Below are 72089 nucleotides of genomic sequence, written 5' to 3' on the forward strand. Positions count from 1 at the left end.
AAAATACAGAATAGAATTTAAAATCCTTCTTCTCACATACAAATTCCTTCATAATCAAGCTCCTTCATACCTTAAAGAGCTCATAGTACCATATTATTCCAATAGAGCACTTCGCTCTCAGAATGCGGGTCTACTTGTGGTTCCCAGAGTTTCCAAAAGCAGAATGGGAGGCAGAGCCTTTAGCTATCAAGCTCCTGCCCGAGGACCATCGATGCACTGAGCTCCCCTACCCTAACCCTCCTGTATATTGCTGATGTGCAGTTACTGGCTCCACCAACCTGCAGTGTCTGTTTGTTGTTTATTGCTGCTGTTCTTTTCTCTCTGCTCTATCCACTCACCCCAACCGGTCGAGGCAGATGGCCGCCCAAACTGAGCCTGGTTCTGCTGGAGGTTTCTTCTTCCGTTAAATTGAGTTTTTCCTCTTCACTGTCACCAAGTGCTTACTTATAAGGGATTTGTTGGGTTTTTTGTTTTTTGTATAAGTGCCTTGAGATGATTGTATTGTGATTTGGCGCTATACAAATAAAATGGAATTGAATTGAGAAGCTTCTCAGCAGCAAAGCACTGAGTACAGAGGAGTTTAACCCTGAGATGCTGAAGACCTTCGACATTATGGGGCTCTGTCAGATGACACGTCTCTTTACTGTCTGATGGAGGACAATGACACTGCAAGTGGACTGGCAGACCACCAAATAGTGGCTTCCATATTTAGAAACTGGACTGGAGAATGGAGAATTCACTCATCACAAGAGCAAGCTTAAAGATCAATTCACAATGTCAAAAATATAGCTCATGTTTATTTTTCCAATTATCCCCAGCTTCAAGTAGCCACTTTGCCTCCATCGCCACTTACACTGGCCATAATTGCAAAAACTGGTTGCTGGAAACAGCATTGTTTACAGTGCACCACACAATTTTTTTTTCTTTTACTATTTGGGTTAAATTGTTAATTACTCAATAAAACTTAATGAGCTGCAATGAAAAGGTTGTATAACTATTATTATTAATTATTATTATTATTGATGTTGTTGCTATTTCAAAATATGTTTGTGAGGTTATTTTGGTTTCAGCCTCAACAGTGAATACCATTTTTTTTTTTCCTTTACATCAGAACATTTATTTTAGAGCTGAAAAATATCCTTGGAATGTAAATAAAACATTTATTTTAAAAACCATTAAAATTTTTAAATAATGATGGCTTGAGACCTAGTTCAGATTCAGAGCATTAGCTTTAATAGTTTACCAAAAACAGCTGCTGTTTCTGTCTGTTATCGCAGACCTGACACAAACAGGAAACTACAACAGGAACTTCACAGCACTACAAACACACAGAAATGACAAGCCTCTCTATGCTTCTCTAGTTGTTGCTCCTTAAATTTATATAAAAATGCTGTACATGGCAGTTACTGAATTTGACAAACAATTATCGTAAAGGACAGAAAGGAGATTCAGAACAGGATATTCTTTCAAATTACAAGCAAATGCCATACCTGAAAGGATAAAAAGGTCAAATTATGACAAGAACAAGCTGCTTTCTAAAAGATCAAGTGATTAAGAATAGTCTGTTTTACCTTTACTGATATTTCAGGGAAGAAGTGTTTAATTCTACATTGCAAAATATGAATAGGTGTAACAGAAATGGCAGGAAAATGGTGTATCCAACGTTTGCATTCCTCCTTTTGGATCATTAATCTCATATATTAGCAAATATATGTTTGGACTGTAATAGTCATGCAAATAGTTCAGGTTTTATTGCTCCTTATTTCAATACTCAAGTTAATTATGAATGGAGAAAGTGAAGTTTCAGCATCATTCAACAGCAACAACCCTTTAACAGCTACTTTTTTTACTCTAGTTATAATGAACTCTGTCAGCGGTTTTACATCAAATTCAGGCGAAAGTGCTGCTGTTGACTTTAGTAAATGTTATTTACAACTTACAAAGTATGCTTTAAAGGCATGGAATTATTATTTGACTAGCATTTTCTTTGTTCTTCTTTTCTTTCACCTCAGGGGAACCTCTGTCAGAAATCTACTTCAAATTAACAAATTTTTCAATCTCACAGAGCTCACACTGCTAAACCGTTAAACTGTCTCAACAAAGATTGCCAAACTGCAAGGGGGCTTGCAATACAGTCATATAGTGGCAACAGGAGCTGCAACTTGCAGCGTGTCCCATATGAACCAGTTCAGCTAAGCTTAACTTTGTTGCTTACTGCATATAAGAAAACAGTTACCCCACTGTAGCCAGAATACAGAATAACTTTGTTCAAAAAGACTTGAGCTGTTTTGAATGTTTTTATTCTGACTTAAATCACTAAAAAGACTTTTGTGATAAAGAGGGAAAAATCAGCTTCAGGGTCATCAGCTGGAGCCACTGTTCACTGATGTTTCACTCCCAAACCAGAACATCTCCCTGTGGGTGACCAGTTGGAAACGTTAAGCCCCAGAGTATGTCCTTCCTCTATACTCCCAACCAGTATCATGCCTTTCTAGCATCCTCAACCAATACTTTAATGGCCCTCTGCTGTCTCTCACTAGTCTTACAACAGCCTGGAGTCGCTGAATTGCTGATATGCACACAACGCTCCTGTAGCTCACTTTCACTGGATGGTTGCAATACAGCCATTCATTGCACTCTACTGCTCCCTCTAAGTACATGAACTGGAGCCAGTAACCCCTCCTCCTAAAAGTTTGATGATGCCAACCATCCTGGCTGCTAATCAGCAGGACATCTGGTTTCCCAGTGGCCTGTATGATCTCTCCTGGGAAATCTAGCCGTTTCCTCATATCAAACACCTTTCTAGGCCTAAGGAGGGATGTTGTTTTTCCTTGTTTTTCATCTTTTTCTGTTGGTTCTTTCCTGGTATGATGAAAAGAAGCAACATTCAATAGTGACTCATGTACTTATTTGCCCCCACCCTCCACTTCTCCAACTGCTCCACGGGTTGTGCTGCCATTTAAAGCTGCCACCTCGCACCCTGAAGGATGTGTTCCCTAAAATGCCCTTATCAACAAGCTGAGCCAGGCTTGGAGAGTTTTCCAAATGTCATCATCCTTGCTGGCACAGGGACCATTCTTAAATTAGGTAATGCTCCTATTTTACCCATGTGACTCCTCCATGACCATGGTCTTCCTTTGCTTCCTTGTCGCTCTGGAGCAGAATTGCTCTGGCTCTTCCCTCCCCACTTATGTCAGATTGTGTTGTACTCTTCCCAGGATCTCTTTGTGCTGCATCGTGCAGATGGCTTGGTCTTTCTCTGCCTCAGCCCTACACGTCTTTCTGTCTAGACGTCCACATTGGATCTGGTCCAAGGATTTCCTTTGCTCAGGGACAAGACAGATTTTCTCTTGCCTGTACACAAAGTTGATGGTTTTCAGTGGAAGTTTCAACATGTTCTTAACAAAGATGCTTGAATTGGAGAAGTAGCTGTGGAGGCAACTTCCGCAACAACTTCCTGATCTATGTGTTGGGGATGTCATCTATCCTGCTGGCTACTGATGATGTTATTTCACACACTTTCAGTGTCCACATCACATGATGACAAAATATGAACAAAGTTGCACCAAATATTCTATTTCCCCAAGAGCAAAATTCATGCAGCAATCCTTGCCAGCCCATCTGCCAGCTGCCTCTGTGCCAGTCTTCCCATCTGTCTGTCAGAGAGCTTTGATATATACAACCTCTCGAGGCTTTGGATAGGTTGATCCACTAGCAGGGGGATTTCCTCTCCTCTTGCGAAAACTACTGTATTGTCAATCTTCCCTCCTTTCCTTATCAAAATTGACTATATGACTTTTAAGCCTTAATCTTCATCCATCCACTTCCCAAGGCAGCTGAGAAGACTGGCTGTACATGGGGCTAACTCTAGGAACCTTGTGGTGTTGTCTGCTTAACTTTTCAGCAGATGATAATATCAGGCCTCTGCCTACTTGCCTGCAGTATTCTGTTGAACATGTCAATACATTTATTTAAAGAAAGGAACTTCTAATTTATCTTCAACATATAATACTTTATATGGTAATACCAACCTTTTCTTTTATACGTTCATTCCTCAAGTTGTGTCACTAGTGAGTCTTGCCCACTAATCTAAATAAACTGACATATTTGTTTCTTTAAGAGCAATCACATAGAGAGTTTCCTAGCCCCAGATCAAAATCTTAACATAGTCAAACATTTCAACAAAAAAAAAAAAACAGAAAAACAAAAGAAAATACAATCATTCTGTACATGATGAGGCTGCAATACAAGAGTTCACCCTGTTTGTGTGTACGGTACACTTGATTGCTTTATCAGTACAGTATACAGATGCATTGCTTGCTTCAACATAGAAAAGTGAAAGTGAAAAGAAAAGCATCCATCAGAGCAGATGTTAGAGACATTCAAAACAATATAAATCAATACAGCTATCATTAATAGGAACCCCTGCAGCACCCACCCTACTAACCAGTTACTGACCCATTACACAGACAGAAAACACACATTATTTTGTTGCTGGGAAAAGTGCCAATTGACAAATAAGAAATTAATCAATAAAGGATAAATCATTAAGCATCCACTGCAAAAAATAAAAATTGATGCAATGTGAAGGTTAGCGGGAAAGGAGAAGCTAGAAGCTCAAATGTTCCCTTATTACAGCTTCTGCAGAGCATGAATATTTTCCTGTATTTTTATTTGAAGGAGTCATTGGACCTTTTGGGAAATATGCTTACTTGCTTCTTGCAAGGGTTAGATGAGAAAATTGGTACCTCACACTATTGTTTGTCACATGCAGCTATATAATATATAGCTGGGGCTATAATGTTTAGCATTAGGACTGTTAGTAGGTCGAAGTAACCTGATTCTCTACAATATTCAGAAGAAAAAAAAAACTCTTTACAAACACTAATTATTGCAAATACACCAGAGGTCTTCCAAAATGGACCTATGGAAGCATGTAACAAACCATTAGCTTACAAATCAAACAAAGTTAATATATTACATTATCATTATTTAATGAGCTTTAGATGTGCTAGTGGGAAAATATTTCATTTATATGTAATTTTTGTACAGAGCCAAACTAGATATATCCACTTCCTAGCTCTTGCAGCATACATAATGGCTAGGCATGAGAGAAGTATCAAGCTTCTCATCTCATTCTCAGAAAGCAATTGATACAAGCTTATTCCCTAAAATGTCAAAACATCACTTTAAAAAAATTGATTTCTGTCATCCAATCTATATACAGTGTTATGAAACAGTTCTGTTTTGTGCTGTTTGTTTATTTCAGATAGCCTGTACATTACTGGCACCGCAGGCATCTACTAAAGGATTGCACAAACGTTTCCACTACATTCAAAATATGATAGCAACTGGTGGCATTATCGTTTTTGTGGGAAAGAAAAAGGTTGATAGTCCTTTAATACAGACATTTTTTTAATTGACTTATTAATATTAAGTTCTATGTGCCCATGTGACTAGGGATAGCAAGTAATGCTATCAGCTTGCTTCTTTTGATCATCCAACAATCTAAAGATTTTTTCACTGAGAAGAGAAAATAAGCACTTTTCTGAGTAATTAATTTTGTGTCAAACCCATCAACCAGCTGTTTCAGTACTACCCGAATTTTTAATTTAGCTACATGATATGCTGTTATGAATTCCATTTCAGTCCATGGTTTGTGTTTTTTAACAACAACCCTCTCATTAACTGCATCGCAGAAACAGTTTGTTCATCAGGTTGATTTCATCAGTGATTCAAACAGAGCTGGAACCTGCACAGTTGATTCCCACAGCATCAAAGAACTGAGCAGCCATGTCCAGATTGTGTGTACGGCTGTGCCACCAGTAAACACAGCACTTGGATCTTACACTAAGCTAAACAACAACAGGATAACTGATGTACCTCTATAAACCAGAGACTAAATAAGCATCCCAACAACTCAGAGAGTGAATGTCAGGCTCCAAGTCCAAAACATATCAACTGGTCAAAAATGTATCTGGACTTATTCCCAAAGGCAGCTTGTATAAAAAAAAAAAAAAAAGAGAAAATAGTGAATGGCAGGATTTTCAGGGCCAATATGTTGCTGGACAAGAGGAAATTTAAGGTTTGTGTGTGTGTTTTAATTTTAGTCACTCAAATACAAAAAATAATGAGACAATGACAGACCACATGTAATTCTCCTTCCTGTCCACTTCTTCTTCATCTGTCTTTCTACATAGCTATGTAGTTTCCTTGGATGGCCATGATGCAAGTTTAGTCCCATCTTCTTACCCACACTGAGGAAAGGCAGGGATACCAGAGGGTCTGTGGGTGTCCTCCCCCCACACTCAGCCACAGGAGATGACAGTAAAACGCTTGGAGATGCAGGACATGTTGTGCAGCACAATGCCCAGGAGGAACAGCAGCACGCATGCCACCAGGATCACTGTGCACACACCAGACCACGTAGAGCCCTTCCCTCCTCCTCCCACTGGGCCAGTAACTCTTCTCTCAACTTCCCCTCCTTCCAGCCCCATTCCCTCAAGATCTACAGCCAGTCCCAGGGGCTGCTGCTCAGGCACAGTCACAACTGTTACCCCCTTCTGCTGACTGCCAGGCAGGAAGTGACATCCCAGCTCCCCTGAAAAACCAAGTGCCCGCTCTTTGGACACAGGCAGGGGAAGCATGTAGCAACCATTGCTTGGGAGGCGGATGAAGACAGGCGTGTGCTCGGAGGTGTGAGGGATAGAGATGACAGTGACGATGTCTGGATCGTCTGGTAGCTGGGAGACAGACAGGCCCGGTGGGAGCTTGGTGATGCTGCGGCACCAGGGACAACGAATTTCCTTCTGGCTGCTGCGCATCTGGGTCAAACATACTGAGCAGCATGTGTGTCTGCAATCCAGGAGCTTGGGCCTCCGCCGAGGGCTATAGTAGTTAAAGCAGATCTGGCACTCGAGAAGGGAATCCTGGGAAAGAGTCTCCATTTTGGCACTTTTTATTTTCACTAGCAAAAAAAAAAAAAAAGTTCAAAACAAAGAGAGAGCTAGAAGAAAGTCTGCACAGCACCAGGTGAAGTTGGGGAAACTATAGCTTGTTCCAATGCGTCATGCCACACCACCATGCATGACTTCACAGTGAAGTCACAGTATTGATGCCAACATGACCATCCACCTACAACAGAAGAGGAGAGAGAGTGTTGGTGAGACAATGACAGCATCAGCAATGAAAACTGTGGAGTAACGTAAGTCCTCTTGTGCTTATGATACTTTCTGCAGAGGTTAATACAGTACTTTAAATTTACATGTAGTATATGGTATCATTATATTTCACAGATCAGATCAGATGTTTGTATTGGTTTTTATACAACTTTGACAATAACCCTAACCAGTTTTAAATAAAACAAAGACTGTTTTTCTTGTCCTTATCAACGAAACCATGTCTCTCATATAAGTAAATCTTAAACATTTGTGTATCTTGTCTATCAGTGCCTGATTTGCATCTGCAAAAACAACTGGACACCCTGAACAATTTTTAGTCATAAAGATTTAGACTTAATGTTACAGTTTTTACTTTATATAAAATTTGTATCTCATATTTAACAAAAACTGTGATCATTTTGAAGTACAGAGCACAAACCAAAGATGGCAAAATTATAGTACATAGATACTCTACACAAAATATATTTCCAAACTAAATCTGTACGGACTGTATTAGTGGTTTAGAGAATATGATTTTGCACCAGTGACCTCGCATAATCACTTGACAATCCTGAATTCAAAGGCCTATTAAAGTAGAATTACCAATAACTGTCAGCAAAATCTAGGTAAAAGGTAAAGGTCCTCATTTGCCTGTAAATGAGGACCACAGTATTTATATTATATTACAAAATTCCATTATATAATAAAAACCTTTTTATATTCTAAACCTTTATTTTTAAAACAAGTGAAAAATATTATATATATAGAAAAAATACTGTATTTAATGATATTATAAAATCAATTTGTTAAAAAATGCTTTACAAATCAAAAGAAACAATACAGATCAAGTCAAGTTAGTACACAATAATTATGAAAAAAAATCAATTGCTTTAGATAATAGCTACGTATGATGAAAATCGTTGGTTACATATCGTAACCCAAGATTCTGTGAATTGGGCACAGCCCTCTGGGCTGTCACTATGGGTCATATCCCCTCTTCACGCCTGCGCATTGAAGAGAAATTTGTTCCCCTTGCCCCTTGAACCGAGTGTCCCACACGTCTGCAGCTCCCATATATAAGGCGGCGGTTCAGGCAAGCTCTTCCCTAAGAAACGAACCGGTCTTTTCTTCAGCCAGCTCAAGGGACCAGTGGGGCCCACAGCCCAGAGGGCTGCGCCCAATTCAATCTTGGGTTACGATACGTATCCAACGTTCTCTCTCATTGGTGCGCAGACATCTGGGCAATCGCTATGGGTCAAAGTGATAGCCAGAAATACTCTACACCTCACTGGGCCCGGCCCCCCTGGACAAGAGTCTAAAAAACAAAGGAAATGCAAGTAACCGGTTGACCCGAAGAGAAGCAAGCACCAGGTGAGATGCATAAGCACTGGTTTCATATAAAGCTGAAAAAGACGGATGCCTGCTCCGCATCTGTGTAACAAAACACACCTCCTGGGCTTCTCAGCCTAATTACGACTGCAATACGACTGTATTACAGACTGTAGTATTGATACTGAACAGATTTTTTTCACTTTTACTAGTATTAGTAATGCAGTTCTACTGTTTGTACTTAGAAGGATACAACAGTGTTGTCATTTAACACTTGCAATTGATGCTAAACATCCCAAATGTTCAGTAAGAGGAACAGAACTCAGGAGTCAGCTCACATTCAGCCCGGAATAAGGAAAGGCAGTGGTCAAACTACTACAATAAATCATGATAGAATTGCTATGTTCAGCACACATCACACATATGGAGCAGCTGAGTGCAAGTTCAAACAACCCTTAGCCTCAATATCTGCGTATGGCTAATTCATTTAACTGTCTCCTTCAGGCTACAGACTCTATAAACAATTGCTTCCTTCTCCTACTCTGCTTGCATAATCGCATTTACTGTGTTAATCCATGCAGACGCCGTAATAGTTTGCTTTAACAGATAATTAAACCCTGTCAAAAGAGCACCGGGTAAACAATGAATATCAAACAGGGCCTAGCTGGCTTAATACATATATACATGTATATATAAAGAGAGCGTAAATATATATATATATATGTATATGGGTTTACTCCAGAGGACCTGCACAAGCACAGGGAGAACATGCAAACTCCATACAGAAAGGCCCCTATGCATATACATACATACATATATTTGTTATGTTGTTTTTTTATTTATTTATTTAGTCAGGTGTGAAAACTGCTGAGAAGGTAGAACAAGACTACTTTTTTACTTTTTTTCCACTGCCATCTCAACAAAGCCAGTGTCCCTCTGGGTTTGACTGCGGGTAGACAACAAGTAGTGAGAATCAAGAGTGAAGAGTGAGACAGATACAAGGGGAAGACGAAAGAAAAGTGATGATAGAAATGGAAAAAGGTGCCTTGCAACAGCATAACACTCAAACCCTTATCAAGAGCAAGATCTCTGGCAATTAAACTCCTCACAGCACCCTGTAGGGACAGTGACATGGCAATGACAGATAAGATTGAGTTCACACCAGCTTTTCTGGGAGCAGTTCATTCAATCAGCAGACATTTATTTTGACTCATTTGGATTAGGGATCACATTCATCCTTGGGCAGTAGTAAATAACTGCACAAAGACAGGATTTGGGATTTATACTGTTTTATAGAACTGAAATCCCATATAAACCCTCTGTATAAAGCTCAATCCCTTTGAATCCACGTCATCAATTTATCCATTATATCAACATAAAGGACGTCATTGCAGCCAAACAAGGCAGCCATGATACCCTTGTCTCTGGCCAGAACCTTAAAGTCTTTCCAGCAGAACCTGTGGCCAGATGAAATATACAATCCCTCCAGCATCTCCATAGTCTGTCCTGGGGTTTCCTCCTTCCTTCCTGTGGCTGCCTGGACCAGAATTGCTCCTTGTTAAGGAGACTTTCAGAGGTCATGATCAGATGTCCAAACCACATAATTTATTAAGTGGATTGGGACACATCAACATTCAATATTTTTTGCCAATGTCATTCAGTTTAGCCGATAGGTTCAACACACAGTTGCAGATTTTTGTTTTGGGGAAGGAGAAGACAGGTAACTAATTCATTAGTGTAAGGAGTCAAAGTACAGCAGAGAATGGAAAATCATTCAAAAACAAAATACAAAGACTGACATCTTAAAAGCTAAAGGTATTATTGAATGTGTTGTCCATAATATGTAAGACAATATTTTAAAATGCCCTTTACAATTTCTCGCAGCCAAAGGTGACAACTTCCAATGTCTGATTTGTTTCACCAGGAGTCCAAAACCCCAATATTCAATACTGAGTTCACTGTCACAGATGACAGAAAATCTTAACCTTTGAAAAGTTAAAACAAGCAAACTTTTGCTATTTTTGCCTAAAACTCATTAGTGATGAACTCAGAGTAGTTGCAGATGAACTTTGTGCTTATTGATTAATATACTAAACATACAGCTCTAACACGAACCAAACAAAGATGCACAAGATACGATGCAGTGTGCCTAGTTAACAGTATAATGTTAGCTAGGCAGCAAAAGGCATATGGAATTGGAATCATGCTGCAATTTGCGTTAGACAGTAAATAAATCCAGGTATTCTCAAACCTTAAAATGTTTTAACAAACTAAGTTCTTGAGCAAGTCCTTGTTGGTCTGTTCAAATTTACTGTCAAGTTAACCAATCTGTGTGAGTCAGCATCATCTGCTTCACTGCTCTGCCTCTTGTACATCTCCTTCTTCTGCCTGCCCTTAGGAGCAGCATCCCCAGCCATAGAGGCAAAACACTCCCTCCTCGGTGCAGTCCAGAGAACAAACCCTCTCTTCTACCTGCCTCCTTAGTTTGCAGTCCCTGACTGGCCTGAGTTCTCCACACTGTTGCTGAGTTGCAATTGACAGAAAGTGCGGAAATATGCTTGTATTTTATTAAGAAGTGAAGAGAGAAGAAGACAAGCAAGGAGAGATGGAGGTAGAGACCTGCCCTTGAAGGGGCGAGACAGCCCAGGGTATTACTGCCTCCTTTTCCTGAAGATAAGGATTAGCTTTGATCTGACATAAATGCTTTGTGGCTCAATATTCCCATACACCCAGTCACTGTCTCTCTCCCTCCTTCCTTTTAACTCCCTTTTCATTTTCTACTTTGCATCAATTCTTCATACTTTGCACAGGATAATTTCTGTCCTTTTTCACTCCAGTTGCTTTCTCTCCACATTTTTCCACTAGCTGAGGACTACAATGCTGCACGATATACATAGAAAATATGGGAAGAATAATATTAAGTAATACAAATCACAAGAAATAGCATTTTCTTATAAACAGAAAGTGATTGTTTGTAAAACGTCCTTATAATAATAGGCCAGTGACACTGATGCAGTTCACTGGTTCTAAAAGCTCTGAACTGCAGCTCTAATAAATGTGGTGCAATATTAATGAAGCACAACAATGTAATACCATCAATTTTATTAATTTAGTAGATTTGGAGACATGTGCCACCCACCTTGATCCAATAGGTTCAACTAGGTTTTCAAGTGATTTAATGAGGAGGTCCCCCACAAAGCCAATCAGCATTCGGGGAATAAATGTGGACATTGCTGAGGACTACCACTATGTTTGGGTACCACACAGACAAAAATCTGGGCTGGACAAAAAATATAGAAGTGTTTCATAAGGAACATCAGAGCTGACATTACAGTATAAAAGCAGTTTACACCCACAGACTGAACAGGCCCATCAGGAAGGATGGTTCTGTGCCAGGAGTGTAGCTGGAAGATACTTCTCATGGAAGTGAAAGACAGGAAGATGCTGGTCATCACGAAGAATGACTCTCATCGCCTGCATGCCACACTGAAGAGTCAGAGTCAGCCTATACACTAGAGCACCAAGGTGAACCACAAGACTCCATAGGAGATTTTTCTCCCCATTGACTATTGGACTCTTCCTTTCTGCAGGAAGCACCTACAATAACAGGCACTGCTCCAGGTCTCACAGTCACAATTTTATCGCCTTTTTTTCTCCTAATTAGTAGTTTACACTTGTACCAGATCTATTTGTCAACCCACTGATGTGTTCATTGGTATATGCTGTATTTTTGCATATTATTGATATTTTTAATTTGTGTATACTGTATCCCATAAGGATGACACTGTCCACTTGCTGCTACAGACTTAATTCAATTTTATTTTACCTAACATTTAGGTATTTATTCATGCCGTGGTTAAACATTCAGATTTTTTTGTGCATTTTATTTCTCTCAGTGTCTCAGCAGCCTTGATGACATAGCAGTCACTCAAATGGAAGGCTGATTTGCCTAAAAACAAAAACATGGCCATTCAGTGTCATTTTTCTCCAAAACTGATAAAGAAAATACCACACCTCCTCTTGAGGAACACTCATGAGGTCAACCAGGGATGTAATTTAACAATATGATTTATTGAACTGTAACCAGGGCAACCTGGCTTTCTGGCAAAAAAAAAAAAAAAAAAACAGTGTGACCCATTTTCTAGCACACCTACACAGAAGCATAATAAAATATCACTGAAAGTGCTCACAAGCAGGTTTGAACATGCCAATTGGAGCTGAGATTCACAACCGGTCTTGTAAGGGAGTTCAGGACTTTATTCAACAGATGCAAAGATACATAAATAAATTCCATTGGTTTCATTTTTGTAAAAGAGTGACTGAATTCTACCAGGCTGTTTTTTGGGGGGGGGTTTAATGATGCAGAGTGACAGAGTGGCGGCTTGAAGTGAGTAAGCAACACGCACACACACGCACACACACATTCCCTCAAGGTCTACACATACAATCAGCCAAGGAGAAACTGTGTAGACAGAAGTTAAAAATAACTATTACAGCAGGAAGTACACACATGCACACACACACACACACACACACACACACACACACACACGGCACCACCCCACACAATATAATAAACTACCTGTAAGCAGCAGGGGAAGATGGGCTGTAAGCAGCATGCAGGAGAAGCTTGTTAATCTGTGAACCCCGAGGTGGTTTGAACCAGTGAAATCTTAGCAAGATGATGATGATGTGCAGCGTGATGTAATTGTTCATATAATGCATGTGCGTGCCGGTTCATTGCAGAACATGTGTTCCCATCAAGCAGGTGCAAATCTGTTACTCATAATGTGCATAATGTGAGTTTTTCAGGCCAGTTTTTCAGCACCAACTCAGACTGCACCAAATAAACCACACAGCCTGGTCCACTGAGTCCTGAATGAGAATGGAGTTTTGAGGCTAAACTTGGGGATTGAATTACAAAAAAACAACAACCTTGTAATAACACTGCATAATGGCCAATGTTATTTGTTGCTGGTTGTGTTTTATACTAACTGAAGACAGTCACTTTAGGAAATGCTCACTCAAACTTAGTTAGGTATTTCAAAATGATAACTGTAAAAAGGAAGAGTCTGGTCCTGAAACCAGCAGCAATCATATAGTGTAATTTACTCATCTGCATCCAGTATGTAAAATACTGGATGTGAGTGCAGCTCAAACTGCCACCACAAAATCTCATTTATTTGCATTAACTACCCAGGACTAGAGCCAGTCAACTTGGGTGAAAGGTGGTCAGACTGGTAATTACTATGATTTTTATGATTACTTTTATTTTACTGTGTGAATGCAATGTGCCTCTAAGTATACTGCACCATCTTCTTTACTTCATCAGATATTGAACATCAGAAATACTGTACTGACAGATATGGCAGGGACATTAAAACTGAACAGCTCAGTTTGGCGTCTGTGATTTGTGGCACTCCAGTGGCCATATTTCTAATGAAGACCATTACAGCTCAGTGGATGTTCACCTTTTCAAGTGACACATAAATGCACTGTGCTCTGGTGCAGGTGTTGCATGTGCTGGTTTTATGTTAATCGCTTGTCACTTATCCGTGTCCAAGTATGAGATGAATTTTAATGTCTGTTTTTCGGCCACTTGTCATAAAGTCATTTCATCAGTGAAAAAAGCTAAGGTGGGGAAACAACAGCTAGTTAGTCTCAACCATGGGGTTTCTGCAGCAACATAAAGGTCACAGGACAAAGAAACGTATCAAATCAAACGCATTTGCCTCTAAGTCATAACTCCAAGTCGGGTGATGACCCAGCATATGCATATAGTTTCTGTGTCTATCTCCTTGTCCGTAATTTAGAACTTAGGTTTAATGTTAATTCTGCAGGAAGGACAGAGATCAGTCTGTCCTTGAGAAAATGTTATGGTATATTTTTGCGTGGATGTGTTTGTCTAAGCATATGTATACTCTAGTAAGTCCACTTTTGTTAGGACAAAAAAGAGCAGTAGAGAATGTAGAGAACATTTGTAGTTGCTTGTTAGAGATTAAGAAATGCAAGAGAATTACAATTCAATAAAAAGGTCAATTAATCTAAATGAGTCATCACAACAATATATCAGGATTAAAGTAAAGCCACATAAACGTCCTAAATTCAAATTCACTTAGTTGATCACCAGATCAACAGCAAACTGTCTCAGCTGACCTTTAAAGGAAGGGACAGCTGTTGAGCAAACAAGCAAAGTTGTACTTATATAGAACATTCAAAAAAACAATAGTGCTGTACATAAAAGGCAATAAAGTAATAAAAAACACAACATATAGGCCTATAAAATCAATTCAGCATGCAAAAAGGCTTTAGAACCTATTAAAAGCTACCGTCACCATGTATATTTTAAGGCTCATCTGTTTGATTACAATCTGTTAGGTCTAAAATTGTTAAGAAGGCAATCTGCTTAACGTAGTGATCGAGACCAAGCACTGACCGTTGATATGTCAGCAATAGAGGGGATGTAGGCATCCACCCCTGACCACAGAACTTATTTGGCTTAAACAAAAGCTTTAAGATGCCAGTTGTGAGACTCTAGCCAGTACCAGTCTTCTAAATTTGTGGTTTTGGTAAAACCCTTTGTTTTCATGACATGACAACCTCCCTTTGCACAAAGACAGGCCCCTATATAGAAATGGCTTTCTTAGTGTGGTGTGAAAGAACTTGTCTGGCATGCACACACCCTAGACTGACCCCAGTCCAACACCTTGGGAATGAACTGGAACCCTGAATATCAGCCATGCAGACTTTTTCATCCAATATCCGTACTGGATATTGCTAATGTTCTTGTTGCTAAATGGGAAGAAATTCCTGAAACCACCAAAATCTGATAAAAGAAGTAAAACCAACCAATGCTGTTAGGAGGGCTGGTTAATTAAATTTACATTATACGTGTCTGTTACGTATGTAAATAAAACACAGTATAATGTATGTTTGTGTGTAGTTTTCTGTGAACAAGTGTGATGTGTTGCATTGTATGTCGTTGTTGTTGTGGTGGCGTGTGTGTGTGTGTGTGTGTGTGTGTGTGTGTGTGTGTGTGTGTGTGCACGGGTGTGTGGGCTCAGCACAGATGGAGCTGCTGATACAGTCCTGTGCAGCCGACCACTGCAGGACACATTATGGCAATTTCCAGCTTGAAAAGCCAGCAAGCGTCAGAAATGGCAGGTGTTCTGGATGGGCTCAGCCCCCTACAGATCTGCTGAAGCATGACCAGCCGCCACACTAACGCCTGCACCAATGGGAGGTCGCCCAACCAGAGGAGACAACCAGAGGAGACAACCAGAGGAGACAACCAGAGGAGACAACCAGAGGACAGTTGTGTTTATCAAGCACATCTCTCCGGATACTTGATTTCATTCTATAGCGCCAGTATTTTACTGATTCAATGACAAAAAAAAATCCACAAAATAGAAAGGAGAGGCAAGAATGACTGAATTTCATATTTGGGCCATAAATTCTTCAGTCAAAAAGAACAATGTTCTCTATGACTAACAAATATAACATCGGAAAACACAGAAACAACTTACTTCTAAGGAGAGACTAAATGCATAACATTGTATTTGAGTCGACAGTTGTGCAAACAAAATTTAGTACTGTTACTGTCTGGTTTACAAGATCTTACCAGACTTTTAGCCAGAAAAAGCTTTTGTACATCTGTCTGTGTAATGCTGACATTTGAAAACAATGCATCTGTGGCCTATTTCGTTAGGTGCACAAAAAGTTAACTAGAAAAACACATCCCCTATTGGTTTAGTATTGTATTGACTTTAGTATTGATAACTGTCCTCGTTATAGATCTGGATAATTTCTTCCATCTTTTTATATTGCACAACTGCTCACATTTAAAAAAAACAAGTCAAGCAACACAAAATTAAGTTTCCTCAGAAAGATTTTCCAAAGATATCTCTTCTCACTCCCAACGTTAAGCTGAGCTTGTTTGTTCTGTGAAGCTATAATAGTTTTACAATAGAAAATCGTGAATGTGTCTAAAATCAATAATCAGTCCCAAGTGGAGTTTTTATATTCAACTCAACTCAACATGAAACAAGAAATCCGTTATATAAGAGGCACAGCACTTGTCCAGCTTAATAGACCAGAATCCAGTAGCTGTCTGGACTGGTAAAACTTGCTCTGTCATTCTTTAATTGCGGTGAAGTAACATCATGGGGCAATGTTTTAATGCAGGCACCGTTTTCTTTACTCAGCTGTACAAGGACATACGTGCCCATGTACTGCCACGGGCTTGATGCAGTATACGTTCCTGTATGTTTTCACACTGTTCCACCGACCTACAGATGGTTTACGTGCCAAAAAAACCACAGTAGCCAGTAAAGGCAATGAGGAAGACTAACCCTAACCCTAACCCTGACTCTGACCCTAACCCTAACCCTGTGGAAGACTGTGGAAGTGTAAACATGAATGTAAACGATGTAAGTTTTAAAAATTTTCAGTGAAATTGGCTTTTAGCAAATGTTTTATCAGCAAGAAACTGTTTGTAAGGCCACAAGGACGATTCAAACAATGAGTTTCACGAATATCACATGATGTAAATATGTTTTTTACAAGTGAAAGTCCACAGAGGGCACAGAGCCAGTTTTGGTCAAAAGTTGAAAAAATTCCCTCATGACATTCCTGAGATTTTGCATCCACAAGAGTGGAATGGGCGGATAGATGGATAACCTGAAAACTTCATGCCTACAGCCACAGCCACTGAGGGACATAGAGACACAGAGGCACAGAAACAGCAGGGTTCATTGTGGTGAATATGCTAAAGTTTTAAGCTGCAACACATCACAAAAACAGTAAATCAATAATAAGAATTAGACTTTGAGATGTTATAGGGCTGAAATTTTCCATCATATGCAATTTTGTCAAATGTATTATTTAAAACTCATTTTTAATCACAATGCTGCCAGCTGATTTTACACACTGCCTACAAAATTTGTTTGCCATTTTATGCCAAGATATTTTTTTTAAACTCATTATCTTTTTTTTAACACATTTTCATCCTGACAAGCTAATTTCCATTTTATTTCTTACAGTAAACATATATTCTAGATCTCGTCTTCTGTCTTTAAAGTTTCACTGCTTTGTTTCTTGTAGGAATATACAGTATCTGAATGCATAAGCTCACACATGCACATATTGCAGCTCCTACACCATCCCATCAAGCCAGTGAAGTCACAGAGCAAAACAAACACTGGCCCTCTCCTCCCTCTCTATACTGAGAAATTGTGCAATTTTCAAAGCAGATGAAAAGGGTGAATGCAGTGATTTCAGCAGCCTGTGGCCTGATTTCCATCTACAAATTTAAATAAAGACAAGCATAGAATCTCTGCCCAGACTTTAAATAGCACTGTCACTTTTAATTAAGACAATCTGTGAACCAGGCTGCTTATGTAAACTATGTAAATATAGATTATTAAAAAAAATTTAAAAAACTATTAACTGTGATACAAGGGTGCTGTCAACATTTATATCAAATTTCAAAACAGGAATTATTTTACATTTACATATTACAACATATTTCAAAACCACAGGTGACTTCCTTGAAAAATATTTCCTAACCAAAAGTGATTTTATGATGGCTCATAACTTTCACTGCTGACTATAATGTGCTTTTTCCTCTGATGCCCGATATCATTTTGCAAGAGCAGCTCTCATTTCTTCAAATGGAGTATATCTCACTGTGGAATGAAACACTTCAGTTCACTTATTAAATGAAAGAGTTCACCACAGAGAGGTTGATAAGATTTACAGTTAAAGACAGGCCTCTGAGCTCTGCTTCTCCAGAGGAGATGGCTCTAAAAAGACATGAGAATGAGAGTTTTGTGATTTGGTTTGTCAGATTTTAAGAATGTATCTGCCATATGGGTTTGTGCTTTTTGTTGTTTGATAGGAACTGTTAACTCAAACTCATTTGTTACCTGAGAGGACAAGTTTTAATACTGTGCATCTATCCAGTGCGGGGAGACACAGCAGGCGGCAAATGCATCCCAACCTCTGTTCCTCTGACTACATGAAGGATGATTTGCACATCAGCGAGCAGCACAGCAGGAGTGTGTGTGGGCATATACATAGATGTTTGTGTGCCTGTGCCTGAAAGTTTGTTCCTAACAATTCGGTTTAAACATCACAAATATATTCCACTTGGGTTTTTAGAAAACTCAGCAGGTACACACTGAAGGAGGGAAAAACACTTCTGGATGGTCAAAGACCACCTGTTTATATATTCATCACACATAACTTCGTATCATACATCTATCACACTTACGGCAATGCTGCAAGCTAACACTTTCAAGAGTCTATCAGTCAATTTGAACCACAGACGGGAGATCTAGCATGTTGCTAGGAGACACAAGTTGTCACATCGCAGGTGTTTTGACAAAACCTTGCTCCGAGGTTCTCAGAGAAAAGACGTAGAGGTGACAAAGTGACGACACCACACATTTTTAGAGTTGCCTCAAGTTGTTTGATGTCACCTTGTTGCCATCAACAGTTCAGTGTCTTTGCTGGCACACTAACATGTTAATGGCTAAGGCCAAACAAATGAGGAAGGTGCTATCATCTACTCGACAAAGCAATCTCACCCCACCACACGCAGACAAATCTGTGTTTTCATGGAGTGAGGCACAGAGAATCAGTAGGAAGCCTGAGGATACCATGGATAAGCCTCTCTCCAGGATTACAGTTTGACTAACTGCCTACTTCTCTGAATTTTAATGCCAGTTTCACTAAAAGTATTGAATAATGAACTATTTATGTGCAAACATGTTTAACTCCAGATCTGAGGAATGCCTTCATCATTTTGTCTCAAGCATCAATCGCTGCAATTTAATCTGAAATAAATGCAGAGAAAAAAAAATATTTAGAGTTTAAGGCTATTTAAAAGATATAAAATCTTAATTTATACTCTTTAAGGTTGTTACCGCCCTCTTTCAAACTATAAAATGCTTTACTCTGTATTTTGAGAATTTGAAGTTTGCAAACAACAGAGTATCTACAAACAAACAGGTAAAACTGGGTAAAGTAGCTTAAGCTCAGACTCTCTCACTAGTTCATCTATGTCAACATAATTTGTTAATATATCAACTGTGATGTGCTGTCTTCGTTTATGTCTTGGAATGCAGTTTTAAAATACAATTTCAAAAACTGTTTTCATTTATATTGCTGCTTCAGTTTTTCTGCCTGTCAAATAATTCATAGAGAAAACCTAGATGAATGATGTGACTGCTGCCCTGAAGCTATAGTTTATATGAAATGAGATGATTTCAGGTGATTGACAGTTTTAATTGGCCACCTGACACCGCAGCTAAACTTTTGGTCGCTACTGCAGAGAATCTGGATGCAAAATGCACCAGAAAGGCAAAAGAATGTATTTGCACAAATTGGTGTGGGTTTTGCATAGTGGCAGGAATTGGTGACGATTTATCTTTATATGCAGTCTATGAGAAATCCTCAGGCAAGGATGTATAAAGTCCTGTAAGGTTGCAACTGACAGACATCTGACAGTTACGTTCTTTAATGAGTAATTGACTGTCTAGTGTTTAAAATGTCAGAAAGTCTCGCTCGTTACTCCTTGAAAATCAAATGAACATAAAAAAATGCTTGTGTGTGATTAACAGCCAAAATCTTTAAGAAGCTACCACCAGTAAATCTGGGACAGGTTTTCCTTAAAATGAATTTATAATAATAATAATAATAACTAGACGATGCAATTTCTGAAGAAATTGCGTTGGGATTGCCGATCGCCGCGAAAAGCTCGAGGTAGACCGCGTCGCCGAAGCACGTTTTGAATCGACCGATTGCGATAATCGAGAAATACCGACTGTAGTGAGGGTGCTTTTATTTTGAGAAAATGCTATAAACAGGCTTTTATTTTGAAAGGACAAAGTGCTGCAGGAGACTCTTGGGACCTTGTACAAGAATCTGGACTTTATTTTGAATATTCCTTACTATTTACAAAAATGTAATAACTTACTATAAATAACTGTAGACTTTTATTGTGAAAGTCTCACCATGTCAGAAACCATGGCTGACAAAGAAAATGGCCTCATTTGGTACCTGAAGCTGTATGCCAATAGGTAACGTCCGTTTTAATATTGAGTTGCTGTTTCAGGGCTTTTTTATTGAGAAAATGCTATTTCGGGGCTTTTATTTTGAAAGGACAAAGTGCTGCAGGAGACTCTTGGGACTTTGTACAAGAATCTGAACTTTATTTTGAATATTCCTTACAATTCACAAAATTGTAATACCTTACTATAAATAACTGTGGACTTTTATTGTGAAAGTCTCACCATGTCAGAAACCATGGCTGACATGGAAAATGGCCTCACTTGGTACCTGAAGCTGTATGCAAATATGTAATGTCCATTTTAATATTGAGTTGCTGTTTCAGGGCTTTTTTATTGAGAAAATGCTATTTCGGGGCTTTTATTTTGAAAGGACAAAGTGCTGCAGGAGACTCTTGGAACCTTGTACAAGAATCTGGACTTTATTTTGAATATTCCTTACTATTTACAAAAATGTAATAACTTACTATAAATAACTGTAGACTTTTATTGTGAAAGTCTCACCATGTCAGAAACCATGGCTGACAAAGAAAATGGCCTCACTTGGTACCTGAAGCTGTATGCCAATAACCAACGTCCGTTTTTATATTGAGTTTCTGTTTCAGGGCTTTTTTATTTAGAAAATGCTATTTCGGGGATTTTACTTTGAAAGGACAAAGTGCTGGAGGAGACTCTTGGCGACCTTGTTCCAGAATCTAGACTTTAATTTGAATATTCCTTACTATTTACAAAAATGTAATAACTTACTATAAATAACTGTAGACTTTTATTGTGAAAGTCTCACCATGTCAGAAACCATGGCTGACATGGAAAATGGCCTCACTTGGTACCTGAAGCTGTATGCCAATAGGTAACGTCCATTTTAATATTGAGTTGCTGTTTCAGGGCTGTTCTATTGAGAAAATGCTATTTCAGGGCTTTTATTTTGAAAGGACAAAGTGCTGCAGGAGACTCTTGGGACCTTGTACAAGAATCTGGACTTTATTTTGAATATTCCTTAAAATTCACAAAAATGTAATATCTTCCTATATATGACTAGACTTTTCTTCTGAAAGTCCAAACATGGCCTGCTGGGAGATGACACCATGGCTGACATGTAAAACAGCCACAGAGTAAAATGCTCTAAATAACTGAGAATGGTGCCCTTGTGTAACAGCATTAGGCAGCCAGTCATTCTTAATTACCAACCACAGACAGCTGCTATTGTTTTGTGTTGAGCTGTTGCTATGGTGACCTATGCCCAGAGTGGGGGTGAGGGTGGGGGGTGGGGAGGGTGGTACAGAGTGGTCACCATGTGAAACAGCAGTGGACATTTGGCAGCCAGTCATTCTTAATTACCAATCACAGACAGCTGCTATTGTTTTGTGTTGAGCTGTTGCTATGGTGACCTATGCCCAGAGTGGGGGTGAGGGTGGGGGGGTGGGGAGGGTGGTACAGAGTGGTCACCATGTGAAACAGCAGTGGACATTATGCAGCCAGTCATTCTTAATTACCAACCACAGACAGATGCTATGCTGCTATTGCGCAATGAGCTGCTTTGTGTTGAGTAGTTGCTATGGTGATCAAAGGCCAGAGTGAGAGGGGGAGTGACAGCACTTTACACACGCTGAGTGGAGAAACTGAGAAAACTTCACCTTACAAAATGGAGGATTACAGAAAAACTATAAGTGCTATCAATATAATTCTTTCACTAACAGTGCCAGGAGGCTTCAACAAAGAGACTGATCCACTTTTTGTGAAGATATTCCAAAAAATGAAGGATTGGTGGCGAGTTAGAAACAGCCTTCATTTGTGTTTCTCTCCAAAAATTGTAGAGATCTTTAGAATGGGAGTGAATGAGAGATTGAGCAGTCACTCTCTGTCTGTTAGGCCACCTTGTGGAAAAACCGTAGGTCCTATAAAAATATAAACAGCATTGCCTGAAAGAAGACAAAAATCTCTACTACTTTTGAGAAAATGGTGTATGAAGAGTCAAAATTGTGGCCGTGACGGCGAGTTAGAGAGAAAAATTTTCCCTAAACTCAACAGCTTCTCCCACTCTAGCGATGACATCACGCACTCTAGCCCTCTCCCATACACACCAATGTAAAATTCAGAAATTTCCTAAAAAAACCATAAAACTTAAACTGCGATTGAAGAAAAACCGTAATAGATATCAAAAAGCTGTATACAAGACTTATAGATTAATGCCTTCTGACCCGTTTAAAGGTCGAATGGTGTTTCTAGCTGAAAGTATGCTGACACAGTTAAGGCTCAAAGAGGACAAAGTTGAAAGGAGATTTTAACGTACTCTCCATTCATTCCTATGAGAAAAAATTCCGACAAAACCTGGAATATTTCGGAAATTATGAAAGATATCGCTGAGAAAAGTAGAAGCACCCATCTCCTCATCGAGCTGCACGCGACGGTGTTTGAATGACGTTTCTACGTCGAACGGTGTAGGACTAGATAGCGACCGAAAAACGGCGGAATAATAATAAAAATAAAAAAAAGAATAATAAAGAGAAAAAACGAAGAACATATCTTGGGATTGCTGCTTTGCACAGCAATCCCAACAATAATCTACCTAACACACCACCTTAGTCTTACAATAATACATCATATAGTCGACATGTCCCTGACCCCTCACTAAGAGTCACATGACAGCTGTATTACCCACAGTACTAAAATTCACATATCAATTTCCTCTCCTGTAGGAGTCCTGTTAAAATGATGGATTATTCCCTTTTGGACTGACATCCTTTCCATTATTTCTCATCAAGTTAAAACCCCACTAAACCTTATGCATAACAGCTACTTTCCATTTAATGCAATCAAGATTTAAAATGCCAATTAACATGAGAATATCATTCTCAATAACATAAAAGGACTCGATGAGGTTCAAGTACCACAACAAAGCTGCCGGCTGATAGAGTGTGTGCTGTTGCCAGGCAATAACCAGTCTTATTACTGAACAGAACTCATACTTAAAACACAAACTTAAAAATAAAGATATCAGAGTGGCCAGAAATACATCCAGTTGGTGTGTTCAGTAGTCCATACTACTGTAAATGGTCTGTCTCCTGTCATTAAAGGTGTAGAGGAATGAGACAGATAACTAAATAAATAGTAAATAGTCTGCGTGTGACCATCCATATAGAGGATGTGAGCAGTCTTTGTCCAAGCAAATTCAGTAGTAAATTACTATATGGCCAGTAAGGCTTTTTCCCAAAACCGTGTCCTCACACTCACACAGTCCACGTTCGCACTCAGAGTCTGCTGAAAAGCTGCTTGGACAAATTTCCTGCGCTCACGCTTAATTCCTCCTCCTTGCACTTAGGCCGCTGATGCATGCTAGCAAAACTTCTGCTCTAGGATCGCTGCTCATGCTCTCGGATTTTTGTGCAACCACCCTACAGGCTGCGCTGGCAGAATGTCTCTGCATGTTAACAAGACAATTTGTAGATTTAACTGTAAATGAACACAGTATTTTAGTATTATATTTTACCATCTTGGAACCAGATCCAAAGATGTATCTAGAACCTATGCCTACTTTTGAACAAAAATTTAAATTACTGTACCATGATGTAATAACATGGATAGGTCAAGGTTACATGCATTAAAGTATGTGATGCATTCACACGTCATTATGGTTTTTTTTCACAGTGAATTTTTGTATGTGATTTTTTTCTGCCTTTTCACTCTGTTCTCCAAAAACACAGTCACTGTGGAAAAAAGCTCTGTGGACTAAATTTTGACATCCAAAAAACCCATTACTGTAACAGAGAGGTGTGTTTTCTTTCTTACCAGAAGATGATTCGATTGCCTCTGTTCTCTGAGTAGATAAATTGGCCCGAGATGTCTTAGCTTGTTTCAGGTGCTGAAGATGTGGAGAAACTGTGACAAAGGAAGAGGAACATTACTTTAACTACACAGTTGATGTATTTATCTGCTACTGGTAAGTCTGCACTAAGGAATTACCTTTTTTTTTTTTTTTGTTTTGTTTTTTTGCTTTAATGGGGGAAAAACATGAATGAAAACCTCTGGAAGAACAAAAAACATGAAATTCCTTTAAATTCCAAAATAATAAAATTTAGGAAAATAAATATATTTTCTGTAAATATATATTGAAAAAATACAGATCCAGGATGACATCAAGCAACTTCCGGTACCGGACTAAACTACAATGTCTTCTTCTCTGTTTCTGAATGTACTAAATACAGACGGTCTGATGTGCAAAAAGTGGTTTGAAGCCTTTGTGACGGTGCTTGTCAAATGTAAGTATGTCTGTTGTGAAATTTAATCCTCCATGTCGGTTTCACTTCACACCTGCCCTGAATAGACTTGTTAGTGAGCACAGCTGAGGGTTGTTGGGTTCTAACTCTTTTGACCCCTCTGATCCACAAACTGGGTGTTTGGACTTTTGGGTGGACCAGTCTCTGTCTCTGCGTCATTGAGTCTGAGACAAGTATGTGGTGTTTCCTGAAGATCCTTTTAAGGACAGGTAGGTAATAACCAGATTTTTCCTCCATGGATCCTCATAGGTTAAGTGAGGGCCTAATGACTCTCATCTTTGCTCACTTCTATAGTCCACCTAGAAACCACTTAGATGAGTAATGAAACGTTTTGACTCAACAGCAGGAAGTCCGCTTGGCATGACTCAGCTTTTAGATTCTGACTCCAACAAAATGAAAAAGATAATTCATGAATAAATCATTAGTTTATATATCCAAAACAGAAACACAGTAACAGGAATCAGTAACATCAGTTTCCTTCAGGTGATCCTAACTGAATAATCTACATTGAATTATCACCTGAATCTGCATCTCCCCTTGGCTTTAAGAAGCTTTATAGCATAATTCCACTCTATCTGTCTGGACCACAGATTTACTGTATTTGGTCAGTCTTCAGAGACAGACCCCTGACAACCCACTGTACATTGCATGCTCAGCACCAAATAGACAGAGAGAGACAGAGATTTGATGGTCAATATAGCAGAGCATTTAACATCTTAAGAAACCCAGCCATGGCCTCCGACTCTAGCAGGATGGATTATTGTAAGTGTCTGTCTAAGTGTCTGGCAAAAAACCCATGTCTGAACCAAACAGGGTGAAGCTGCTATACAGCACCAGGTTGGACCAAACTTCCTGATGACCCTAAATGTGCCTCAGATGTGCACTTTTGAAAACTAGATCTGCCTTTATTGCCATGCACATCACATGTGTCTGGATTAGTTAAATGTGTTTCAGTCAGACAAAATGAAACACCAGGCTCAGGCTAATTACAGTAGTGTTCCCGACCAGGCCATAAAGTGGACTCCAACCACATCCCATGAATTGTCCACAGCTTTTTGGCAATGATGCTGATTTGTTCAAGAGAATCAGAGGAATAGATTGTTTTTCTTGTCCCTAATTAACAATGAGGGATTAATGACATTGCTCTGCCATAATGATCAAGTAATTGTGCTACACAGCAAGTGACTGCAAACATTTCAGGATGAGCATGTTTTGCTCTTTATGCTTGAAGATAACTTCAGAAAGTCCCAGTTTTACTTTAGGAAAGCATACTTTTTCTAATAATTCCAATTTTTCATCATTTGAGTATAAACCAATTAGTTTTCATAGAGGACTAGCTGGGAAGCTTAATGACAGAAGACTGTAAACCAAGGTAAAGTCAGCAGCAGTATTTTTTGTATCTGTTGAGCAGAGCCAAAAGGAGGTTGCCAGCTGAGAGGCCAACAGCTACTAGAGCTCTGAGTCTGAAAAATGGCTGTAACATCTTCCGTTGGCTATTTTCAAATCCTCCATCCCTCTTGCTTTCCCCTTCTCATCTCTTTTAGTGAGACAGACAGCAACAAGGCTGAGGGCAAATTTGATGCTCAACCAAGGAGAGGAATATTTCACAGAGACTGATGTCAGTATGAACACCTCCGGCTGGCGAAAACATAAATTGGTTGATTGTCTGATTAGAACGCAGCTCCAGAGTCACGGGTCGGGTCTTCCTCTAACAAATCCATGAGGACAGAAAGCATTTCTACACTGGTGATCTCAGAGTTACTGTCAGTTCTATCAAACAAAATTAATCCGATGACAATGTCTCACCCAGGACTCTTAGGACTCTTCACAGATGGAAAATTAACTAATTTAGGCCTGTTAATAAAGATTATTGTTGTGTGGGAACTGCAGATAGGTTAAAGATAAGCTACATGTTCGAGCTAGAGGTACGACATGCGTTTTTAATGTGTTTAAACATTTCATACTTAATAAGAGAGAGAAAATTTGTTCTTCTGCAAATTTGGTGAGTCCCAGGAGTCAAGACTCACTAACAGTTTATAGTGTAACTACTCAAAATTAACATCTCAGAACTGAGAGAAGAAAAGGAATATGATACACAGTATGTTTCTAGGCATTATAGCTCAGATAAAGCAGGTCAGCCATTAACAGTAAAACTAGTGGTTTAATCCCCTCCACTGAATGCCAACCAACTCCCAGTGTAGGTGTTTTTCATCCCATCCCATCAGCAGTCTAGACCAAACAAATCACAAAAAACATAAAATCTACACAATGGTACAGGCGACCGTCAAGCAGCTGTAGGTGTAAACACTTATAATTCTCACCATATGCCCGTAGCTTCTACACACATTCACAAACACACCAACGCAGCCTTAGCTTCAGTTTTCTGGAGGAACTTTGAATTGCTAATTACCAATGTAAAATAGTTTTCAAAATCATATCATCCAATCATCCTACAGGAAATGTCCCCAGATATTGCCAAATACATGGCTGGCAGTCTTTAGAGAGCGTGTGGGTGTTGAAAGAACACTTACAGCACAGTGATACCTTATGACATCCCATAATGACAAAGCTCCTACATCAAAGCCCTGCAGTTTTCTCCCACAATCCTATACAAGGAAATTTGGACTGGATTGCCAGCACCATTTATTCATCAGTATTTCAACAAGCTAGGCTGCGAGTCAGAACATATACACACAAAGGGCAGGCTTGAAATTACTCTTGCTCCTCATTTGTACATGAAGAAGAGTACACCATTCAGCATCCTGCCGACACACACTTAAGATAATGGGCACTGCTGGGAAGGATACAGCTTGGTAAGTGAATCTCTGAGCTTCGTGCTTTCTGCTGGTGAATGGACAGACAAGGCAGATAAAGGGCTTTAAAAATTTCTACAGTACCCATGGTGGCAATTTGTCAGGATTAAATTTGGATGGAGTCTGTCATTGTATGTGTGGTTGTTCCAGTGTCAGGTTGTCAGCAAGTTGCCGCACAGATCTGCAAGCATGCTGAGGTCATCTGAGGCTGAGCTTTCATTCTGTGCTGCTGCACACCCTCATGGGCATACCCAACAAAGGCTGCATTGTTTTCACTATTTGTTGATTACAGTCAGTTCTGCCTGACTAACACACACTGAGTTTATATAATAACATATATAATAAATATAATAAAATTAAATGTAGAGCGATATAAAATAATAAATTAATAGATCATGGAAGCGGATCTGAGACCTCATTCATAAACGTGGATGCACAAAACAGGGTCTCAGCTAAAAGACCAAAGAGGTGGATGTTATCTCGCCTCAAAGAAATGGCAGAGCTCCTGAGCTGACTGACCTGGGCAGACACAGCATTTGTAGTAGTTGGTTAGGCCAAATAAACCCCCTTTAAAACAGTAAACACCTCATATAAACATAGTGCCATACAGTAATAAACCAAAGGAAGATCATTTTTATACTGAAATGGTGTCTGCTCAGGAAAATGATCTAGCTGACAGAGTGAACAAGAGCTTAAAGTGACAGTGGGTGGAAGAGAGTGAAATTAAATGACAAAAGAGCCTTTTTTTAATTGTGTCTGGATCTGTGAGCTGAATGACGCCCTTTGACCTGCACAGGCATTATACACACACCATCAATGACAAACCACTGATTACCCACCTCTCCAACTCCAGTGGTACCCTCTCTTCTTTCTCTTAAAGCATAATCTGTATTGTAACTCGCTTTCTTTGAACCTCCATGTACACACACGTGCACACAGGCACGTTGCATGATGCAAGCAGAAAGTGATAGGAAAAGGAGAACATAAAACACACAAATGCTCAGACTGTACATACACAGCAAGCAGGCCCGACCTTCAATGGCATCTCATGAGGACCAAATGTGATAGGCTACCTTTGTCCAAGCAAAGACCGCAGATGTGCACTAGCTTTCAAGGTACCTCAAATGAAATTGCACAAGCTTCACAGTACTCTCTTTCTCAGACAGTTCTTCTCCACAAAAACAACTGATAGAAATCCTGAGGAAAAAAAAAAAAAACACAAAGCAACATCACAAAGCCCTTAGACGACCTGCAATAGACAGTGAGAGCTAGTGTCATTTTAGTGGTCAACAACATGTACCCAACATTAAAAACACACCCAAACCTGAGCAGAGGCAAAAGGACACGGTGTCCTTCTACCTGCAGAGGTTAGGAAACAGGATATTATGCAAAATGGTTACCCAGTGCTTCCCCATTCCTACACACTGTGACACAAGCTATTGTGTCACATAAATTCATTACAGTAGCTGTCAGAGCAATCTCATTATAGACCAAACAGAAATCATCATGACCGAGGATGTGTGGGAAAGCTGTAAAATCCATTTCTCCTATTCGTCCTAGATATTCTCTCCAGGAATTTGATTTTTGGTCTGCAGCCAAACCTGAGTCTGACAGGATAAATAAATAAAGGGCTGCATTCTAATCTGCATTTTGCAGGGTGAGATCAAAAATGTGTGACATATTACCTATTAGTATTAAATAGGACTAGCATAATGAAAATTCAATGCTAGAATTGGGAGTTTTATCAAATAGAAAGTATGTTTTATGAATATGACTTTTTTTTTGTCTACACATAAATTGAATTTAAACTAAAAAGAAGTCTGAACAAAATTATTATTCAGATTGAATAATAAATAATAAAAGATTGGAATAATCTCAGAAGAGCGCAAATTACAGCTGAAATTATTTGTCACTCAATTAGTAATGTGACACATTAGTAAAAAAAAAAAAAACATTTGATCTTCATTTCTCAAACAAGACATTATCCTCATTAATTTCAATAGTATCACTGTTTTGGTACAGCAGGCATGCAAAAAAAAAAATTTTTTTTTCAAATTGTGAGTGAAAGAAGAAAGTTTCACACAAGTGAGTGAGACAACCTGTAGTGCATTACATTTGCTAATAATATACATCTAATTACAAGTTATTAAAAGATGTTTTAAGGCCTATAAAAAATCCTTTGCTCTGAAAAATATATTGGCTAACTGTTTTTCATAAATAAAAAGCATGAAAACACATTTGGTCTTTGTCCTTTATTGTGAAGTCTAAGAGTAGTGAATATTCAAATAAATGCAAATAAGCCCAGGCAACATGGCCTTCCAAAGGCTTCCCACAGGTACACAAGTGAAATCACTGTGTTTCAGGAAATGATAGCAGGAGGTAATTTTGTTAAGATTCAGCCATATACTTTATGTTTTTGCCTCATTCAGACCAAGATCCTGATGAAAACTTGGTTGTTCACCAAAGTCAGTGTTTAAGTCGTTGGGCTACACTCCTTACACCTCCAAAGTGTAAAAATATTGGTATTTTTAGTATATTCGGAAGCTCTTTACACCACATCATCCATTTTTAAGGTAACTTTGAAGGACATAAGTATGTATCTGGGTGTGTTGATAGTCCTGCTGTAAACTTGGTAAACTCAGGAACAATATAATAACCTCATAAATTCAGCTACACAACATGGATGCAGCGAGAAAACACAGGTGGTAATATTGCCCAAGGGTAGCACACTGTTAAAACAACTGCTCTAGGGCACTTTAATCAACCATGGTAACAATAAATGTTGAGGAAATGATTTACGGTAAATATATACTGTTTGTGGTTGGAAAGGCAATAAAACATATGGTACTAAGTCAACTGGAAAGCTTACACAATCATTTCTATTAGTATTTAAAGTAAATATTTGCTAGAATGTTAACTATAAAATGTTCAGATTTGGACTTAGTGATGCCATATGAATATTATTTATAAATATTGTTATTTATAAGTCATTTTATATACAGTATTTCCTCGTACCGGCTTCTAATAAAAAATTCCTAACAGCTGCCAAAGAGCCAACACAGACTCTCCATCTTTCTGCCACATTTTACATCACAATCTGACAGCAGAACAGGTGTGAATGGACTCTAGCGAACAAAATGAGTTACAGTAACACCTGGTGAGGCATTTTGCACACTAACCTAAATGTTAATGACTTGAGCAGTTGGTGAGGAAATTGACAGGACAAGCAGCTCTGATGAGGCCGCAGAGTTAATCAATGCAAGTGACATCCAGTAAGCTCGTCGTAAAGCAGCAGACAATCACAGAGACACAGTCAGTGGGAGCCAACAAGGATCCAGAGTACAGTCAATGAAGAGCACAATGCAAACTCAGCAAGTGAAAACTGAACAGCCTCGAGCAAAGAGGAAAGAAGTCCAGTTTTACAGGGTCAATGTCGAATGAAATGCACCGACTCCCCTGTGAAAGTAGCAATCCTGAAATGGAAGCAGACGAGAGAGGAGTTTCACAGCAGGAGGTCATAAATCAGAGCCTTGTGTGGAGTCGGTCAGGCAGCAGAGTCAGACAGCAGGTATGTTTCAATCAACAGGAAAACAGAGAAGCTGACAGCATGAGAGACAGAAACTGGAGCGCCCAAGGACCACAGCCAGCTCATCTGAGATAAGAGATACAACAGTGAAACACATACTGTACATTAAGCTTTTAGACAGGAGGAAAGGAACGAGACCAAAAAATCATTTAGAACTTCTCAACTAAATCTTTGTCTCTCATCTTTTAGCAAGTTCATTTTGTCAAATAGCTCTTTACTATAATTCCCAAAGCTTTTCACATAACTGGCACAAGTATAGTAATAAATAAAATTGACACAGAAATTCCTCACTAAGCACAATTGAAATGTTTTTACCTTTTTAGGGCCAAGTGAACAAATCCTCCAAGGAAAAGCTTTCACCTACATCTTATTTCCTCTTGGCCAATAACCAAGACACTATAATATAAAGCTACAGCTTTGCAAAAGTTAAAACTTTACATAACTTCTAAAAACCCAAAGTGAGATCACATGTTCACCATCTTGGTAAAAATGCACGTAAAGTGCCTTCACTGAAGATGGACTGCAAGATAACTTGGTGCATGCTGTTCACTGTTCCCTCGGGCTAAGTTATGCATTTTTAGTACAGTCAGCAAAAACATTATTCATGACTTACAAATTTTATGTTCATCTCAAAATATTAACAGAATGTCAGAAAATAAAGATAAAGGCCTATCACAAGTTCACAGAGATGTGACGACGCTCAAATCCTTTTATTTAAGAACTTATAAATGACAAGATCTTTAGACTTCTTGTTAATATGTGACTTTTCTCACTGACATTAAAGCTTTTGAACATGTCCACACAGACAACTCAATTTAATTGCAACAAAAAGTACAAATCTACAATAATATCTGAGTTAATGACAGCTAGAAACCATCTTTCCCTCTTCAGTCGCACTCTGAGATTTTGTTTGATTTAATGGGTATAATTATTCACAGAAAGCTGGTCTGATATTAAGTAACACAGCCATGTGCGATGCAAACACCCATTTTCAGGCCAAGTGTGGACATGAATAGAATCTCAAAATCCTGTCTTTGGGATTTCAAGAACAGCAAGGAGCCAAAAAAGATGTACTCCATTCCTTGTACCGATAAAGATCAAGAAAAAGATGTCACTACCTCTTAGAGAGTCTGCTCTTACAAAACCAGGCTTATGAAATGAAAGGTCCACCTGCCTCTGGTTATACACTGTTTTCCACCAGAGATTGTTTGACAAATTATTTATTTTCCAAGAAAAACAGGAAGGGAAGCTGGTTCGTTTGGTGTGGCAGCCAGCTGGTTCTTTCACTCAGGCCACCTGAAGAGTGGACAGATTATCATCAGCTGTCTGGGAGAAAGAGTGAAGCAACAGGATCAGTCTCCAAACAGCTAAAGGTTAGGCCTTTAAATGCAGATGTAAATACCTCACAGAAAAAAAAAAAAAAATTACTTCAAGAGTCTTGATCCTGCAATGTGGTTACATTTAATAAAAGCACAGTAATGGCAGCAACTTAAAACAGCATATTAGAAATGTGCTGCTGAGCCTTGGTTGTCCCCAGTTTCCTGTTCACGTCTGTAATTTACTGATAATAAAGGCAAAAATGAAGAAACCAGGTTAATTTTCAATTTAAAGACATTAGATTCAGACTTTAACCCATTATCTCGTTGACGTCTTTAAACTAAGTTCACACGCTGCCAGCTATGCAGACTTTAGTCAGACCTAACTTCTGAGATCAATTCCAAAAAATCTTGCAAAGTAAAGAAATGCTGAGCGCAGCACAAGCCCCATGCGAACAGTGAGCGTTTCAACACGAAGCTCAGAAGCAACACATCAGAAACTGCCGAGTTCAACATCTGCTTCATGCAGAACCACACGCCACTCTCATTCTTTCCTGTAAGCGAGTCTCTGTCTATAAGACATGCCGCATTTACATTAGCAGGAGCCCATGTCCACAGTTAAAGGGAATATATAAGTCAAAATGGCTGCATTTCCACTGAAAACACTTCTGCAGCAAGGTTCACATGCTGTCTTTGCACTTATTAACTCCCAAACACAACTTTGAGAAAGCAAAGCATCTGAGCAGTGCAGGCTACTCGTGTTTTTTAAGTAACCTTCAAAATAAATCAATCAGTCATTTCAAAGACTGCCTTTGAGTCATACCAGAAGTAAACAGACACACAGCCCCCTGGGTTATTGCTAACTGCACAGAGATCCAACCTGCCAGCTAATGACTTGCCTCTCCGTTTCCGTTTGTTTACATATCGTGAGGCTGTGAGCTGCTGTCTCTGCTTGGTTAGCCATATTGTAATGACAGCTCAGTAAGCAACACAGATAGGCAGAGCTGCTGAAACTGTCAACAAACACGGGGCATCTCAACTCAAGGTGAGAGATCTATGATAACTTTGCCTTGGAGGTCTGGACTTTGTGCTTCATACAAATATTCAAATATTCATATTTTCTGATTCATCAGGAAAATGCTTAACAACTGTTGAAAATAATCAGTGGTACACTAATTCCTCTAATCTAAACAATCATACAGGTTTTGTATCCTCTGATAGATTCATCATATAGGGCCCTGGTTCTTGAGAGCCACTGCCCTGCTTGTTTTCCAACTATCCTAACCCTACCCACTAGGGGTTTTACTTTTATCAGCCAACATTTTAATTGCAAACTTCTACCCAATCATAAGTATTTAACATTTACATAACCATTTGGAAATGTTAACACATTATTCTAAGGTTGTTAGCCCCAGTGCTAGCCTCGTCACACAGGATTTAAAGCATACATTAGCATTTTTGTTGTGTGTTATATGTGTGGTCATTTGACCTAGACAAACAAGACTCACGCTATATCTACAGTGGTGGATTTCCAGCCTTTTTTAATTTCTCGTTCTTTTCTTCAAGTTGGAAATATCATCCGTGTTATAAATTTAAATTAGAAGTAGTCTGATGTGAATAGTTTTCCCCCACATTTAAACAATATAAGATATCAGACGTTAACGTTAGCAGGTGTAAATGGGTATCAATGCCTCTATTCAAGGAGAAGTCTCATTTGATATGAAACTTGGTTCAGGTGTCAGCAGTCTCTCTCAACTTCTCTGGCACAGTTTGTATGAACAGCATCTGGTGCAAAGTGCTGAATGTAAATGCCACCCACTAATGGAGCAGCTACTTCAACAAAGACATCAATATGGACACCTGTGGGCCTTCCTGTTGCTATGACCACCAGCAGCAGCAGCAGCAACAGCATCTCTGTAACACTGTTGTCACTGGCTGCCAGCACTTCCTAAACAAATTAGCACAGAGGAAACTGCTGAGGCCCAAAGCCTTTAATTAAATCAACCTGGAAAAAAATTATAGGCAGATTCTGCTGCACATAATGACTAATGCACATCAAACAAACGTCACTCCCAGCCCTCCTCCTCCACCCCGTATCCCCCGCCGTCATGAGTCTGGGACATTTATACCGAGGTAAGAAGTCCCAGGAGAGACAGAGAGAAATGTCAGCACAAAGGAGACATGGCTTCTCCTCCCTCCCTGGCCTTTTCGCATCCTTTTCCATCACTCCCACCATTGTTTTTGCTTCCTACTCCCCTTCTTCATTCATTCTCTACCACTCTGTCTTTCTCTTTTTATCCTGTCATCTACATTGTGAGGAGCGTCTGGGGTCCCTCTGAGGCTCAGCTGGGTAAGTAGAGCAGGCGAGATATACTAAAGCACAAAGCTGAGGTGGTTTTAGCTGGATTTGATTTAAAATTCTGCCACTGGTGAAGCAAAATGAGATATCTGCTTTCTAGGGGGACTTGTGCGTGTGTGCACAAAAGTAAAGAAAATTAGGTTTCAATTAAAATGATTTCCCGTAAAGCATGTTGTAGATGAAAGAATTATCTTGTGCGGAAACAACTGGTCGGTTAATCCATAGATTAACAAAATGGGGGTTGCAAAAGTAATAATTGGAATTAACATAAGTAATAATGAAAGAGCATATTTCTACTAGGATTAGTCAATGAAGAAAAAAAAGCCCCACATTCTCCAGTTCCAGGAGAATTCACTGCTTTTCTTCACCTTACATTATAATAAAAGATATCTAGGTCATTGTAATAAATTGTCATTTTCCACCATTTTCTAATATTCATACACTATAAGATTAATTCTAAAACTGATTGATAATGAAAGTCACTGCTATTGTAGCTTGCTAAAAGCAGTGTCTCAAATATCACTGTAACATTTTAGTGTCACTGCTTTAATTTGTCTAATCTTCAATGTTCTTATGACGACAACAATGAGGTTGACAATTTTGATTGAAGCTATAGAGAAAAACTGGCTCCACTATCTCAAATGGCCCAATTTCTTGGCATCCTCTGTTTCATATCATCGCAGATTTGACATCTTTATGTTTTGGACTGTTACATTACATTAAGCCGCAGAATCTTATGAACATTTGTCAGTATTTTCAGACATTTATAGACTAATATGAGCATAGGAGTAGTGACAGCACATTGTGAAGGCTAGTCATATAATTTATCTTCAAACCATTAAAGCAACATCCAGACACTAAGGCAATTAATTACTGAATTGTACCATGCTGGTGCTGGTGTATGCAATAGGTCCTTGGGGCATTTATCTTTTAAACGGGCAGAGCAGAGGAGGGTTTTAATAATATTTAGTATTCAGACTAAGCTGTTGTATGCCGCCTAAGCGCTTGCTTGTAGGGTTTTGGCTCCAAAGTAGGATCAACTTATTATCCAATTAATTCAGATTGTGTGTAAACATGTTCACAAGGAGGAAAACAATCAGCTGTCCTTTTAAAAACAAAAACAAATGTGAGTCTTTAGCAGATAACGGGAGGGCACTTGAAGTATTTGATGTTCGCTCTATGATGACTCAGTACCAATGTGACAATAAAGGGACTTATTACTGGAATTAAAATCTTCCTCTGATTAAATGATTTGCAGTGGCTGTTGTGCTTAAGGACCATTGCGAGGTGGCTACTGGATTTGTAGTGTGTTTCAAATACAGTGTTTGGTTTATTACAGTAAACGCTTGCAAAGTTCTTTGATTCATTATCATTTTATAGAAAACAAATGAAAGCACACATGCACACAAATATAGACTTAGAAACAGTTTGAATCACTCAGAGCAGCAACACTTGCATCCAATAACCTCCTTCAATAAGTCATTTCACCATCACTTTGTGCTCAGAGGCATAAATACTGTACAAAGAAAGACAAACTCAGCAAATGCAGATGAGCCACTTTATTCTCCCTTCCCAGTTTTCTACTGGAGAATTTATTTTATCTCCAGCATCAGTTTTTCCAACATTGCCCTTAAAGTTTCTTCAATTCATAAATCCCAAAGTGGTACATGTGAGAAGAACATTATCTTCCCATGTTTCTAAAGCCAGCCAGTCCTTAGACGCTGGCAAAATGCAAAATGCTGGCTTAAACTACTTTTGTCCAAAGCATGACCTTTCAGACTGTGGTGAAAATTAAACTTCGAGAGGTTACCCTCCACCACTGTCTATGTCCACACTCTGATTTTCCTGCCCTCTGTCTTAATCAGATGGTACTGAAAATATTTCAGACTACAACTCCTAAAGTCTTTCTTTGTTGCCAATCTCAAACATTACATGAATATGCTATGATTGAAGCACATTTATCTATAATCCACAATAAAGCTGACAGTTACAGATCGACATGTTCATTAATAAGTCAAAATTGATGCTCATCCAAAATCAAAACTGTCTAAAAAATATAAAACCTTTAAAATGATCCTCAGTGATACTCATTATCTGATGATTGCTACCACCTTAAAATGTTACCTTAAATTTAATATACTCGGAGAAGTTCGAGATTTTAGGTAAAGAATAATCAATAATGTTGATCTATTCATAAAAATCGCTAATCTTTTACAAAACATCATGTACAAGTAAGCAAAAACACACAGAAACTCTTGGTACTATCTCTTACGTCCTCAGACAATCTCCTCCTAATTGAGTGTGGCTTTCTAGGTGTATATGTGTTCAGTTGGGTGTGTGTCAAAAAGTGCAAGTTCCCACTGTGCCACATATGACCATCAAGCCCCCTCACTGTGATGACGCAGGGCGAAGCCTCGCCAGCTGCTGTGGAAGTACATAAGACACTGAGATGCCTAATGTAGTAGAAGGGAAGGCAGCTTGGCCCAGTTATACAGTCAGTGTGCTGATTCAGACTTAAAAACAGGTACAACAAAAAGGGAAAGGGTGGAGGCTGGGGAAGATAGTTTGGGAGGAGGGATGGTTGTGGGGGCGGAGTAATTGAAGCAGTTCTCCTTGGCAGTAAAGACGCAGAGTCCCAGTGGAAGATTTGTGCTGGAAGAAGTAAATGGGATGATGCTGCAGACTCTCTGGTGGCCAAGACACTATAAGGATGTTTTTTTTTTTTTACTGCTTTTCTAACTTATTTTCTGAGAAGCATGTGTAAAATTCTCAGATATATTTCCCATAGGAAACATTTTAAGAATGTACATAAAAAAAAAACCACATTACATTAAAAAAAAAAAACACCATTCATGTTATATCAACATCAAAATGAGGCTCACATGCAACATCTAATTTTGACAACCTGTCTCATGACTGTATCCCTTCTGGATGAGAATAGACAAATTAAAACACCAACTGTTTTACGTCCAATAATGACCAATGGCATGGCTGCCAAGCAAACACATGTGACCACAAGGACAGGCTCATTGGCAGCGCTGAACAGAGTGAGGACTGGTAAATCCACGTCTTTATTATGCTGTGAAACAACAGAGTCCAAGAGAGGAATCACTTGGCATGTACAGGATGTACATGCAAAAAATTATTACAAACTTTAAGGGCAGGCAAAAGGTATAATACTGAAGTTACAATATGATAACATTTAGCTTGAAAATGCTGTCACTTTAACACGCCAAAATGTAGACTGTAACATTTACTATGTAGTCTTAATAACATGCATAAAACTATAGTTACATTTGCATGTTACTGCACATGTTAACAGCTATTCAACTTCACAGACTAAACTAGCATTTAGTCAAAAACTACCATATTCATTTATCTTTTATCAACACTTACAGCTTTTCTAAAAATAAAACATGAGGGCGTTCTGGTCATTATGGTTATCCTGTCAGGAAATGCCTGTTAGTGGTCTTTCATAAAAACTCAAGGTGTCACTAGAGTTTTCAGGAGGATGTCATTCTTTGAGGACCAGGGATATTCAACTTCATTTTTGGACTAACTGTACTGATGTCACTGTAGCGTGGGTAAAAAATAAATAAATAAAATCAAACAAACCCCCCTACGTTTGCCTTTGAGCCTCCTCCTTTAACTGTCCTCCTCATCTCTCCTAGATTACTCATCTTTCTCCTCTTCATCTCTCCCTCCTCATTCAAACTTATTGCCGAGAGTAAATCCCTTTACAGGTTGTGTTCCTTGTGTATCCATTAAAAAAGGAGAAAGCAAAAACAGGAAAGAAAAAACCTCTAAATCACAGCAGATGTGTGTTGTGACTCCTTTACACTGCAGACTCATTAAACTATGCTGCCTTTTCCACAGAATGTCCTCAAACATGACCAGTGCAAAAAACGGAGGTCAGTAAAAAAAAAAAAATTAAAAAAAATTTAAAAAAAACCACCACCAAATCCCCTGCCAGGATAAGAACCATAATAGTAACTCAACTCTACTCTTTGGCCTCACCCTGTGAGACAATTAAGATATATACACCAAAAACACCATGCTCGGCCAACCCACTAATGCAAGCCAATTTCAAATCTGAAAGTAACATTAGATGATCTCTGAAAAGTGGACAGAAAGAGGAATGCCTGCTTACCTGGCTGACAAAAACACGGTATAGTATGCCAACAGATGCAAATCTTTAAAACAAAAAAATGATCTGTGCAATCATTAGGTCATCAAATGCCGCCAGTGTTGGTAATCCGTTTCTCATGATGCTTCCATAAAGAGCATCTGTCACAGATTGCATCGTGCCCCCGTAATAAATAATGAAGGCATGGGTGAGCTGGCGAGGCAGAAAGACCCAGATGTGGGAATAAAAGAAAACTGGGTCAGGTGTCTAGCTGATGCTAACCACACACAGCGAAGCGTGCGGTGTAGAGTATTCGGCCTCGTCAGGCAGGATGGATTTGCCATACTCTAATCTAAATCATATGCTTAGATTAAACATCAGTTGCAGCTGGCATGTGTGAGCTCTGTGTAAATTCAGATCATGAAGGGTCAGTTGGCTGTAGCTCCTCAATTGTTTTATTTAAAGTTCAGGAGGTCAGGTGTGTACAGTCGTGTCATCCATATGGCCATTTCTCCACACAGGTGAGGTGAGCTAGCTAGCACGACCAATAATACTTGGTCTCTGCTGTGCATTGCACTCCTCACACCATACTAAACACCTCATACTGAGAGAAGACTTCAGGCAGGCTCGCAGAGGACTCTGCTGCTAATTTACACTCACTCAACCTGCTGCTTATGTTGTGAATTTGCAGTTCACCTGCTCACACTACTGTATAAGAATCACATATGAGTAAGCAAGATTCGTTATTTCATGATCAGAATATTGACATGTGATCCACACTGGCATAATTCATAATGATAAGAATACTCTATGTAGTAGTCAGTTTGAGAAAATGAAGCCTGTGATGATAAACAATGATCCAGGCTCTTAAAGTAATTCATATCTCAAACCAGGGAAATTCAAACATTTTCTGTGTAATCCCAAAATACATATGTTGGTTCTTTGAACAGCAGCAGGTTATGTTCTGTACCATACTCTGAGCATAATTAAAACTAGGATAGGTTATAACAGGAACTAGTGCTTATGTGAAGGTGCCAATGCAATGGTAATACAGAGGAGATGGCACTGACTGAGAACAGAAGATGAATAAAACTGAATAAAGCTACGTGTCAACTTAATTACAGTATTTCGACAAATAATCAAACAACCCTCCTCTGGGTTTTGCTCGCTCATGAATCCCAATTACAACAGGTTTGTGAATGAAAACATTTACTAATTCCTCTAGAGGGCTCTTACTGACCAGCTTCATGATCTGTAGTCTGATCATAACCACCACAACATGTATAGTGCCTATGATTTGTCCTGCACCATTGGCTTTTTTATATTATACTGACTTAAAGGTATTCAGGTAAGTTGTAGCACCCTTAATTTAAAGGTTTGTTGTCATGAAATTTCTGCCTCACTTATTTGTCAGTTACATTCCCTGTATGATCCACACATACATATTCTAAGCAGGCTAACACAGTTTATCTAACAGACAACACAGCCAAAGCACAGACACAATATTTTTCATGCTCAAAATGATTGAAGTCATATCTAGGAGAGACACATATTAAACCAAATGTCAAACCCACTGTTGAAACTGCACAGTTTTAAATATTAAAAGGTAGGTAACTTTTCTAGTTCCCGTCTGTCACTATATTTAGATATATATTTCTGTTGTTTTCTTGTTTTGTTTTAATATCAGAACTCCAAAGGGAATAAAATGTTTGGATTTGTAGTCAAATTTACAAAGTAAACGGAACTCTTGAAATTCATTAAGATAACAGTAATCTCCACCTCTATGTAGGAGATGTCAATGTTACTAAAGTTGTCTAGTGTGTTGAGTCAAATAAAAGTGCTATAAAACCCCAAAGCACTGGACAGCGGTGGCACCTTACTAATCCAAACTCAAGACTGCAAGTGGCACAGAGTGGTAGAGGCCTTTGTCCCAAAAGCTACATGAACACTTGCACGCTGAGGTCCACTAACATTCATACCCCCTGAGATACTCAATTGCCACTGTCGGGTCCAAGTGGTTTAGTGTAGAGAGCTGATGTAATCAGTTTTATTTGTGTACAGATAAGGAATAATGTGGACTCAATAGCCTACACATACAGAGTTCAACCATTTTCAGCTGCTTATCTTGATAAAAAGTTCAGTCCAATGTCCTGCTAAGTAGCAATGCTTTCCAGCTCCTCCTGCAGGATCCTGGGCATGTATTACCCTAAAGACTCTTACCAATTGGACACACACACAAAATCTCCAATGGAAGGCACTAAGGAGGCATCCTGATCAGACGCCCAGACCAGCTGGCTCGTTTCAATGTGACTACAGCCGAGTTTGGAATAGTGGCTATACCCTGAGCTTCCTCCGAATGTTCAACACCAGACCCAGTCTCTAAGGCTGAGTACAGCCACCTTATGGAAGAAACCCATTTTAACTGCATCTATTTGCAGTCTCGATTACACAAACCAAACATGGTGGATGGATTCATGTGCCCTACTGATCCTGGGGGCTGTGTTGTGGTAGGGTCTCTGACCACCTGCAGTTGCTTGAGAAAAAGTAATTCCCAAAGGATTCCCAAGAACCCCAAAGGATCAGACATTTACTTGTGTCACCTCAGATGATTGAAACTGGACCTCCTCCTGAAGTCCCAGTTTACACTGGGAGAGGAGTTTGCCAGTGAGCATCCGGTGCCCTGCTTCACCCACAGGGTCCAGTCAGCCACAGCATAAGCCAGGCAACAGTTGATGTCAGGACTGAATCCTGGCCCCAAGACTTTTATTAGTGATGTCAATGATGGAACATGTACATTTTATAGTAAAGAAAATGTGATAACTTCAAATAATATTAAAAGTATAAAGCAAAAAATGAAATGCTCTGCTATTACAGAAACCCACTGACAAGGCACATACGACTGATTACAATGCAGCAGATGAAACCTCTAAAATGACATGTTAATGGCTGGTTAGCTGCCAACATACAGTAGCTGCAAGACATATATGCACCTCCGAGAGACTCATTTTAAAGCAACACTGTAGTTTTTTGACATAAAAACAATGTCTTTAAAATGATTTCAGTGGTAGAACAACTCAACTCAACCGAACCAAACAACTTAACCGGCCGAATTCTACCGCCGCTGCAGAACTGATCGGGCTGTAACAGCACTATGCAACTTTCATGTTCGGGTAGTAATGTTGCTTTAACACACGTGGCTGGTTGTCATCTTGTGTCACATCTATTATGTGGACAACCCTTCTGCAGATCCAAATTCTCCTCTTCTCAACCTTGTAGACTATAAAAGTGAGGTAACTTATTTCCCTCTGAATACAGTGGATGCATCAGCCTTCACTGTTCATCACTGTTTCAAATCCCTCCTGCAATCAGAAATAATAGCATCTATCAATGGAGGAGACACCCTCAAAACAACAGCAATACCAAACAGATTAGGATTGATTCAAACTGGTGCCTTTTCAGGAAACCCCAAAGGGAGACGGAATAATTGGCACCAGCTTCTTATCTTTAACCAAATGAAACATAACATATTATCATTAAAGATAAATGGACAAGTCAGCCGACGCATGCAAGTAATTTTTAGAACAAGGCTGAAAAAAAAAAAAAATTCAGGCAGCCGAAAAGAGAAACAGCAAAATCAATTCACAAGTCTGCTGCAAATGCATGAATGTTTTTTTTAAAGCATCATAATTTGCTGGATATTCTTGGAGGGCTAACACTGCAAAGTAACCTCTGTCATCTTCCCTCAGTTGCCACTTTAAACCTCATCAGCTTCTCATCTCATCTTCATCGCTCCTGTTTCCTTTTTTATAGCAAATTACATTTACCCAAGCAATGCACTGTGCTGTATTTCAGTCAGTCCACTCTCCCTCTCCTTCTACTGAGGAGGCGGATAAAAATTCACTTTTTTTTTTTCTCCACTCGTTTCCTCCCTGGCAGATATGAATACCTTACCTCATTACAGAAGGTCAACGCTGGCACCCCATCAATTGTCAGGAAGCTCTCAAAAAGAGCTTGGAATTCATTCATCACCAACAGCTCTCTCCGAGGGGATCATGTGACAAACATGAATACAAATAGACAATTCCAAAGTGATGAGGAGGAAGAGAAAAGGTGAAGGCCAAAGAGAAGGGCTCATTGTGAAATATGAAACCAATATGTAATGTTTAATTGTCTATTACTATTGGAGACTAGTTGTATATTTTTGATAGGGACTGGCTCACTTAAGATTCTCTTCGTCCAGTTCCTTTTCGAACATGGAACATTGTTGAAGGTGAATGGAAGTGTGAAGGTTTATTTTGATATTCATGCTCAAAATAAATGAACTAAATCTGAACAGTCAGAGGCAGCATGTGTTTGCAACAGCCTTAAAAAAAACTACATTGGAAAATGCACTGATATATTACTGCACAGAATATTCACAAAACAATGATATTGTCTAGTCATAAATCATACTGAAATAAAAGAACAAACAAGTTATACGTGTTCTGCAGGGGGAAAAGCCTCAGACTCATAATTGCTGTATTCTCAGGTATATCTTGCTACAAAAAGATTGACAGTTTTTATATCATAGCAGAGAATGCATAGATGTGTACAATTTATTTTCAGCTTTCATTTGGACATTAAATGTTGACTTTTCCTATTGAAGGTTTCTGAACATATTTCATTGTTTTAGATGACTGGAATTAAGGATAAAATGCCTCTATCACAGTATATGTAATTTTAGCATTGTGATTCTGTACTGAAACTTAATGTTGTTAATTTAGCAAATAAATACCTGATACTTCAATATTAAAAGGTGATTAACTCATTCTTTTCAGCCACTGGAAGGTCAGGTGAGACTCAAAACAAACACACCATAAGCTCAGCTCTTTGCCCCTCCTGTCAGATACTACCTTCTAGTGACAAACATGAACTACAGATGCCTGGTTGGGACAAACTGCTCTAGCAGGATTAAAGTGGCGATTGATACTTTATATATAACATGTTGGTAGAGGATGTGTTTAATTAGTTATTCAAACTGGGCTGTGGTTTTACCTTCAGCAAAACTGCTGGTGGTAATGATACGCAGACTGTGGTCAAATAAATTTCTTAGATTAGTACAATGCACAAAGTATTGATGCTACACAAAACTTAAATTACTCCCAAATTAAAATCAGATTAGTATATAGTATATAATATATAATATATAGTATAGCTGAGACACACCATACCATGTGTTATTTTCACTTGATTTATAAGACAAGTATACAACTCACAGTGGCAGAAAGGCACACATCCATTCACAGAAAATGGTGAGAGGAGACTAGATATTATCAACAAGCTGAATTTGGTTCATCTTGACTTTCATCAGAAAATAAACTAGTCTAAACTCTTCACAAATAACAGCCCCCAGAGGACAAACAATACCCTCTGTTGTTACTGAATGTTAAATAGGTGCAGTAAAAATGCTCTGTGGCTGAGAGCCAAGAGTCTCATGGGCTGTCACTGCACCAGCCCAGTGCAGGGTCCAATTATTTGTTTTCTTAACTTCAGCATAAGTTGCACGTAAGTAAACAAACTTCTTTTCAGTGTTTGAATTGTCACTTCCTGTTTTGGTTTTCTGTGCATTTGCTACAGCCACTTCCTTTTCTGAACCTTATCTCTAGACAGAAACTAACTTACTGTATGTAGCAGGTACTGATTGTCAACTTGAAACCCTCAAATGAATGCAGCAGGCAGTATGCATGATCGATCTTGTTATTCTGTCATAAAAGTGATGATGAATGCACTGATGTTCAGAGTAAAGTGGTTACAAAACCATCCATTACTGCTTCTCTGGGAAGAGGCAGTTTATGTTCTTGTCTCAGAAAACTCGACAATGTGCACTGATCTGAAACAAAGTCACATAGTAAAATTACTGATTTTAATGGTTAATAAATAATAATACTCTAGAGATCTATTTATAATTAGTGCCTTGTAAAAAAAAGTGCTATTCTGAATTGTTACAGCACTCCTGCTGCAAAGAAGAGCCAAAGGTAACAGTCTAAACTCAGTGTGCAAGGAACAAAACTCAGTTACTGTTGCAACACTCCTAATACAAATTACGCAAGATCCCATAAAGGCCACTTTCTCCCAACAGATGGGAACCAATTAGCCAACTGGCTCCCAGAAAAAACACTTGGGCAGCCATGTGGAGCCAAGATGCAAATGAAGCAAAGGTAAAGGTGGCAGCAGACTTGTCAGTGTTTTGGGAGAGGAGAAATTAATGATGGAGACAGAGAAGGTGCAGATTTGAAAAAATGAACCAGGAGTAAACCGGGAAAAGACGTATCAAGGGTACACATAGCTGGAGTGAAGGTCTTCAGAGAGGTTACAGAAACAAAGAGTGGAGGGCAAAAATATCTGTTGATCGAGAAGACCATCTTAATCTTGCAGGCAGCGAATCATCCATTGGCCAATATCAACATCAGCTTGACATATCCAATTTGAGGGTCATGTGAAATCATTGATCTATTTAATGAACATCTTGTCATATTTATTTAACTAATACACTGACTACACCAGGGACTGCCAGCACTGCAGTACATCACAACTTTCAATTACAATTCTGATGGTAAACCATGCTGCATAAAACTAAGTAGAATCAAGTCTTCCCCATTTTCCATAAAATAGCTGGTGACAGGGCAAAAATAAATAAATGAATAAATAAATATTGAAAGCATCGGATACAAATTTCAACATTAATTAAAGGTGGCTCTAGGGGATGATTTCTGACCCCATTCTAAACCTGGGGGAGCGTGTAACAAACAGTAGGGGGAGGTTTCAAAAGGTCGGGGCAGCGATGGGCGAGGCTCTGTCACTCCAGGTTCGGTGCCTGTTCCTACGGGGGACAGTGATAACATCTGAATCAGTTAAACGAAAGTTCAAATGTGGGGGGGTGTGATGGTGAAGAAGGTCAGACCAGGTTAGTGAAAGCTCTAAATGTGATGAAGAAGAAGTTGAATTAGATGCAATATGAGATAATGTTAAAGCATTTAGCAACTAATGTCTCAACTTACGCCTCATTGGCTTGACAATGTGTTTTTTTTACGCAGGATTATCAAATTCAGTAATATGCACATTTCAACTTTTAGAAATAGCAGGAACCCTATTAAGCAGTTAAATACCGAAATTATAATGTGAACAAAATATATATATATATATATATATATTTTTTTTTTTTTTTTTTTCCAAAAGAAATAATAGCTAGCTACATTAACTGAGTTACATATCTGAAATGTTAAAAGCCACCATTCTACATGCAGACCCATCCACAAGATAGGGATCTACAAGAGGGACTGTACTCTTCTGGCATTTAACTCTGATGTCTTGTCAAAACAGCCAGGGGGAACAGATGAATTAGTTAGAACACTGAGTTTTTGATTGTGTTAGAACTGATAATTAAAATGTATGTCCTTGCTCTAATTGAAGCATCTGCTAGTAACAGACCATATCTGTATCAGCTAACATATTTTCAGCCATGCTAGCAGCATTGCTCTGTGGCAGCTAGAGTCGTCGTCCTGTAAAATACAGAATCATCCTGAAACTGAGACTCGATTTTCTGCGAATCTATGGAGAGGAAACATTAGAGGTTAGACTAGTTGCTAAGACTACTAAGACAGGGAGATTTGTAGACTATGAGACAGAAGGGAACATTTTTCTCCCAGCTCAGCCTGTCTGTCATGTTTTACTACCCAAACAAAGAATGTCAACATTTCAACGCACTGCCTGACAGTGGTGTGAGGTTTAAAAATGAAGACCTGTGAGCAAAATCCACCGGTAAAAAAAAATGATTACAAAGAAACAGGAAGGATTGAGAGACTTCAGTGGCCTTAGAACACATTAATTTCAATAATTAATGGTTTTCCTTTTTAGAAAATTCTAAATCTAACATGTTTTTGCACAAAAGATCACACATAGTCTGGGCATCCTTATTTATATCTTTCTCTCTACGCTTTCTGAAGAAAAATTTTCTTTGTCTTTTGTGTCTCTTTCATTTGTTTTACTTCTATTTATCTTATTTTTCTTGTTATATTTATGCTTCTTTTTTCTTGTATTTAAACGAGCTTAAACAGGTGGATCTCATGTAAGATAAGATAAGATAAGATCTTTGTGTCACTGGTTTTAAAACAAGGAAACACTGTTTAGCAGCTAACGAGAATTGGCAATTAAATAAAATAAAAAGGAGAATATGACAAGTAAAAGAAAATAAATAGAAGTAAAACAAATTAAAGAAAAGAGACAAGAGACAAAAAACAATGAATGGATGAATGAAATGAAAGACTTGTACAAGGAATACACAAAACATTTTGGAATTAAATACATTTAGACGACTGAGAAAAAAAATATATATTTGTTTTGCAGTTTCTAACCATCTGTCCATTTTCTCTGTGCTTTAATCTGGCCCTTATATTACACTGTATTTTCAAAAATATGATGCTGGCAGGACATTACACCCACGTGTTTTTTCAGCATTTCATTCCAAAACAAAGGGAAATAATAATAAGGGCTGCCACAACAGCCTATACTCTTCTGGTGTAATACATCAGGTTATGAGACCTGGCTGTTCCCATGCAGCCAATAGAGTATTAGTAAGGTCGGCCACTGATGTTCTCACAGTTCACTCTAAAAGTGCAGATCAGTCAAATTCTTCCATGTCAAGCTGAGAAAATAGTTTCTTTATGGACCGGGCCTTCCCCAAACAGTTTCCACAGATTAGTGAAGACACTGTTTTTATAAACATCACCATCTCTATCTCAGTCCTGCCCAGTTTTACAAAAGTGTTTGATCCTGTTCCAGCATTCAAATGTGCAAAAATATCCCAAGCAGGGTGTCTATCAGTCAGAGCTGTCTATCTCCAAAACCACCAAATTTGAATTAAGGTGAAGCTTAACAAAGTCTGAATTTGTAAAAGGCATAATGCATTAGATTGGCTTACTATCATTTTCTACTATAAAAGTGCTTTAGATTTTACAGAATAAAAATGATCATCTGATTATTAAAATGTTTTAATTGTCTGATCCAATATTAATTCTTAAAACCCCAAAACTCAACTTTGCATTTGTGCCTGCTTGCTACAGTGAAATGCCTCAGCTGCCTTTAAATTACAGTGAAATCTGTTCAACCCTTATAATTTCCTATGTATGCAAAGGTCTGTTGTGTTAGCATGAATGTCCAAATGACTCCAGAATGGTGTAAGTCATTTGCACATCATTTGTGTAAGAAAAATAAACATGGATGTGCCATTATTTCTTATTTCTGTTTATTTATTTATTTACTTACTTAGATAGTTAATTACCTTTTTCCTGATCATACTGGCTTCCTACTCCAATTGATGCAACTCTGTCCTCCACACTCTTGTTAGTGAAATTATATTTGAATTTTCATGAGCATGACAGACTGGCTCATGAAAAGAAAGGATGACGGTCACCATGGAGGAGCTGAGATCAGTGGAGCATTTACTAAGTAGAGATGCAAACTATCAGTCATCTCTTAAGTTTGGGGGAGGGGTGTTATGTTGAATGTTAATGTGTACATACATGAATAACCCTAAATTCTGAGACTGTTTTATACTATTCCTTCACTGTTGCACGCTGAAACAAAACAGCTAAAAAAATACTGCTAAGAAGGTCCAAGTGGCAACACTGCCCAATGCAGTCAGTCTGAAACCAGGTACTATTGCATCACAGAAGAACTGAACATCACCAGAAATATAATGTGACAAACAGGAATAATAGTGGCCCATATGCTCATTTTGCCCTGGGGCCCTCAGGCCATGACCACAAAAGTCATGGTGATGTCTTAAACTCCTCTTAAAAACAACTAACAGGAGGTATTCAATTAACATCAATTATGACTCACAGAAAAGTAACTCCCAATTCTCCTCTCTGAGAGGCTGGAACCAGGAAATGTTTGGCATTTTTGAGTCACCGCTACTTTAAACAAAGTTTAATTTCCATATCAGTGCAGCAGAAATGTGTAATGCCAATTGCTTTTATTAAGAAAGCAATGAAAGTTATTTTACAGTAGATATCTGCTGAAATCCACTGAAGTCAGTCTAAAACAGGTATGTGAACAGCTGACCTTTGTAAAGCTATAAGCATGCACTGCATGCAATGGCCATAAATAACCCACAGACTGCAACTGACTGCATGTTATCATCCATGTAAGACATGAAACAGCATAGAAAATATTAAAAAAACAAAAACAGCTAACAGAGCAGTAACAGTGCACTGCTTGCAGACCAAGGAATCAAACTGTCAATGAATTATGTAGGTAATTAAGCTGGCTGAGAATTGAGTAAGACTCTGGATGAAGTCCAGCTGAAAAAAGCAGATTAACAAAAATGTGGAATCAAGAAGAGGAGGACCACAATATAACTGTGGTAGGGAAGGAGGAATGAGGCACTCCCCAAAAACAAACAAACAAACAAACAAATAAATAAATAAAAACTGCTGTCTTCCTGAAAATCTTCCCAATTCCAGCCTATTTCACAAAACTGAAACCAGTTCTGCATCGGACAGACCGGGGGGGGGGGGGGCTGTGGCACAGCTGGACCACTTATCGATTGTGATTCTGCATCTGGAAAACACACTGTGAAAAGAGGAAGCAAGCAACGCGCCGTGTTCTCATCTCATTGTTTCAATGCGCTTCTACTCCTGAGGTTTTAGAAATGTTTAATAAAGACTAAGACAAGACGCGACCATGACAGAAGAAGGCAGCAGCAGGGTGCACTGAAAGTTGGCAACAAGCGTCACACAACCACAACACTGACTGATACTTAAGGTAAAAGGTCACTGCTATCTCTTAAATAGATCCAATCACGGCAGCACCGAATGGCAAAGACATTAGTGCAGAGCGAGACTGGTAAAGGTAAAGGAACCTGGACAACAACACTATAGACCCATGATAGTTAAAGTACAAAAAGGAACCTATAGAGGCTAAATGTCTGGAAACCTTTGTAAAGTACTAACTGGCTTTCAGATAAGAAAATTCCTGCTGATAATAATAAAAAAACCATTAAGATTTATTCAATCGCAATGAATTGCATCTAAAATCATGACACACTGATGCCTTTCGTGTTGCATAAATATATGAGCACGACACACATGCAAAAGTGTTTAGACAAAGAGATGTCGCTCCCACCTTCTCAGTGAAAACAAAGCAGCCTCCCCTCGGAAATAACTTTGTTGCGTTTCCTCAACGCTCCGAAGCGCTTTACGCAGACTCTCCGCAATAAATAGTCATTTTTAGTCAGCAGAGAAACAGAGCCCTCACCTTTGGTAGTTTCTCTGGCGGATAAGAGCATCCGTGCTCTGTCTGTGAGCGTCGCTCTCCTCCTGCTCCTCCGTACATTGAAACGCAAAGCAGCTGTTTGGAAATTGTTTGTGCGCGCTTCGTCCTGTTTAATGGGCGCAGCGGTTGTTCAATGTTTTCTTCCTATGCTTTCAACCACACACACACACACACACACACACACACACATACATACACGCACACAAAAAAGCCAATACGCCCTCCCACTCCCTCCACTGGTGCTTTACTGGTTCAGCCCCTTTCTGACAGAGTGTACGCCCTCTTACTGTATGTGGAAGAAAATAATACAGGATGTAGACACTCTTCAGGCTCAAAATAAACCCGTGCCACCAGAGGCAAGGTGTAATGTGCTGTGAGGCTGGCTTGTGCTGCACCACTGCACACGGTGGCTCTGGCTGCAATGGGAAATGAATGTCTTTTCTAACATGAATCTGTATTAACTCCGTGAAAGTCACTATAGAGGTGTGGACAAAGGGGCACAGACAGTACTTTTTGCCAAGTGCTATTACTCATAAGACCTGTTTTGATAAGATATATATGTGCCCTAATGAGACACTTCAGTGTGTGTGTGTGTGTGTGTGTGTGTGTGTGTGTTTGCTCTAATGTAGGAACAGAGAAGCAGGTATGAGGCCAGGTGTCCTTTTTGTAAAGCAAGCTCCTCTTCAGGCTGACACAGTTTCCACTCTTGTTGCTCCTGCATGGTTCATGTGCCCCCGTCTGCAGCCTAAATACAGTCAGTCGGTCCAGTTGTCCCTCGGCTCAGCCCAAATGTGTCACACTGGCTGAGCTACTGCTTACGTTTTATTTTGCATTTTCTCTCCTGCTGCTTGTTGTTGTTGCTTTTCATTAACAACCACTTCCAACTGCCTTGCAATTACCTTTATGTTTCCAGTTCCCACCACCTGTGACACCTGGCCTCTGCTCCAACCTACACATATGCTGTTCTTGCTCCCCTGATTTGTTTGTCTTCGATGAATGCCTGACTCTTACCAACCCTGCCTGACCTAAATATGGAGCATTTCCAAATTATCTGTCTTCCAAAATTTTTGCTTTTGAGTGAAAGCTCTCGTGTTTCTAATTGGTCTCTTATTTCTCATTGGTTATTTTTTTCCCATCACCCAGTTATTTATTTATTTAGTTTTGGTAAACTCAATACCTGCCTATTCTGTGACCCAGTTGCCCCTCTCCATGGTCAGTCAATTTCTGGTCAGCCCAAAGATCAGTTTGTCTTTTGTTTGCTAAAACAGCCCTCTGGTTGTCCTAAATGCAACTGTCAGCACCCTAAATTATCACCAAAGTGCCTTTCTTGTCATCCAGTGTCTCTCTGTTTGGTCAAAATACAAAATAATCTTTCAGTCCAAATGCTCTTCTATTCTATTGATGTCTTTCTTGTTACTAAAATGGTCCCAATGTCCCAATGATCACACTACATTTTCTGTTCCTAAAATGCTTCTAATTACTTAAATTATGTCCCTGTTTTGGCCCAAGAACCCCTTTGGTAATCCAAGTGTATTTCTTTATCCAAATATCCCTCTTGCCAGAAAATATTCTTCTAGTTGTCTCAAGTGTCCCTTCTTTTAACTCAAGTACTCTTCTGGTCACCCAGTTGCTCCTCTAGATCCAAAAGCTCCTCTGGTCAATCACACAAGCTGCTCTGAATTGCAACAAATATTCTCCTTCTCATGGCTCAAAGGCAGCTTTACCACAACACAAAATCTTTATTGTAACCTACAAGCCTTCACTGTCCTTATAGCTGCTCATGCCTTTATGTGGGAAAAGGGCAAAAATCTATTGCACTCTGGAAAAATGGCCATTATCATAAGGGCCACTCCCTTCACTTTAACCTGTAAAAAGCAGGGCCCAGCCAGTATAAGGGTCCAAGGAACAGAGACGGGGCTCTAAACATAGCACAGAGAACTGTTGTATTATTTTCAAAACCATATGGGGAGGTTCAATTTGATTATGAAAAAAAACACAATATCAAAAAATATGTACTGTAATTAATATATTATATATGGATCTGTGTGCACCCCACATCTGTGTGGGGTTTCTCTAGCTACTCCAGCTTCCTCCCACAGTCTGAACACATGAAGGTTAGGTTGATTGGTGACTCTGAGTTGCCTGTGTGAATGTGAGTGTTTGTTTCTATGTGTCAGCCCTGTGATAGACTGACAATCTGTCTTGGCTGCACCCCAGCTCTGCCCAAGCTAGCTGCAATTGCATCTAGCCCACTGCCCTTGCAATCGTTGATTGGATATGTAGTGTAGATAGTGAATGGATGAAGTCCGGTCTATGGGGAGGGCCAGCACTGCGTTTGCTTCATGCAGAATCTTTAGCCATACATCTACACGTAAACATAAGAAAATATGATGTTGAACAAGCCTTAAGAGAAATAGATAATGAGGTTATTAAATACACATAAATACTTTTTTTCAGTAAGTAAGTTAGAAAGCATTTTCATGTAATCACATGGCATCTGTATTTAAATAATGCATAGATTTAAAGAAGCTCACTGATGGTCATGTGCAAACTACGACTTCTTAATGATGCAAAGCATTAGATTATGCATTCAGCATGTTTATTTGTTGTTTTTTTAGGAACATGTTCATATAAATCATCTTGGTTAATCTTGAAACTACAAAAACATCTGGGGAAAATATTGTATCAGCTTTAAAATACCTTGATGTGGAACATTATAGATGTAAAAGATCAAGGGAAATACACTTATTTCCCTTGATCTTTTACATGTCTGAGGACTATATTTTTCACTGGCAATATCCTGTAACATGACAATACATTTAAGAAGCAAGTTGCGAGTACCTTGACTTTCCCAAAAATCACACCTTACCTGCCAATGTGGTGGCCAAGAAAATCAGACATACACCAGTGACACATTGGTAGCAAAATGGAGGCTAAACCACAATGTATCACCTGTTAATGTTCCTCCTCTGCCAGATCTCTAAAGAAATAGTCATTTAAATTACGGCAAATTGAAGGTGTTGTCATAAAGAAATCAAGCACACAGCTAGAAAAATAAAAGAATGCTGTTTGATATGAAAAGAAATAGCAGAATTCATGATAAAATCAGTAGTAATTCTTTGACCACCACAGACACATTCTCAATGTTCCTCTCAGTATTTCAAGAATATCCTGTGGAAGGTGAACCTTCAGCCCAGTCTGAGGTCCTGAGGTCTGGGTAACAGGTTTTCATAGAGGATATCTCTGTACTTTGCTCCATTCAGCTTTCCTTCAAACCTGACCAGTCTCCCTGTCCCTGCTGCTGAAAAGCAGCCCCACAGCCTGATGCTGCCACCACCAGCAGCATTGGGATGTTATTGGGCAGCTGAGGAGATGTGCCTGGCTTCCTCCAGACATAATGTTTAGAATTGAGAGACCTCATCAGGTTCTTGGTCACCCCTTGATGAGGCTAGGTGACCAGCTCTTGAAGTGTCCTGGTTGTGCCAAACTTCTTCCATTTGAGTATTATGGAGGCCACTGTGCTCCTGGGAACCTTCAATGCAGCAGAATTACTTTGTTGCCTTCCCCCAGCTTCTGGGCCTGTCAACAATCCTGTCTCTGAGCTCTGCTGACAGGTCCTTTGACCGCATGGCTTGGTTTTTGCTCTGATATGCATTGGCAGCTGTGAGGCCTTCTATAGGGAGGTGTCAAAACATTTCAGCAAAGATCACGAGAAATGGGAGGCGCTTCAGTTAATTTTCACATGTTGTGGCAAAAGGTCTGAATACTTTAGTAAATGTGATTTTTAGCCTTTAATTTTTAATACGTTTACAGACATTTCTGACGTTCTGTTTGACCTTTGTAATTATGGGGTACTGAGTGTAGATTCATGAGAAAAAAAATTATTTAAACATCTGAAGTATCAGGCTGCAACAAAAGTGGAGGTGGTCGTCTTCCAAGAGGACTAGATCTAGATGCTTGTCATGTTTACAGATATGGTAAGGGAAAGGCTCCCAGAAATTATATTACGTCAATATAAAGTCCTCACAAGGAGTGTGTGTGAGGATGTCTGTGTGCGTTTGTGTGTGTGTGTGTGTGTGGCCTGAGCCATGGTCCCTCTGGAGTTCACTGACTGGATCGCTGCAGTGTAAGCAGTCTCTGATACATTTGCTTTGATTGTGGGGGATAATGAATTTAAAATTGTGATGCATCAACCCAACCCTGGAGCCAAAAATGTCTGATACAGGTTCAGGCTCCAGAGAGAACTGGGAGAATTTTATAGAAGAGTTAATGAAAATAAATCGCCCTCTAAAATGCTAATGTTGACTTTTGTTGCCTAAATCTAGTTGTAGCCCGTGGAACACGTCAGTTTGCAGTGGCCCTGTGATTAAAATACATCAGTATTTGTGTGTGAAAGAGACACACACTTCTCAAAGAAGACTAAAACAAAACTTTAGCTTGCCCACAATGCTGTGCATTTTAGTCCTTGCTCAATGAAAAATTGAGAAAACCAGCAAATTGTGTTTGTGAGAGCAGCAAAACTTGACTCTGCCCCAATTTCTCACATTTTACACAAAGCATGCCAATTATACCCTCTGTTGACATCCATATTCACTCTGTCTGCCTACATGCACCTGAGCCAGTGGAAATTAAAAGAACCACATGTACAGCTCAGCCAGCTTGTCAGGCCTGTCAGTCATCAATGTGGCGTGACCATGCTCTGACCATCACTGGGTTAATTGGCATTCAGAGGACATGCTCTCCTTCTCACTGTAGGCAAAACAAACACACAGCAGACAGGATATAACCTTCAGTACTTATCTCTCTTGATCAATACCAACGATGCCACATCTGACACACAGCAAATGCTAAAGGAGCAATTTCATCTCCGTGCACTTGTTTTTACTCATACATGTACTCACAAAATAAATTCATGGCACAGGATTGCCAAAAACAATTAGAACATCCAAAGAAAGAAAATTTGAGGTTTTTTAGATGGAAAATTTGGGATTTTGTGAAAAGGCACATCAACAACAAATGAACAGACGGAGAACAGACCAGTTCTGCTTCATTGCCTGCATTTTCCCAGCTTGTGCAAGTATTTAAGCCAAATCATGTTGCAAATCTGTCTGTAACTTTGATGCTTCTCCAAAATTATTTTTTGAATGGTAGCACTGTGTCATTCAACAGCAAGATGATATACAAGTAGATGGAGTAACCACAGTGGTGAAAACATAATATTGAATTAAACAACAAACCTATTTCAAACGGATCTAAGGTCAGAGGGATAAAGGGATTAAAGACAGTGCATGCTGCTCCATGTTGAGTACCCTGCAGAGTCCACTGGGGTTCTGTGTGGGAATGATCTCCATCACAAACTACACTTGGTTTAAACCCGCTCCACCATCTGCTCATCGTTTACATTCTGGTGTCTTTATCATTGTTAAAAGCTGTGGAAGCAGGAATGAACTGTTGCTGATTTACTTTATAGGAATAACACATCTACAAAATGTGCACTATAAAAACTATAAATAAGTGCAAACTGTAGCACAGCAAATATGAGCTGCTAATTACTGTCTAGTTTTTTTGACACTTATGTACACAGTTAAATGATCATTTTTTTACAGTTGTGAACTGTAAAATAAAATGAAAGTATGCTACAGTATACATTTAGTTTATGAGTGGGAGTGGGGAGTCCATATTTTTTCAAAGATGACAACGCAAGCGGGATATGCTCATTAAGACTTGTTTTTCAGCACTTACTAACTTCCAAAAATGTCAGCAGAACTATGAGAACCAATATGTTCTGCATATTTATCATTGTAAAGCTGTAAGGTTGTTTCCCCCAATTCTCATGTGGTCCTGGTCTCTTTAAACCTAATGGGCTCAAAATTAGAAGAGACTGTGGTCCATTACATGCACATGAATATATATGCTGCTCTCTCTTTTTGTGACTTCATATCATGCATTCATACACATTAAAATATTAATAGATTTTCTTGTTTCATCAGTTTCATCATCTCATGAATTTGGTTAAAAGTTTGGACACTGTATGTACTCTGGACTAACACTCTCTTAGTTGAGCAGCTCTTGACAAAATATAGTTGACTTCACTATTCAATTAGACCATGACCTAATTATGATATTGCACACCTGATAATTGAAAATCAATCAAGTAATTTTGTTTACATTTTGGATCACTTCATAGTTTTGGATGTTATTTCTTTCTCGTCTCCCCCCTGTGTCACACCCACATTTTTCTAATTCTCTGCAACCAGACAAAGACAGATGTGTGTTAGTGTACATCCTGTCAGTGGAAGAGTCGAGGCCTTCTACAGCCCTTGACACGGGATCGGTGATGGATGCATGGAAAAGACAGTTGCCGCTTCTTCTCCCCCCTCCATTTCCCTTAGAGCCTTGTATGAATGTGATAAAAACACAGAGCACTTCCATTCCTGGAAATGTAGGTCAGCCACTGAATGAAGCAAAAACGGGATGGGAGTTGAGATGAAAGCCAACACACTTCTGTAGAAATTTTTACTGTCGACTTTTACATCACAAAACATCATCCATCTGGTAACACTTCAGGGTGAAAACAGAGTAGTTGACGCACAAGGGCAAAGTGGGGAATAGGGTTTCTTCGTCTGCACAGTTTGAGGCATCAAAGCCAAGTGTGTAACTGTTGTGTAATTGTGTTCACCAGCGACAACACAAAGTTCTTCAAGCATACAGTTTTTTGACAAGTTAATAAAGGTGATTGTAATTTTCTCCTGCTAGGATTAGACTCTTCAAAGAAAAAATCCCCATCTCTCCCCCTCCTCTCATTCTCCCCCTCTTTTCCCGATTATATAGACTTTCTCGTGCTTCCCTAGGAGTTTATAATTGGCTGTTGTGCTTGCTGCTTGACTGTCTCTGTGATGTGAAATACAAGGCACATCGTCACAAAAGTGACATGCAACTCCTCATGTCTATTGTTATGTAAAAAACATCAAGTGGAAGTGTAATGTACATTTATGTTGAGTAAAAGGTGAACAGCACAACCACATGACAAGAGTTGAGTTGAGTTTTTCCAAGAAGCTGTGAAACATTTAGTTTCCATTCAGAGGACTTGGAAACTCTAGAGAGGCAATACAAAACATTATTAAAGAAGTATTTTATTCCAGGTGGCACCTGGGGTGGCCAATCAGATTCCAGGGATGGCATGCGCTACCTCAGGCCACTCCCTGGACACGCCTTTGATGGCAGTGAATGGGACTCTGTGCTTTCCTGAAAAAACTGAATATTGCAATGAGAGTAACACAAGGTAAACAAAAACAAGTGTCATGTGAGTCACTCTAGCTCTCAACATTTTGTGCAATACTTACCCATTACAAATTTTGAAATGGTCTTAAAAAAGCATTAAACGTAAACTGTGATTTTGGAAAAGCCATAGTAGTTATCAAAAAATTATGTTAGTGACCAAAAGTCCAAAAATTCTTCTGACCCATTAAGTGTTTAAGTCATTTTTCTACACTTAAGTGTAGAGTGGCCCGAAAGAGCCTTGCACAGCAGGCACACTAAACAACATCTGGTGATATAGGGATTACAAACATCCAGACAAGCCACTAAAAGAGCTTAAGATCGGTATATTAAAGATGTCATGAGCTGATCCAAGGTGTAAACATATTTTAATTAATAATTAATTAATAATTAATATATACTACAATAAAAACATCTATAAAACTATATATTGTTCTTTTTACTTTAGGCTACTATAGTTCGGGTTTTACAGGTGCCATATGTAGATGTGAGATTTCTGCTCTTAATTTTATTTGCAATCTAACATTGTATTATCTAGTCTCTGAACATAATAGGACCTTTTTTCAAATCTTTTTCAGAAAAAAATATTATTTTCAAGCCAACAGTACTTAGCTAATAAAGCTGATTTTAATGCTGAAATAAAGTGTTTGCTCAGTATTCATCAAAATAAAAGGCCTCAGACTGGATCCAAAAAGCTAATGGGGACATCTAAATTATCTACATAAAATCAAGAGTTTAAAATAGAAAATGTCATTTTTCTTGTTCTCTAACCATATGGTGCTTTGCTGGGGAAAATTTGGACTCATGATATCAGTATTTATAAACTCCTGTTTACAGCTCTTATGCCAAGTCCTGTTGAAGAGATGTCAGAAAGACACAGAGGTAAAGTGAGAAAGCTGCACAGAAATGCAGAAGATGAAATGTACCACTGCTACAATTTGTTCTTGTTCTCAAATCTAATTCAATTTAATTCAGTTTTATTTGTATAGCGCCAAATCACAATACAATCATCTCAAGGCACTTTATAAAAAACAAAAAACCCAACAAATCCCTTATGAGCAGCACTTGGTGACAGAGGAGAGGAAAAACTCCCTTTAACGGAAGAAAAAACCTCCAGCAGAACCAGGCTCAGTTTGGGCGGCCATCTGCCTCGACCAGTTGGGGTGAGTGGATAGAGCAGAGAGAAAAGAACAGCAACAATAAACAACAGACACTGCAGGTTGGTGGGACCAGTAACTGCACATCAGCAATATACAGCTCCAGGACCAGGGACACCTGCAGAAGGTACAGAGAGAGAGAGAGAGAGAGAGAGAGAGAACAGAGAGAGAGGGAGAGAGAGAGAGAGCACAAACTAGGGGAGAGAGAGAGAGAGCACAAGGTTAGTGACATTCAATGGTGGAATATACGGGAGGGGGGAAGAGAGGAAGAGAGGGGAGGGGAGCTTTGACACTTTGTCAAAGAGGAAGGTTTTAAGTCTAGTCTTAAAAGTACAGAGAGTGTCTGCCTCCTGAACCCAGGCTGGGAGCTGGTTCCACAGGAGATGAGCTTGATAGCTAAAGGCTCTGCCTCCCATTCTGCTTTTGGAAACTTTGGGAACCACAAGTAGACCTGCACTCTGAGAGCGAAGTGCTCTATTGGGATAATATGGTACTATGAGGTCTTTAAGGTATGAAGGAGCTTGATTATGAAGGGATTTGTATGTGAGAAGAAGGATTTTAAATTCTATTCTGTATTTTACAGGGAGCCAATGAAGAGACGCTAATATAGGAGAAATATGATCTCTCTTGCTAGTTCCTGTCAGCACTCTGGCTGCAGCATTCTGGATTAACGAGGCTTTTTATGGAGATACTGGGACATCCAGATAATAATGAGTTACAGTAATCTAGCCTTGAGGTAACAAATGCATGGACTTCTGCATCATTTTGAAACAGGATGTTCGTAATTTTGGCAATGTTGTGCAAGTGAAAGAAGGCAGTTCTAGAGATTTGTTTTTTGTGTGAGTTAAAGGACATGTCCTGGTCAAAAATAACTCCAAGGTTTTTCACTTTTGCCATCTAGAGTAGCTATAATTTTAGAAAAGCTATTTCTGGTTTCAGAAATTTCAGGTTCAGGTTTTTAGGCCCAATAACTTCTGTTCTGTGAATTTAAAAGTAGAAAGTTACTGGTCATCCAGGCCTTTATGTCAGTGAGACACGCTTGAAGTCTGGTTAACTGGTTTGTGTTATCAGGTTTCATAGATAGATACAGCTGAGTGTCATCTGCATAGCAGTTTTAATTAATAGAGTGCTTCCTAATAACATTGCCTAAAGGAAACATGTACGACGTGAACAGAATCTGTCCTATCACAGAACCTTGTGGAACTCCATAACTAACTTTTGTGCGCGTGGAAGGTTCATCATGGACATGAACAAAGTGGAATCTGTCCGATAAATAGGATTGGAACCACTTTAACGCTGTTCCTCTGATACCAGTCACATGCTCCAATCTCTGTAAATAAGATGCTGTGGTCAATAGTGTTGAATGCAGCACTAAGGTCTAAGAGAAGACTTTTAACAGTGCTGTTTCTGTACTATGATGTGCTCTAAATCCTGATTGAAAATCTTCAAATAGTTCATTTCTGTGTAAGTGGTCTGATAGCTGCTTAGCAACAGCTTTTTCAAGGAGACTGACCAGCAGACTGAAAATGAAGCCTATCAGTTAAATTAGTGTGATCAGTGAGCCTCTCTCTGTGGTTCAGCAGAGGTGTCTGCTCTGTCTCACACCTGCTCCCTGTCAGTTCCACTGCAAGTCTGCCTCTGCCTGCAAACTGATAGGATCCTGCAGGTTTGGCACAAGGTTCAGCCACCATGATGAGGACATTTACATTTTAAGCATTTGGCTGATGCTCATATCTAGTGTGATTTACAGTCAGCAAGTCCTGAGGGCAGAAGCTGACCTTGTGTGAATCACTGGGTTTTTTTGTTTTATTATCTGAGCTGTGGCAGTGTGCGCACATTCAGGCTCTTTCTTTGGTGTTATCACACCTAAAGAGAGGAGCTCTGGTCTTCTAACATCATGCATGAAAAGTACTTTGTATGGCTGATATTAACTAATGAACCATGAAGCACCGCAATAATGCAGTGGATTGTGTATCTTAGGCTTAACTAATCAACATGCATATTAGATCAGTGTAGTAACCTAGTTTTATTCCCAGATTCATGATGTATAAAGGATAAAAGCTTGTATGAACTCAGTTTTGTAGAGATGAAGGAGATAAAGGAAACACACTGAATAGTCAAGCTTCCTCCTAGAACAATCACTTAATGACATAACAAAGTAAGAGCAAAAAGATATGCTTTACTGCATGGAGACTTTTATTCTACGTCATAATTTTAGAGAAGGCTATAAATTCAGAACTCACTCTTATAGCTAACTGAGCTAATATTTCCACTAAAAATTAAGGCCCAAGAAGTCATACCAATGAATCATTTTCATGTCATTTTTTATTTTTTTGTATCCAACAAAAAGTCAGTCAACTCAGCCACTTTAATGCTGGTGCTCTACAGGTGCATAAATGCAGAGTAACATTTTTTTCATTGCAATGAATAGAGTACAAGGGCAGCACAGTGGGTAAGTTGTTAGCACTGTTGCCTCACAACAAGAAGGCCCCGGGTTCGTAAACTGGCAGAAGGCTTTCTGTGTCCCACAGTCCAAAAACATGTATGTCAGGTTGATTGGTGACTCTAAATTGCCCATAGGAGTGAGTGTGAGTGTGTGAGGTTGTTTGTCTCTATGTGGCCCTGTGATGGACTGGTGACCTGTCCAGGGTGGACCCCTGCCTTTCACCCAGAGAGAGCTGGGATAGGCTCCAGCTGATCCCTGTGACGCTGGTTAAGGAATAAGGCGGTATAGATAAATGATGAATGAATAGAGTACCATCAGGCACTACAGTATTATACCTTATCAGGCAATACAAATAAAAGGATCTTTTTTTCTGCAATGTCATACATTTCTGACATGTGCACTATTTCTGATAAACACTATATATGTGTGGTAAAAATGCAAAAACATTTTTTACTGTTTGAACCACATCACTTTAAAAAGGTAGCTAACATGAACTAACATAATAAATTTGATCTTATCCTATCTTATCTAATTTTAACCATAGATTTTTCTAGCTAATATTAGCTAATGGTAGTCTTATTAACATTAGCCAGCTAAAGCTTCACATACATATTTGAATCATTTTGCATAAATATGCAAATCTACATAGACGTCTACATGTATAGTCACACAAAATCATGCAGAAAAGTGATAAGGCATCTGCTGACTCATCCAACAGGCCGTTTTTACTTCTCACTCTAATTAGCAAGGCTCCCATGGTCCCTTTTTCCCTAAAGCATTTCTTTGTAAAATGATGGAAAGATGCTGATGAAAATTTAGCTGATATAGCCTCTATCTTCCGCCTAAAATGCTATCAACCCAATCAAATCCCCTTTTGAATCTCCGCTCGATAAGAAAGAGATAGGAGTTAAGGTGACCTCCTTCTGAATGGGGCTGGAAAGGCTGTATAATTGGATACACTCTAACCTGAGATTGAGTTTATCGCAGGTAAAAAATAAAAAAAAATAAATGCTGTGACTGACCTGTTTTCCCTGAGTCTGTGTTCCAAGATGGATGTTTGTGAATGAGAGTAATCACTTTACAGGGGCTGAGATGGGGCTCAGAAACAACAATCAGATAAATTGCAGCTCCTGTGGTTACCTCACCACAAAATAAACACACTAGAGGTTGACTTCAGTTACATTTGACACCTGTGAAGGATGTGTTCGTACAGGACATAGTTGTTCAACAGTCAATAGTTTATTTTTAGCCATGCCTGCAGCATGACTCTGTTGATGGCAATGCTGACTGGTTGCTTGAACCACCATATTGTTAGTTACAGCCTGCAACAAAAGACTCAGTGTTCACACCAGACAACATATGAAACACATACTGTCAGCAGTAGTAAAACAAATCCAAGTACTCTGGTCAAGTGCTACCAAAAAGCTTAAGGTAGTGCAAAAAATCCACAATGATAGGTTCAGATGTAGTTTCTTAGCTATAAGAAATACAGTTTTTAAAATGACTATGTTGTTGTTTTCTGAAAACACACACTCCAAACAAAGAGCAATGTTACCAAAAGTGTGTCTGAATTCAGGGTCTTCCATCCTTTCAAAGGACACAGTCTTCATAAGCGTTGTTGACCGCCTAGACCGAACTATGGGCTGAACGAAATGAGACAGGCTAGTCTGTGGAAGATTAACTATTTGCATAAACCACTGTTGACCCCTGTAATTGTGGCAGATGCAGGTGGACCAGAGTTGGACAGTGGTCCTGGGAAAATGTATTGCTAATGATAGAACCAGAAATTTTGATATATTTTTGTTTGATGGTCTGCTGGAGGACCTGTCCAGGGTGTATCCCTGGCTTTCACCCAAAGAGAGCTGGGATAGGTTCCAGCAGATCCCTGGGGCCCTGGTTAGGAATAATCAGGTATGGATAATGGATAGATGGATGGATAATGGCTGAATGGATGGATGGTCTGTTGGAGGAAAATTAGATAATTTCACTGCTGACATGAAGTTCTTAAGCCCCATTGTTTTTAAAAATGTTATATGACTGTGTTGAAACCTGTAACTTACTGTACACTTGTGTAAAAAGGAGAACTCGGGCTCAACTAGAGCCTCAGACCCCAACACTTGTGTCCAACACATTAGCTCTTTGTCAGCAGTGTGCAAACAAAGTTGGGATAAGTTGGTTGGTCCAACAGTTGAAGCCTTGGTTTCCTGGGGCAAAAACGCTGCATGTGAAGGAAGAGCATTATCATGACCCTGTGATGCAATCAACCTTGAAATGATGTTTAGTGGAAACAAAGTGATTATTGTTATTTTGTTTTATCTGTTTACCTCAGTTTTAATGATTTTAATCACATTAATGTTTTGCAAGCAGCTGAGAAGATGTGCTTTGAGCAGAAACCTTGTTCATCATCTTGGTTCAGTTTGTTAACATACGAACAATTAGAATTAGATATAAAGTACTGCTGAGCCTGAAGGGCATGTCCATAAAACAAACTGTTGGACATGTTAAATTTGTGACCTGATAATAATGCTGCATAAACTATCAGAGAAGTTACTAGGGCTCATCTTGAATTGGTCTTTAGTGTATTTAATCAGTGTGTCAACCTGTATCACTACAGGAAAAGCATTAGAGCTGAGCTGAAATCAGTAGGGCAGTGACATCTGTGATTGGCGTGTGAGTGGCACATGGAGGGAGATGGGAGCAAATATATTTCTTTTTTTTTTTAAACTTAATTAAGTAGTTTATTTGCTTAAACTTCATTCTAAAAACTGAATTAGTGTGCCTATAATTAGTGAGGTCTTGATGTACTTTATGTCTTTGGTAATGTTGGTAGGTTTCTGCTATTCTACCTGTCATTGTTGGAGCTTCTGCATCAGGAGATGTGGGTCATACAGCCACATGGGTCATTTAGGTTAGAGGACTTGCATGTTAAACAGTGAATGCAACTTTCTCTGTATGTCTGTAATTGATCATTTCTCTCATTACAGAATATTAAACACAAGTGGTGAGAGTGGTGGGAGTTCAGCGTCTCTGATGTGTCTCTGCCATTATCACCAAATCTAAGTGCCAGTGTGATCCTGGCATAAAAATAGTACATTGATAACACTGTGACCGAGCAGCTCAGTACATGAAGAATCTTGGCTCATCTTGATGGACAACACCAGGAGTTAAATAGCTAAATGTCTGCCTGCGGGAGCTTTTTAGAAGCTGTAAATCCTCTCAGTTTCTGTGACTCTCACCAACCAGCTGTATCTCACTCTGCAGGCACACACGTTCTCCACGCTTCAGTACATATCGCTCTCCATTTTTCACTCATTCTGTCTCACTTTGTCTCACCGTCTTTTCTCTCCACTCTCTCACACAAATATCCTCTCTCTTATCCGTCACATTATTTTCTTTACACCCATCTTTCTCACTTTCTGATCCCTCTGTCTGTCCAATTAATTCTCTCATCTCCTCCTTTTTAGACTGTAGGCATAAATGATCTCTCACTAATTTAGATGGCAATGCGTAGTGTACAAGTTGCATGCTATCTGGGAGAGTTGGTGGCAGTTATATGCCAGCAGACACCCGAGTGAAGTGTTTACAATGAAGTGGCCCCTGAATATACAGGAGGCTGTATTAACATCTCTGTCACAGCCTGGAAATGAAGCAAAGATTGAATTTTGAGGCCGAACGCTTCTTATTTCAGAAGGCTGACCTTCAATTCTAATGGTAAGTGGAAAAGGATGGCTATATTATATATTATGTATAAAGAAACAGCACACACACTAATAGCAGAGCTGCAGCAGAGTTTTTTTTTTAAATTTCTGCACAGCCTCCTGCTGCATACAGAGGTCTAATGACCTTGTTATTAAATGATCTCCAGGGAAAATTTTCATGCATTTCAAGATGAACCAAACCATGACAGTAAATGTGTGCACTTTCACACCTCAATGGTGCCTCTGCCCATCAGCTCCATCTCCTCCCCACCTCTGATTCAGCTCCACTAATCCATGATAGAGGCGCAGCAGGGTCTCCAGAAATCTGTGGCCAGGACAGATATTTTCAATCCCTGAGGGATTAACTCAACTGGGGTAAGGAATGAAAAAAGAAAAAACTCCTTATCTTGTGTTAACAGTCCACAAAAAACATATGGAAGATCAGGTTTCTCCTTGCTTTTAAGGTTTATTCATCACAGTTAAAAGGATAAGCTAATTTTTGATAAAAGTGTTAAAGCTAGTAAGCTTACCTCCAATTTAAAGCTTTACATCAGAGCAATGGGGGGAGAGAAACCTCTGTAAAAAAAAATAAGTCATCCAGCATCACAGATTTCTTTAGGTTGTGTTGTGGAAGCATCAGTACTGGAACGGTTGTTCACATGATGGATCAAAATGAGGATGGAGTGTACTGCAGAAGTCTGGGTAGTGTTATTCTGTTCAATTGTCTTAGCAGACCACATGGCGGAAGCTTACATGCCATCTGTGCTTCAGTTTCATCATCTTTAGTGAATATGAAGCAAAAGAGCTCAGAGAAAAAGGAGCTTGTGATATATGACAGGTTGCAGGTAGCAACATTGCTAACCACTAATCTACCGTGCTCTCCTTGGTTCAAACCATCCATCCTTTGTCCATTATCTATACCTGTGTATTACTAACCAGGGTCCCAGGGATCTGCTGGAGCCTATCCCAGCTCTCTTTGGGTGAAAGGTAGGGGTCCACCCTGGACAGGTCCCCAGTCCATCACAGGGCCACATAGAGACAAACAACCTCACACACTCACACTCACTCCTATGGGCAATTTAGAGTCACCAGTAACTTTGAATAACAGTGAAGAATTAGAGTGAAAGACAGCAGCACATTCTGGTTTTCTTGACTCAAGCCCTCTTGTGTAACAGTATCTTCAGCTATTAAACCTTAGAGGGCATGGCAAAAGACAGCTGCAGCTTCCTGGGTAGATTAGTTGAGTGAGTTTCTCCCTGCAGCAATCCACCTAATTTCCCCACCATGTTAAATAACCAGGATTAGCTAATATTTTCCATCCTGCATTTTGCTGTTTCCTAACCACTGGCCTACCTGTAAACTGTGATTGCACAGCCACATCTGGTGCATGTTTTTGACAATTAGGCCTCCAGCTACACATGTTATCAATCTCCCTCTTCATCATCATTAGCATTGTCCTGCTGTATTTGTTTCCACACAGTTCCTGCCCCGGTCTTGTTAATTTTATCTAGTCCCTGCATTTATATGAGAGTTTACATGAAACCTTCCTGAACTGTGCACAAATTACTCCTAGACTTTTTTTTTTCCAACTGTCACCAGATCTTCCCTGCCCATCTACACACCTGTTTACATTTCATTTTCACATATACCAGCCACTATTCCTGGTTTTTAGTGCCTGTAGTTTTTCCTACAGTCTGAACTGTGTCTGCTTGTAAGCACCTGCCTGCCTGCGTGAGCAGGTCCTCCAGTTGCCCTGTACTTATCTGACAGATAAACATCAAATGTTACCTCAGGGTGGAAATACCTGGCAGGAACTTGGCAAAAACAACTCAGTACTGTTCTGTTCAGCATGTGTGTGCATGTCTTTTAACGGTTGCATGGATAAATGTGAATTTGAAACAAGGAGGATATGTTGGTGAGTTTTCACAACTGCAAAAGGCTATTTGATCATTGATCATTGATTTTAAGGTTAAGGTCATAAGGTTTAGGTTAGGGTCAAGTTTAGAGTAGGTGGATATGGAATATGTTAGGCCAGTGTGTTTCCTCAAAGCTATATCAAAACAAGCATGTTTGTGTGTGCATCTCCTTTGAGCTGATCTGTTCAACAAGTAAATACTAAGATGGATGATATTTCCCACAGGAAAGCCAGGCAGCTGAATGCCTGCTCAGCAGCTGAACATGACTGTGGGTGTGGGCAGATAGTTTAGTTTAGTTTACTGTCTACTGGTGAATATTCTTTTCATGTTTGAGAACAGGTTTAACCAACACTGGAGTATTTGCTGCTGACAAATAATAACACCATTTTTTTGTTTCTTTTGCATTACATAATCCTGATTTTGTCCTTGTATGGTGAAATAACATTATTAATATACAATATTACCTGCAAATGCAAAATTATCTGTATGTACATATTTTTTCTGCTTTACATTATAGCCTTTCATTTTGTTAGTTCTGTTTTATTGTATTATTTTTCTTTTTGCATTGTTTTGGAGAGTCACGGTTGTGGTTTGGAGGTACTCTGAAAAAAGACTAGTATTGCATGGTATCAGTACATGAACAGCAGTCAAGTTGGCAGCAGGCAGTGCTCTGTGTGCCGTCCTGACTGGATCTCCTTAGGTACACATTCACAATGCTTACTTGATGTGTTTGTACTCCTTTTCCTTTGCCTCTACCCCAGTAGGCACATTCTCAGCCCAGTGGTGTAGGGTCCTGATAACTTCCAGTTAGTGCAACAATGGGTGGTGAGAAGCAAAAAGTAATCACTGCTCTTTCTGTGGGGGTTTACTGTTACTTAGATGATCCAGCATCTGTCACTGATGCAGTTTGCAGTGCAGTCCAGTCCTTTGACATCATCCAATGTCACTCCGTGTTGTTGTCCAAAGGCTTGTACCCCCATAATTTGCAGTTTAATGCAGGTGTTATTCACATATATGAGTTAGAAGACAGGGAGTTGAGTCCCTGTAAAGACTACAGGATTCTGCTCTTTCCTCCTTCCAAGTCCAGGTTGGCAGTGAACCTATGGTGCAGCCATTCTTCCATCTGTCAAATGCCCTCATTGTATTTGAAATAGATAGTTATCAACAAAATTCACAATTGGTCTGGGCTGAGGTTGTTCTCATTGTGTGTTGTCTTGTGCCTCTACAGTCTTGACTGTCTCAGATACTACGTGAACACGTAGTATCTGAACACGTAGTTTGAGTCCAGCTTGTTTTTCTAGCTTAACAAAATCCTGATAGTTGTTGATACGGAGGATAGTGTTGCCAATCAGAGGAGCTAATATGGTGGCATGGTGTTTGGCAGTGTAGTAGGTAACCAAGTGGACACTGGTGATGATGGGTCTCGGTGGGGCTCCTTCCTTGTGTTAATGACATGACATGAGCTGCTCGTGTGCTCATTTGTAGCAGGGAACTCATGTAAACCATGTAAATGTCATGATTTCACAGGCACATAACAAGCCTTACGAGTGCCAGTTGTAACAGTTGCACGCTGAGCCTCTTATATTGCTATCACACCATCAATATCACATTCTGCTATAACATTGCTCATTTACATCCTTCTTTTCTCTGAGTGGGTTGTCTCTCCACCATCCTCTTGGGATTCACTAACATAGGCCTACAAGCCCCAAGGTGCATTTTATAAACACAGGTCATTTGTCAAGTGAAAGACATTAAAGTGTAAAAGCCCCAGGTATAAAGACTGCAAAGCATAGGCTGATCTATCATCACCTCAGCAGTGGAGAAATGCGGAGGCAACAGTGAGAGGCCCTGAGACTCATTCTCTGCTCTCGCTCAGTGAACCTCTGTTTTACAGCTCCGGTCTCAATGCACTTAACAACTGTGCACACTGAACTTTGCTTTTTTTATTCCTTCTGGGCTCATTTATTACCTGGAGACCTTACACAATATTTCTTTTCATAGAGAAGTTTTTCAATATCGGACAAAGCCATGCTCTTTTTTCATCTGCATCACTGAGGATATGATCTCTTAGTGCTGCGGTCGTTGACATGCCTATGTTCTCCGAGTCTGAGTGGGGTTGAGAGGACTCCGACTACGATCTGCATAATAGTGAAAGAATCATGAATGATGTCTTGCCTGAACCATCCCAAAGAGCAGTCATTGGTGTGAAGCTCATGAGCAATCAAGTAACACAATTAAATTACTTAAATTTAAATTCGACCTTCTCAATAAACACCTCTTGTGAATGTACTGAAAATAATAACGCTCTGAAACATGTATTTGGCCTGTTATTCTTGTTTGGCTATGACACTCCCTGTGTGTACAAGGTCCATAGAGAAATAGTTTTCCCAGTTGGACTTTACAAATGATCTTGAGGCTGAACGTGTTTCTAAAAACTGATGGAAACACTGAAGCCAGGAGAAAGAAAGCTGCTACAGCACCAGAACAATGTCCATGGATATTACACTGAGCTGCAATGTCAGGGTGTCCACATAATCTTGGCCATGTATGGCAATACCATATACAATTTGGACACAGACCCAGACAAGGAACGGCAAGAGAAAGAACAGGACCAACAGTAGTGCTCTAGGAGCAAATTAATCCTGGTGAAACTAAATAACTTTGGGTAAATAAATGTCACCTACTGACTTAATAGATACACAGAGCAGTAGGAAAGTATGCGTCACCCTTTAAAAAAGGTAATCAGGCATCACTTGCAAGCTCCTCTGTAAATGAAGCCATTGTTGTGTAAAACCAGTAATACAGTGAAGGTCATGTTTCACTATAGTTTCTGGTTGATTTACATTTCCTCCAGCAGCAACTGGCTGCTGCCAGTAACTACAGTGCAGCTTCACCTTGAGTGTGTTATTGGTTAATTGAGTGCACACACCTGTGTGTGAGAGGCCCCAGTGGAAATCATCAAAACCCCAGACCTGTCGAAGTCAGTGCCACTGAGCCATGGGACCAGAGTTCTGTTAAAAAAATCACCACACACTTTACGGAACAAAGGGCACAGTACTTTGTTGTGTTTCTCTTACTTGCTTTAGTACATTTCCTGAAACAGGAAATGAAATTTACCTCCCAAAACAACCAGGAGTGAGTTCATTGAAGAAGTCACTACACGCAAAATGGCTGAATCAGTCGTCATAATCTGTAATCATATTTCTGTAGATTTCCATTAGACTGTTTTTGCAAATATGTCCTGAATTGTTATCAGGTGAATATTGACTTTCACTAATTAAAGGGAATAAGGTGGTAAAATGTCCAAGTTTGGTTGAAGGGTGCAGCCATATGTTGGAAAAAAAAGTCCTCAATCCCTCATTTTGTAGTGATGATAAATATGTAATTCTCCAATCTGCACTGTACTGTAATATTGTATACTTACTGCTACACTTAATATTACATAATATTTCATAAATATATTTTATAAGAACACCTACGGTAAATATACAAACAGCTGTCTGGACTCAGAGGAGGAGGTTGGGGATCAGAAAATGTAGATCCAACTGTTAGCCATCATGAACAACACCTCCCAGCCCTTTAGTGACGCTGTATTTGTCATTGCAATGCAGTCCGTTGTCATCAAAACCTTGGCCATAAAGTTTACATCTAAACATACTTTGTTTGCTGTTCCATTGACAACTAGTCATTTTTCCTGCCATGTTCACAGCTGATGACACAAAGAGATGCCCTTCTCACGAGACTGACTTGATCATATCTATTATATTTACAGATACACTGTCATATATTTACGGAGTACACTGTTATATTGACTTGACTAAACATTTTGACTATCTTTACAGGTAAGCCATTGTGTGGAGGTGTTTGTGTTTTTAATAACTGATGTTTTGAAAATGTTGAGGATAAATTTGGAAATATTCCTGAGCAACTGAAAGAAATTGTGACACAAGGTTTCACTGAGGCAGGTATACACAGAGTTTTAGGTGAATCATCGTGTATGGCAGAGGAGTTTTGAATTTTTTAAGTTACTCCAAGTAATTTATGCAAAAATATGACTAGTAATCCAAAAATTATTATTCCTTATGTCACATGTTCTTGTCCAATATATTCATGCTACTGGAACAAAACCTGACAATCCACCAGTGTTAGACACCAAGGTACTCAACAGAAACAACATGATTAGACTTAACTTCCAAAACTACATGGTCAGGCCCAAAATTTATACTTATATGTAGTTTTAGGGAAAACAACATTATATGGTTTAGTTTAAGCATGTGACCCTGTTTTAATTACTGGCCAGTTTAACCCAAGCCACAGTCTTTTCCTAAACCTAACCAAATAGTTTTAGTGCATAAAGCCAAGTTCTTTACTGAGGCTTTGTACTTCTGGTGTATGATGAAATGAGTGGGGTGACACGGTTCATTGAAACCCCTGTGCATCTCATTTGGTACCCTAAGGCATCTGTAGTCCCAAAAGTACTTGACAAAGTATCGTCTCTTTTTCATTCACTTTTCATGTTCTCTCTCAGGGAACAAGGAGTTTCACCAAAACTACATTATACACATTAAGGTTAGGGGTATTAACTGGATATTACTTGATAAACAGTGGACCAGAAAAGCACATACACAAGGAGACGTATGTTGACCATTGCCGTACACAAAGGTAATTCAAAGTGCTTTACGTAATACAAGAAGGAAAAAGTCATAAGAAAACAATCTGAGCATAGAAATGAATTGCATTTTAAAAGAATAAATGAGAAAAAATAATAATAAATCAATAGGGATAGATAAAAATAATCAAAGTTAAAATATATTATATAAGACATGTGATGGACTGGTGACCTGTCCAGGTTGTACCCCTGACTTTTCACCCAAAGTTGGCTCCAGCAGATCCCCATGACCCTAATAAGGAATAAGGAGGTATAGATGATGGATGGATGGATATATAAATTTAGGACAGCTGCAGCAAACTGTCCTCAAAAGTTTTTGTTCCAAAATTTACTTATGAGGATATTTTTATTCTTATTCTTATATTGCTGCTCTTTTCCATTATTGCTACTTGTTAATTAGTAGAGCATCAAGCTGCTGCCAGTTTGTTTCTCACTCTGTTCAAGTCAGCCACATTTTGGATAACACCTAATTATCCATAGATTTATTTGGGCCGAGTCTGGCTGTTCTCCCTCTTTATTGTTTATGCCTAAAACTAAAAATGCACATGCTTTACTGAAACTGTAAACCAGGAAACGTA

At 39.2% G+C, this 72089-nt stretch overlaps 1 protein-coding gene across 3 annotated transcripts; it reads right to left on the reverse strand.

The window, feature by feature from the left end:
- Positions 1–1210: 1210 nt before the first annotated feature.
- On the reverse strand, positions 1211–50538 carry rnf152 (ring finger protein 152). 3 transcript variants are annotated; one of them, XM_026292237.1, is made up of 3 exons: positions 50330–50538; positions 24347–24436; positions 1211–7134 (listed from the first exon to the last, which is right to left on the reverse strand). In XM_026292237.1, the coding sequence occupies exon 3, from the start codon at positions 6945–6947 to the stop codon at positions 6309–6311; it is 639 nt and encodes a 212-aa protein (XP_026148022.1). In that variant the 5' UTR covers positions 6948–7134; positions 24347–24436; positions 50330–50538; the 3' UTR covers positions 1211–6308. The 3 variants fall into 3 exon arrangements, with proteins under 3 accessions (XP_026148022.1, XP_026148023.1, XP_026148024.1); XM_026292238.1 differs by lacking the exon at positions 50330–50538 and adding an exon at positions 50198–50309; XM_026292239.1 differs by lacking the exon at positions 24347–24436.
- Between the last annotated feature and the right edge of the window lie 21551 nt (positions 50539–72089).

Source organism: Mastacembelus armatus, chromosome 20 (assembly GCF_900324485.2).
Source record: "Mastacembelus armatus chromosome 20, fMasArm1.2, whole genome shotgun sequence".
Taxonomy (NCBI): domain Eukaryota; kingdom Metazoa; phylum Chordata; class Actinopteri; order Synbranchiformes; family Mastacembelidae; genus Mastacembelus; species Mastacembelus armatus.

What these genes read in the sequence shown, in the direction of transcription:
- rnf152 (XM_026292239.1), bottom strand. Translation starts at nt 6,947, where the DNA reads ATGGAGACTCTTTCCCAGGATTCCCTTCTCGAGTGCCAGATCTGCTTT.